Source organism: Impatiens glandulifera, chromosome 2, assembly GCF_907164915.1.
Source record: "Impatiens glandulifera chromosome 2, dImpGla2.1, whole genome shotgun sequence".
Taxonomy (NCBI): Eukaryota; Viridiplantae; Streptophyta; class Magnoliopsida; order Ericales; family Balsaminaceae; genus Impatiens; species Impatiens glandulifera.
The window spans coordinates 9,518,250-9,590,338 of NC_061863.1; the positions used below are offsets into that span (position 1 = coordinate 9,518,250).

The 72,089-nt window shown below is 29.0% G+C and overlaps 7 protein-coding genes across 9 annotated transcripts in view; 4 read left to right on the top strand and 3 right to left on the bottom strand.

Moving 5' to 3' along the window:
- Positions 1-2,017: 2,017 nt before the first annotated feature.
- Positions 2,018-8,079, bottom strand: LOC124927218 (SPX and EXS domain-containing protein 1-like). Its single transcript, XM_047467591.1, has 14 exons — positions 7,979-8,079; positions 7,741-7,868; positions 7,566-7,669; positions 6,675-6,713; positions 6,482-6,574; positions 6,279-6,395; positions 5,755-5,850; positions 4,813-4,926; positions 4,085-4,138; positions 3,605-3,652; positions 2,998-3,148; positions 2,750-2,915; positions 2,538-2,607; positions 2,018-2,456 (listed from the first exon to the last, which is right to left on the bottom strand). Exons 2-14 carry the CDS (start codon positions 7,826-7,828, stop codon positions 2,196-2,198), a joined length of 1,401 nt encoding a protein of 466 aa, XP_047323547.1. The 5' UTR covers positions 7,829-7,868; positions 7,979-8,079; the 3' UTR covers positions 2,018-2,195.
- A 6,553-nt stretch (positions 8,080-14,632) lies between these two features.
- Positions 14,633-15,486, top strand: LOC124924308 (putative F-box protein At1g67623). Its single transcript, XM_047464364.1, has 3 exons — positions 14,633-14,733; positions 14,819-14,981; positions 15,085-15,486. Exons 1-3 carry the CDS (start codon positions 14,633-14,635, stop codon positions 15,484-15,486), a joined length of 666 nt encoding a protein of 221 aa, XP_047320320.1.
- A 2,329-nt stretch (positions 15,487-17,815) lies between these two features.
- LOC124924309 (putative F-box protein At1g67623) lies at positions 17,816-18,666 on the top strand. The gene is made up of 3 exons (XM_047464365.1): positions 17,816-17,922; positions 18,007-18,169; positions 18,265-18,666. Exons 1-3 carry the CDS (start codon positions 17,816-17,818, stop codon positions 18,664-18,666), a joined length of 672 nt encoding a protein of 223 aa, XP_047320321.1.
- Positions 18,667-20,628: 1,962 nt separating this feature from the next.
- LOC124926282 (ABC transporter E family member 2) lies at positions 20,629-29,654 on the bottom strand. 2 transcript variants are annotated; one of them, XM_047466476.1, is made up of 13 exons: positions 29,519-29,654; positions 28,689-28,801; positions 28,180-28,265; positions 28,009-28,106; positions 27,797-27,914; positions 27,630-27,719; positions 26,756-27,060; positions 26,456-26,651; positions 25,977-26,162; positions 22,621-22,890; positions 21,153-21,398; positions 20,939-21,071; positions 20,629-20,872 (listed from the first exon to the last, which is right to left on the bottom strand). In XM_047466476.1, exons 2-12 carry the CDS (start codon positions 28,789-28,791, stop codon positions 20,952-20,954), a joined length of 1,818 nt encoding a protein of 605 aa, XP_047322432.1. In that variant the 5' UTR covers positions 28,792-28,801; positions 29,519-29,654; the 3' UTR covers positions 20,629-20,872; positions 20,939-20,951. The 2 variants fall into 2 exon arrangements, with proteins under 2 accessions (XP_047322432.1, XP_047322431.1); XM_047466475.1 differs by having other exon boundaries at positions 20,629-21,071.
- A 10,734-nt stretch (positions 29,655-40,388) lies between these two features.
- Positions 40,389-43,035, top strand: LOC124924310 (endoglucanase 13-like). Its single transcript, XM_047464366.1, has 6 exons — positions 40,389-40,580; positions 41,204-41,617; positions 41,872-41,958; positions 42,047-42,196; positions 42,295-42,573; positions 42,718-43,035. The coding sequence occupies exons 1-6, from the start codon at positions 40,389-40,391 to the stop codon at positions 43,033-43,035; spliced, it is 1,440 nt and encodes a 479-aa protein (XP_047320322.1).
- A 12,537-nt stretch (positions 43,036-55,572) lies between these two features.
- Positions 55,573-62,036, top strand: LOC124925631 (cyclin-dependent kinase F-4-like). Of its 2 annotated transcripts, none has more exons than XM_047465688.1 (19): positions 55,573-55,721; positions 56,426-56,656; positions 56,733-56,783; positions 56,899-57,448; positions 57,530-57,608; positions 57,687-57,755; positions 57,832-57,921; positions 58,012-58,150; positions 59,332-59,434; positions 59,521-59,573; positions 59,670-59,736; positions 59,887-59,995; positions 60,311-60,376; positions 60,799-60,867; positions 60,951-61,020; positions 61,090-61,206; positions 61,301-61,332; positions 61,425-61,509; positions 61,587-62,036. In XM_047465688.1, exons 4-19 carry the CDS (start codon positions 57,441-57,443, stop codon positions 61,838-61,840), a joined length of 1,410 nt encoding a protein of 469 aa, XP_047321644.1. In that variant the 5' UTR covers positions 55,573-55,721; positions 56,426-56,656; positions 56,733-56,783; positions 56,899-57,440; the 3' UTR covers positions 61,841-62,036. The 2 variants fall into 2 exon arrangements, with proteins under 2 accessions (XP_047321644.1, XP_047321645.1); XM_047465689.1 differs by having other exon boundaries at positions 61,683-62,036.
- An 8,755-nt stretch (positions 62,037-70,791) lies between these two features.
- Positions 70,792-72,089, bottom strand: part of LOC124928127 (probable glutamate carboxypeptidase LAMP1) — a 4,550-nt gene continuing 3,252 nt past the window's right edge. Inside the window, exons 7-11 of the mRNA XM_047468656.1 lie at positions 72,058-72,089; positions 71,733-71,819; positions 71,575-71,663; positions 71,244-71,489; positions 70,792-71,156 (exon numbers count right to left, since the gene is read on the bottom strand). The exon at positions 72,058-72,089 is cut by the window's right edge and continues 56 nt beyond it. Coding sequence (XP_047324612.1) covers positions 70,974-71,156; positions 71,244-71,489; positions 71,575-71,663; positions 71,733-71,819; positions 72,058-72,089 — 637 coding nt within the window. The 3' untranslated portion in view covers positions 70,792-70,973. The remainder of the gene's footprint in view (positions 71,157-71,243; positions 71,490-71,574; positions 71,664-71,732; positions 71,820-72,057) is intronic.

The window sequence follows — 72,089 nt, forward strand, 5'->3', positions numbered from 1 at the left end:
AATAAACCAAAACCAAAAGATAATAATAATAATTCATAATAATGATAAGCAAAACACACCAAAATGTCATCATTCATACAGAAAAGATAATACATAATTAATCAAACAAATATAATCTAGAAATTAGTAGATATGGGGAGGAGGGGGTGATTGATTCTGCCTCTTCAACAATTCAATTTGATGTTCGAGATTCTCCAATTTTTGCGTCATTTCATCCCTGTCCGCTTTAATTTCAGTAAGCATTTGGCTTCTTTCCGAATCCCTCAATCGGATTTGCTCCATTTCCAACGTCATTTTTCACAGCTCTTCCTTACGTGCCGCAGTTTTTGATTGTGCTAGCAAATTATGGTATGACCGGGACAGTTTTTCTGGTGTACGCCGAATACTCATCCATGACTCACCCATCCTAAATGCATTTCATATATATATATATATATATATATATATATATATATATATCAAACACAATAACCAAAATATATCATTCATTTATCAAAATCATATATATTTAACAAACTAACCTAAATCTAATCTAAACAATAACAAATCTAAATCAAACTACCAAATAAATAATCTAAACTAGCATAAATCTAGATAATATAAACTAAAAGATAACAAATCTAAATCTAATACTCAACAAAAACAAAAAATAAAAAATAAATCACGGCAAAGAAGAACAAAAACAAATAACAAATAAAAAACTAACCTAGAATGGAGAAGAAGAAGAGGAGCGTCGGAGGCGGCTGCGCGGGAGAGAGAAAGGAGAGAGACGAATGAAAAAGAGAAGGGTTAGGATTTGTATTTATAAAGGTATTTACCGAAGGTGTTTCAATAAAACTTCGGTTTTGATTAATCTAAAAACCGAAGGTTTATTGAAAAACCTTTGGTAATAAGAATCACGGGATTTAATTTTTTTTTGTCTTTTTTTGGATGAGTCAAAACCGAAGGTTTATAAGATAAACCTTCGCAATTAACAATTTCAGGAAAAGGTAAAAACGAAAGGTCTTTAAATTACCTTCGCAATTAACTATTCTCCAACTTAGAATATTTTTTCAATTTTTTGGGATGAGTCGATTCCGACGGTTTAATGGAAAACCTTCGTATTTAAACATTTCAGGAAAGGTAAATCCGAAAATTTTTGGAATAACCTTCGCAATTAACCAACTCCCAACACTTAGAATTTTTTTTCATTTTTTGGAAATGTCAAAACCGAGAGTTATTTGCATAACTTTCGGTACTAATTAGTAAAACCGAAAGTTTTACACACCTCTCGGAATCTATTTTCAATAACGAAAGATTTGTTCCTCTCGGGATCAATTAGGAGAGTTTTATAAAACCTTCGGTAATTTATGTCGGTAAAGGTCATTTTTTTACCAGTGTAAATATTATTGAAGAATAACTTAATAATAAATATTTTTTGATAAAAAATGAAAACATTAAATTAAAATAAACTAGATGTTAGAGAACATAAACTTGTTACTGTAATTTAGAAAAAAAATATAAAGTAAATGTTTAAAAAAATTAAAGATAAAGTTTAATATTAATATAGTCAAAGGAGTTTGTGTTTTGTACTCTCCATCAAGTACTTTCTTCATTATTCCCATCCCCGGTACGATTTAAAATATCTGAATCCGATCATTGTTATTTTTATTCCCGATCCCTCTTCGGTCCGATTTAAAATATCCAAATCCGATTATTAGATACCTATAAATATCGGACATACGAAAACTCATTTTATCCCTAATAAAACTATAGAAAGAGCTAAGTCATTTTTTTTCTTTGAATGTAAAACATTTTTTTTATTGATCCACCTTAGCGGGAAGACGGACAATCATTATGGTTTAGGAATTCCTATTTAATTTGTAACTCAAAAATATATTGAGGGGCTTTATGGTTTAGGAATTGGTTTATTTCGAAAGATCTGAACAGATCGGGCGAGATTCATGTCTTTACTTCGTATTCGTATTGAGAAAAGTCAAGAAAAACAAAATTTGAATGTGAAGATTAGTTATACTTATTGTACACAGCTGATATAATATATAAGAATCAAAATAACAATATATCATCAATTGTTCCAAACAGGCACAAGTTTTTGCTAGTCTTTTCAATAATGATCAAGATAGCTTAAGATCAGGAACAAAGCAACTTCAGCCTTTTCATCTGCACATTCACAAAAATCCCCAAATCTCTCGATCTCATACATCGTGTTCATTAGCGACGAGCAATTTCTCTTCCTCCATTGAGATATCACTCATGGGAGTCTGCATGCTCGAAGACTTCGAGTTCATTCTATTCCATTCATTCTCTACTCGAAAAAATACCCATTGAAACCTACGGTATATTTCCAAGGCAGAAATCGTAAATACAGTCAAGTAGTTGTGTCGGAGATGAGCTGAAAGCTTATATGTCCATGTGCATCTCAATATCAAATTGCTTCCTATCACCCAGAAAAATACCTGCACAGACCATCCAAATATAAGATCAAACGGGTCATAACTTATAATTCATAATTCGATCTATTCTACTAAAAAAATTACCCATTTCCGGCCATATAGTATGTGGGAGACTGGAGACGATTTATTGAACTTGAAGATCCTGGTGAAGCAACTGGAAATAAAAGCAAAGAGGAGGTGGTTAGGAAATCATTAATCCAAAATGTTACAGGTTGTTTTTCAAACAAAATTTATATTTGTCAAAAACCACAATGATCTAGAAAATAACTTGTTTCATGTTCCAAATAGGTGAATACCTCAAGTCCCAATCCCGGGATACATCCCAATAGAAAGAGTATAAAGAGTTCAAAACTCCCGATAGAAGCCACAGAGGTCGATAAATACTTTTCCATTTATCAGGGAAGACATGGTATTTAAGTGCTGAGAGAAAAATCACAGGCACTGCAGTGGAGTATTTCAATGCTGAAGAAAAACCATAAGAGTAGTTGAATGGACATGTAAAATCAAGAACAAGAAAAGAAAAAAAGAAAAAATATGATCTTACCATTCAATAGGGTAGTTTTCTCCCTCGTGTCTGAATACTGTCGAAGACATTGGAAAAACCGGAAAATGTAGGGTAAAACAAGAACAATAGGGATTGCAACAGAGTGGCTTCCACAGACAGAATCAGCCTCAAACCATGCAATTGTAGCAACCTAATTAAAAACAAAACCAAAAGAATAAAACTTTAGTAATTGTGCTTCATATCAGGCTATCCTGTCTTAGGTTCAAATGGAGAAATTAAAAATACATTTACATCTAAATAATTGATAAGAAAATATTGTCCACAAAACTCAAGAACTTTCTGGGCTTTCCATATCTTGAACCCTTTCTTGGGGCTTGTTTGATGAAGGTAATCGAAATAACAAATAAGGTCAGATTATTATAAAGAAAGAAAAGCTCTTAGTGTCTACAGTCTATCTTTATAGCTAAGACTTAGTGTTTACAGTTTCAGTACGAGCAGTTTGAGATTTTCTAAGATATAGTACAAAAATGTAAAACACAGAATCTAGAAGTCAACTCTATACATAGGCTTGCAAGAAGAAGCAGTTTGGATCTGCTCCAAAAGTAGGAGAAGATATATGAGAAATTACAGATTATTAAACACTAACCTGTCTGTGGACCATTCTACAGACTGATCGTTCCAAATCTGAGAATACCTGTACAAAAGAATTCAAAATTGATTGTACAACACTACTAGTGGCATATAATCCAATTTCATCGCTGAAAAAAGAAAGTAACATGCATCAATAAAAACGGTTGTTTAGGGAGTCTTAGACTTAGTTTTGAAGAATACCCATGAAGATTTGCAATCAATCTTGTCTATTGAGTAAGCTTTTCCTAATAGATTTAGCTTTACAAGTTCTGTCTGCAAGCTTCAAATCCTCTGGAAAACTTATAAATTATTTACTATAATTCTGTCTCTGGTGTCTTCAGCAATGTCTCAACTCAATGACAGTTGAGCTATTAACATAAGAAAATGATGCATTCCAGTTAACCAGAGTCAATGCTGATGGTGAATTTTTTTTATGTGAGTAGCTAGCAACATAATTCGAAGACTGATGATTATTATGGGGCCATATGGAACATACCTTTGACATAGAGGTCAAAATATCAGCCAAGAAAAAATCAGCAAATGTTATTGCCTGTGAATAGATAAGAAAAGTTAAGATTATAGCAGACAAAGAAAGCTCAACATTCATAGCTAAATAAAAGAAAACGCATATAAAACATCAGCAAGAACTAATAAAGAATTATGAAAAATAGATTACTGCATTTGAAATACAACTAGCCAGTTTGATGAAGGCTTATTTGGATTTAATCTAAATAACCCCTTATCAGTTATCCAATCATCGATCACTCCATCAATCAAATCATCAACCAAACTACAAAATTACCATTCCTTTATTTCTTATAATATTTTAAATATTAAATACAAAAGGATATTTGAGTCATTTAACCTAAATAACCCCAAATAATATACTTTTCATCAAACATATTTTTTTCAAAACAATCAGATTGTTAAAAAAACCTACATCAAACAAGCTCTTGGTGTGTTGGATTAAGGAGTTTTCCTTGAGAACAGTCTTCCTCATTGCATGTATGAGGGAATATATTCGGAACATCCTCATTTGTTAACTAATACCACATTTTTTTACAATTGAACCCGGTTCACTTTGCATGCATTAGTACACTAACAGTGAAAAATATACATTATTAGACCAGAAAGGGAAAGAGACACCAACACAATAAAGTTCAGGAATTTATCTATAAAACCACTAAATAAATTAAAAAAAGTTGGGAACAATGATACACTTACTTGTAGGGGTAAAACGATCCGCCAGATTGTTCTCAGCAAAAAGTAGCGGGATGACAAATAAAAAATATCAAAGGGAAATATGATAAGAAATGCAGCAACAACATATAGAAACACCTGCCATTGCAACAAATGAAATGTAAGTTGAATATACAATAATACAAGAGAGAGAAGAAGAAAATGGATGTGCATTCTTGCCATTTGAAACCCATGTAGGAAGTAGCTATGGTTTTATGCCATCAACTATGTTTTCAGGTTTGGGAAAATATCTAAACTAGAGCTCCTTGGTTCAAATTTTCTGAACAGCACTGTTATCTTATTTTTCCTCTCTTGATAAGTAGTCTTCTTACAAAGAAAGGTATGTTATCTTATTAGAAATCTAGGATTAGTGAACAAATTCATATGAGAAAGGAATGGCCTAATCCTGAGATGAGAAAACCAAATTCAACCATTTCCTATTCAACATAATGCCTATACACAATACATCCACTATTTATATCTAACTTCTTTCATTTACTAACACCAAACTATTGTATCCCTAAACCAACTCCCCCACAATTCATTATAGTAGCTGAATCTTTTTGTAGAGCTGTTGAACACAAGTAAAGTATGAGTAACATAATGATCGCGTTTTGGAAAGTGTGGAGCTTTTCTGCCTGACTCATGCATCTTTCTTACAATGAATTAGTAACAATAATTGGCTTGGACAGAGATAATATTCATGCCAAAATAGCTTTTCCAACAATGCCGAATTATTATTTCTTATTCATCATTAGTGTGCACATAACAATGTGAATCCCTCACAAAACTATTTGCAGCTAGTTGATTTCGTCATGAAAAAATATACAACAAATAAGATTTTGACAGGTAAAATGTAATGTTATTTCATGTGAAAAAAACAAAATTAAATCAGTCACTTATGGGAAAAGGAGGCATCTATTACACTGGTTGGAAGGCAGCCAAATTAACTTCACCATGAGAATAGAAATATAGGTAGGCTGTCATGCTTGTTGGAACAATTATCGTCATCCACGTAGCACACTGCAATACCCCACAAGATCAAAAGATATTTCAGAACATGCAATTTGACATAGATCAAATGATACATGAAGAAAATTATAGTTTCATTTTCAGTAGTGCAGAACACACCAAAAAAAAAGGGTTCTAATCTGATATGTGCCCAAACACGAGCCATTGTGCAGCTAATATAAGAAGCCTAAAATTGGGAAAACAAACCAACTAGTAAAGATCACTTGGTACAAATAAACCCATTGTTCATATGTATTTTCTCTAGCACACAAATGAACTATATAATGAAGAGCATGGATTAATATTCTAGTAGTATCAGTGTATCACCTACCGTTCACTGATATTAAGAGCATTAGACCACAAAGTGCAGACGTAATAAAAAATGACAGGAATCAAAGAAGACAAAGGAGATAGAGAACAAGAAAAATGAAAGAACCCACCTTCCATATTTCTCTATGAGTAAGGTGAGTCTGGTCAATGTCAAAAATTTTAGCATAACCAATATTAGACTGAGCAAATACCCATAGATTTACTCCCCAAAGCCAAACCATCAAAGTCTGAACAAATCAAAGACAAACAATCAATAAAAAGACGCATCTGGAAACAAGAAAAAGAAAGATCACTTGACGTTTAGTAACTTTACCACAAGAAGAAGAGGATTATAATATAAGAAGGCCTCGTAAAGAAATAAATCCCGCACGTCTATACTCATTCTCATAACTGAATCCCATCCTATCTGCATTATTTTAAACATAAAACAAAACATTAGTGATTACAGGAGCAAATCCATCAGATGACACCCATAATAAACGATAGTATCAAGGTCAAAGTCCAACCTTCAAGCAAGTGAGGCCCCAAAAGAAAAACAATATTACCTGGACAAAAAGAATAGAAGCAAATTTGTCAAGACAAAGACAAATATGCCAAATATTAACAACCTCAACCACAAAATAAAACAGAAGAGGAATTAGTACATGAACTCAATTACAGTTCACTTATAGCTTGAACATATTGATTAGATATCTCCCAGCTTTTCATGAAAATGAATTATGTAAAATAATTGAAAAACTACCCCTTGTAAATTGTTGAGAATTACAACAAGGGAGCAACATCAGTATTAAAAATTGATATTCAAATAATAATTTCATGTCAAATTGACAACACTTACACATGTATCTGCATTTTAACTACTTAAAACAGAGTGGTCTCAAACCAAGCTCAACTCAATAAAATGTAATTAAACAAAACTAATTGATGATATCATGCAACAAATAGTAGTTATGATTTCTTTCATTATCCATTTGACTTCAAAACCCACAATCAAGATAATAACAATACTTTCAGCATGAATTTGTTTCTCTCTTCCATGTTCTTTCTCTACTATTTTATCTTCTTTCGAAAAGATTTTTTTGTACAAAATCTAATATATATTAGCAGAAAGAACAAGTCTTTTGTGTCTCACTTTGCTTTGAATATGCTTCACAGTTAATTACTCCCAAAATGAACCAATTCACAACTAGTTCATCTCTAAGACTCTATCCAACATCTCTGCATACAAGTAACCATTCTATACTTCTCTAGGTTTGTTAGAAGAGGGAGGTAAATATGGGATTGAAGTGAATTGGGTACCACTATAAAGGAAAAGTATCAAGAATTAAGTACTGCAGCTAAAAAAAATGAAAATTTCGGCACAAAATTGATCTGGGAAAGGCGAATATGAGCAAAACCTTCAATCTCCAAAGCAGAATAGGAGATGGTAATATGGCAGCAGTGCTCAACTGAGCGGTGACCCCTTTCATTTCCGACTCTTCGGCACCAGCTTCCAACTCGTCTAAGCCAAAAATGAGATTTATTAAAATCAAATTAACTAAAAAAAAAAGATAAAGGTTTGTTTTCTCGTACCAAGACCATATACAACAGCTCTGCTCCCAGATTTACGGAGATGAGGGCTTCTAACAGGAGCTGTCACCAAGCCCCCTCCTCCAAACATAGAAGAGTGCAAATGGAGACTGGTTATCAACTTATGAAACCTGCAAGAAATCAGGAAAGATGCGACGAATTGAGATAGAGATCTGAGATGAAAGAAGGGATTATCAGATCCTTTGAGAGGAAGATTCAATTGATTGAAAAAAGATGAAACCTTGTTGCGAAAGCGTGTCATGAAATGCCCACCCTGTTCGTTGGATCTGGCGCCGGAAAGAGAGTTCTGTTTATATATTTGCTCATTTGGAGATCAAGATCAAAATTTGATTTTCTCAATTATTAAATATATATATATATATTTAAGAAATTGTCAAATAAATAAATAAATTATCTTAAATCCACACCTTCAACGACCACTTATACTATGATTCATAGGCAGGTTAACTATGATGGATCTAGGCTTGGACGAGGGACTACAAGGAGAGTTGCCAGTAGGGATGTCAATGCGTGGCCGTAAACCAAATTCATGCGCGTATTTCCCGGACAAGGTCGGAAATGGATAAATCGAATTCGGAGCGTAAAATTTAAATACATGGTTTAAGTTCGGACACTTAAACCTATACTTTGATGTAAATAAAATAATATATATATTAACAAATTTAATAATATTTGTCCGATCAATTACACTACGATTATAATTCTATACGTTTTCAAACAGAAATCTAGAACTTTTATAATTTATTAAATTTTAAAACTATTTTTTTTAATCCCCAATTTTGTTATTAATATATATATATATATATATATATATATATATATATAAAAGAAATTGTCAAAATAAGTAAATAAATAAAAGACAGAATCAAAATACAGAAACTAGTCACATACACAAATATCTATTGAGGCTCACTTGTTTGTTTCAGCCCACTCCTCCGAAAATATTATTTAATCGGTAGAAAGTAACATTATCTTTTAATTTTATAAATTTGTTTAATAAAGTCAACATAACATATGATATGATTCATAAGGTGTAATTTGTTTGGTTTGGTTATTCTTTTACCCAAAAATTCATTTTAACGGTTGGTGTCGGTTTTTCAAAATCTTTATCCGTCGGTTGACGGTTAAATGTCAGTTCGGTTTAGTGGGTTATAAAATCGGTTCGGTCGATTTATCATTTTAATTGTTTGAAAATTAACAAATATATATAAGGTAATAAATTAAAGAATGAGAAAATTAGTGAGTTTTAATTCATATATATATAATATAATTTTAAAAAATAATTAATTAAGTTTTATAATAAAATTCTAATAAATTAAATAATAAAATAATTATTTAACTTAAAAAAATATAGGTTAGAATATTAATAAAATCAAAATGAGTTTAAGAAAAAAAAATATTAAATATACAAAATAATAAATATGTAGGTCAAGATTTGAATCATTAAAAAACCACAAGTTCATCATTTAACAATATGCTAGAAGGACACACATTTATAAATATATCAAAAACATTTTATATACTGTTGGTCGGTTAAACTGTCGGTTTTTATTATATAAATCGTGACTCGAACCGGCCATGGTCACTACAGAAAATTATGAATCGGTCAAAACTCAATTCGATCGGTTTATAATTTTTCGATCGGTTTTTTTTATCAATTCCCATCTAGGCTTGAAGCAGAGGCAACAAGGAGAGTTGCAAGGAGGAATGACATTGCGTGCCCAAAAACCAGATTCATGTATGTTTCCTCCATAGGATTGGAAATGAATAATTCAAATAGAATTTCGGATAAGGGGAAAGGAGTAAAACCGAAATACATAGATTCAAATACAGTAAATCTTGGTTGATAATTGCACTTTTAAACATAAACCCTATTCATAAATAAAAATGACTCATATATTTAATTATGTATATTTTATTATATACTTTTAATTAGAACATGTATTTCTCTAACTAATTATGTTCATTAATATATATTAGGAAATTTAAATTTTATTAAAAAATTGTTATAAACATACAAGATATTAAACAAGAGAGATAACAACAAGAGAATGTATTTTTTTTATCAAGGGATACTTTTATAATGTTCCTATGTGTTCTATTTATAGTACTAGATACATAGAAACCAAAGGTCTTCATAATGATAGAATATGAAAACCAATAGTCTTACACAATTACATCCATTAATTATATTACATTTATAATAAAAATAAAATAGTTTAATAATTTTAATATATTGTAACCCCGAGAATGGTCTCTTCCTCAGTTTAGCACGTGTTTAGATGACACGTAGCAATACGGGGACGTCCGAGGTGACTCAAGATTCGATGCGTTTTATCCTTGATTTGCGAGCTAGACATCTTTTTAAAAGAAATGATTTTGAAAATATCTGGGAGCTTTGAAATTAATCATGTAAAAATAATTAATTTTATTCAAATGTTAATAATCTGGGGATCAAATAATAATTTGATTAAAACCCGGTTTAAATTAATCAAACATAATTAATTTAAAAAATTATTTATTTGAAAATAGAGTCGCCAAATGATTCTAGAAAATCAGTAAAAGTACGTGTATAAACGTACTTTATACCAAAGTTTCGATAAAGGGTTCGATTTTTTGTTACGCTCGGGAAATAGCTTTCGCTCTATGTCATCTGCGCCCGTCAAATAACGGTTTTATTTTTTAAAGCAAAGTCTAGCTATTACAAGATTTATTTATAACAATTATTTCATTTAGTAGTCTGAGGGTCCTAAACAAGGATATGTTTAGATTATGTAAATAATTATACAAAATTATTTAAAATGGCTTACCTACGATTGCGTTGATATAAGATTACGTAAAAACCCTGAAAAATATCATAAAAGTTTAGAAAATATCCCGAAAATATTTAAATATCAATTTCTGACCTTTCGAGATTATTTAAAAATGGATTAGGGTTCCAAAATTATAAAAATAATTTTAGATTTTGAAAACTAGAACCAAATAGGCCTTAGGACTAGGGATAGCAGTGGGGCGGGGAATGCATTTACCATCCCCGCCCCATTCGTTTTTTTTCGGTTTCGGGGAATCCCGCGGGACACCTTTATTAAAATATTAAAAAAAAAAATAAAATAATTATACAATAAAATTATATAAACGGATTTTTTAATATAAAATATATTGTAATATAGTAACATTTTATATAATTATAAAGAAATAAATTTACTACTCTTATAAAATATAGTTAATAAAAAAATATATTGGTGATTTAATATACTTAATTATGTTTATAGAGTTCGGGGAAGAATCGAGGTAAAATCGGGGCGGGGGACACAAATACCATTCTTGCCCCATCCCCGTTCGGTTTCAGGGAAAAATCGTCCCAAACGGGGAAATTTAGTTCAGTTTGCGGGGCAGTTTCAAATTGTCATCCTTACTTAGGACTAGAGTCCTAGGGTCTGGGTCTGTTTATGACGATTTAGGCTCGGATGAGCTCGATCTATACTACGAAGGTCTAGATTAGGTCTCGGGATGTAGGGGTCGAGGGACCAGAGGGCTCGGTCCTAGGGTTCATGAGGCTCGGTCCTGAATTCAAGTTGTTCGGTCCTAGGTTTGGGAGGCTCGATCCTATGTTTAGTTTTCTCGGTTGTGGACCTGGTAGGCTCGGTCCCAGGTCAGACCTCTCGGTCCGAGGTTAAAAATACCGGTCGGATTCCTTGGTCCTTTTTTAAGAACACCAGTCCTAAGTCTCAATCCTAACTCAAGAGCATCGGTCATTCGTCTCAGTCTTAACTCAAGAACATCGGTCATTGGTCTCGGTCCGAACCGAGGATCCTCGGTCCTAATTCTTGGTCCAAGGCTAAGAACCTCGGTCCTTTGTCTTAGTCCAAGAGGACCGAGTGTTCTTGAATTGGTTAAGAATTAAATGTCTTATATCTTTTGATACAGATCATGAAATCATTATCATTAAGTTGCAATCAACTCATATGATTGTGGGGATTAAAAGCCCTAACCTTAATCACAATCAATCGTTTTTGATCAAAATTTGGGATCTTTTGAATTAGGCCATCTCATGGCCTAATTTTGTTCCAGTAGCAGATTTACAGACTGAAATTCAAAGTTTATTTTTCAAAAAAATTGGTTGGATCAAACATGATTGGAATGATGAAATAATGATTTGGAAATCATCCTAACATGTTTACAAACATGTTAGGCAACTAAATGATTCAAAATTAAAGCTTAAAAGCTCAAGAACATCAATTCCAAAAAATCGATATTTTCAAACCAAGCTTTTGTTTTTTCGTTTTAAGTTGATTTGATCAAATATTTTTCAACAAAAAGTTCATACATCATCTAGGGAGTCATTCTAAACAAAGAAAACACAAATTGAACCCCTAGAACAGATTAACCCGATAAAACTTTGAAAAATTTTAATTTTCAATCACAAATTGAAATATAGTGGACCTGGAAGCTTACTATCAATTGGAGAACACTAAAATGAAGTGATAGAAGCTTTCCCGAAGTCTGGATCAAAACTTTGATCGCAATAGAAGATTTTTACAAAAATCAGTTTTGAAACGTCGAAATTCTTGATTTAGACGTGATATGTGATTTTGTTTGATGGATTAGAAGTTTATCACCTAGTGAGTATTTATACTCAGCTAGGTCGGTCAATCGAAGTCGAATTTAACTTCGATTTGGCTATCGGAGTTGTTCTTCTCCGTTTCTTATTCAACTTCGGCAGCCTAGCTAGGGGATAGCTTTTGATTTTGCAGACTATGGGAAATGATGACAGGGAGGAGACGAGCACATTGTTAAATTTTGGAGGGATAAGGATGATTGTAGGCGGAGATAAGGCTTCTGGAAGAAACTTCGGCGTCAGTCGCGTTTCTAGTGATCCCCTGCATCGACGAAGAAGACGGATCAAAACGACGTGGTTTCGTTTAACCAAAACGCGATTTTTGAGCATTCCGTCTGCGTCTAGGCGTTTTTAGCTAATGGGGTTGACGTCCCGTTAGTTGATTCCGTGTGGACCAGGCGTGCGTGCTTCCACTACAGCAGGGAGCGTGACGACTTTCTAGGCGCTGGATAAAAATTCAACGCTAATCTGATGACCCAGAATTTTGCTGCAACAATTAAACATAATTTCGACTACACAATATTATCAGTTTACATTTTAATAAAAGAGTTATTTGAAATCAAATTTTAATCCCTTTCTTGCATTTTTGTTTTAAAAAAATATTATTGAAAATATAATAAAAATTATATTCATTATTTTTATTTTTAGGAAATTATTTAATTGTTTTAAGCCATAAGTTACATAATTTATGTTTAAAATTATAATTAAATAATTTGAACCCTTTTTGAGTTTAATTTAGGTAAAATAAATACAATATTTTAACCTCAAATTAATTTTGAATTTTTATTTAATTTTTCTAATTGAGATTTAATTAATTATCATAATAATTAATCCTAATTTGATTTTTAATTAATTTTTAGATTATTTTAAATTTAAAATTCAAAATATTATTTTAATATTATTATAATTTAATAATATTATTTGTAAATTAGGGTATTTGAAATTTTTATGCTTTTATATATATATATATATATATATTTATATATATATATTTATATTAGAATTAGGTTAATTCTGTAATGATGGGCGCCAAAGTTACATCTTATATAATAATTAGGAATTTTAAAAAAAATATATTCAATTTGGATCCCCTGCGTCTACGAAGAAAACGGATCAAAACGACGTCGTTTCGTTTAACCAAAACGCGATGTTTGGGCATTCCGTCCGCGTCTAAGCGTTTTCAGCTAATGGGGTTGACATTCCGTTAGTTGATTCTGTGTGGACCAGGCGCGCGTGCTTCCATTACAGCGGGGAGCGTGGCGACTTTCTAGGCGTTGGATAAAAATTCAACGCTAATCTGATGACCTAGAATTTTGCTGCAACAATTAAACATAATTTCGACTACACAATATTATCAGTTTACATTTTAATAAAAGACTTATTTAAAATCAAATTTTAATCCCTTTCTTGCATTTTTATTTTTTAAAAAATATTATTAGAAATATAATAAAAATTATATTCATTATTTTTATTTTTGGGAAATTATTTAATTGTTTTAAACCATAAGTTACCTAATTTATGTTTAAAATTATAATTAAATAATTTGAACCCTTTTTTAGTTTAATTTAGGTAAAATAAATACAATATTTTAACCTCAAATTAATTTTGGATTTTTATTTTATTTTCCTAATTGAGATTTAATTAATTATTCCTAATTTGATATTAATCAATTTTTAGATTATTATAAATTTAAAATATTATTTTAATATTATTATAATTTAATAATATTATATGTAAATTAAGGTATTTGAAATTTTTATGATTTAATATATATATATATATATATATATATATATATATATATATATTAGAATTAGGTCAATTCAAATGATGGGCGCCAAAGTTACATCTTATATAATAATTAGGAATTTAAAAAATATATATATTCAATTTGACTGAATTTTATAAAAGGAAAGAAATAGAGAAATATATAATTTTTATATATCAATATTATAAGATTATTTTGAAGTTAACTAAAGTTATTTGATGCAATACAAAAAAAAATATATGAATTATATATCCAGGAATTCAAAATTTTATATTAAAAGTTGGTTTATTTATAAATACTAATAAATGGAAAGTAAGTTTCCAAAATTATGATGGGAGTATCTAAATAAACTAATTACCTATATATTTCTAACAAATTCACTTATATTCCTAATTAACTCAAATATTTATATACTTCCATATATATATATATATATATATATACACTTGTAGTTAGGAAATATATTTCTCTTCTTGTATCAAAACATCATGAACACACATATTCTTTCTATCCCTGATGATTTGATAATCAACGTTTTAGCTTTCTTAGGTGGTTCCTCACATTCTGAATTGCTTAAGGCAAAAACCATGTAAGTATCAAGATGCACAATCGATCTCTATTTCTCTTTTAGTTTCTTATTTGATCTTTATTTTTAGTATCTTAATTTATTGCAGTTGTAAAACTTTTAATCGGTTATCTCAAGACGACTATATTTATGAAAGAGTGTCTTTACAAGATATAGATGTAGTTTCATGGCACATAAATAAAGAGCAATCTATATTCTTGGAAAGATGCGCAAATTCTCATAATTCAGAAGCCTTGTATAGGAATGGAGTGGTATGTTTCTATATTATCTCAATCTTAATTATTATTTCTATACCTTTTTCAAGTCTTCTTATTTGTTTTTATATGTTATTTGTGCGTGTATATATATATATAGGTGGAATATTTTAGCGGTAAAAATTATAAGTTAGGGTTGGAATATATTGAAAAGGCAACAAATTTAGGACACGTTGGAGCACTCTATGTATTTGGTGTTATCTCACTATTTGGAAATAGTGAACTGATGAAGAAAGGAGTGGAGATTCTAAATCATGAAATGCTTAAAGGAAAATTGTGGAAGTGTCGAGGAGAGTTGATCGAGATAATCAACAAGTTGTGGGTGAATATCCCTATTAGCATGAAGAATGTTGTCGTTTGTTGCTCAATCCACAACGATAATCAAAAAAAGTGGAAATCAACATGGCCCGTTAATGATAACGATGATTACGTTGAATGTGAGGCGTGTAAATGTGACAGGGAACTCGATTACTTGAGGCCTTGTATTGGTATTAATCGTTAAGTTTTGAAATATTTTTTAGAAACATGGAATATGCAAATATATCTAGTAGCATTAATGGTAGAAAAGGTTTAAGTTTGATTTTTTTTCTCTTTCACCAACATTTGTATGAAGTTGGAATTAATGTTTTTAATATATAAGTTTTTGATATGATATTATGTTTTCTTTTACAATACAAATATTTAATACTTTGTAACTAAATAATCTTATAAATATCTAATCTTTTCATAAAAACAATGTCTAATATTAATATTTAAATTTTAAGTTTGATCAAAATCATCTTAAAAAAATAAATATAAGAACATTTTTAAAATAATAAAAGCATGCTTGATTTATGTGAAATCTTGATTCTGTCCCGGTTCGGTCTAGAACTGACCGGTTTAGTGTTAATAGATAAACCATAAATCAGCACAGAACCACATGGTCGGTCAGGTTAATTGATTAAGCCTTGTTTGGTTTGGGTTTATTACATATTTAGTTCATTTTCGATCTAAAATGCCTTTAACTATTTTAGAAAAATCTAAAACAAAATATATAAAATGGTTAGAAATAATGTTTTACATTGTATGAAATAAAAAGATTCTGGATTTGGGTTATTTGAATGTTTTATATCATTTTACCTATATTCATGTGTTTATAATTTATATTTCAGATATCTAAAAATTATAACAAAATTTATGGGATAATCTTGAAATTATTTCTGATTTTCTGTGTATTCACTTTAATTTTTAAAATATTTTCAGTTTTTGATCATTTTCGAACTTTTTATTAACACGTAAGTTCATAAACTATTTTCTAATAAGCTATTTAGTGTACGACAAACTATGAAAGCATTATTTTGGAATTTAATTATGCATAACTCCTTTTGAGCTAGAATAGGAATGAACTTTATTTTGAAGCACACTTGATTTAGGTTTTTTTCAAATAAAGTAGTATAAAAATGTGATTATGTTCAAAATCTAGCAATTTCGTAGTCTTTATCGGACTAGCATGCATGTCACAACGCGATGTCATTTCCCGCGCATAACTAAGCACGAAACTAAAAAATAATCTCTCAAAAAAAAACTAAAGCTAAAGATTTAAAAGACTAAAAAACTTAAAAAGAAAAGTTAAAATGTCAAAGGCTTACACTAAAATTCTTTTATAATTTTTCAAATAGTTAAAATAGGTGGTCACTCATAAAAGAATCTTATATAAAATTTTGAAGTCTGTAAAGGGGTTTGATTCTAGGTCGTACAATAATGTTTATTTCATTTGTGTTTATTTTTAAATAATTCAAAACTTAATTAATTTGAAATTGACTGACAAAACAATGTTTTTAAAAATAATTATTTATTTTAATAATGTGAAGTGAGCTCATATATAAATTTGTATAAATCAAATATTGGAATAATTTTAAAATTATAAATTGTGGTATAAAAAATAGTGTCTACACCATTATTATATATTATTATTTAATATTCTTAATAATATATTTTAAATATTTAATGAGATATTGATTTAATATATAAAAGTTGATTATAATATATTTTATTATTAGTATTTATTTTAAAAAAAATATTATTAATTGATTGTATATAAAATAAATAGATACAGTTGTTTTAATTATTAATTTTAATAATATATAAATAAATTTAAATATATATCCAAAATAAAAATAAAAATACAACTTAATATATAAATAGATAATATAATTTCGGTTCCCTTCTTAAGGAAGAAAGAAACATGATCCTATTAAAGAATTTACAGTCATGAAAACAGGTATTAATAAATTAAATTCACAAAATTTGATTAGAATACTTAACAAGATAATAGGAATTATATAGTTAAAATAAAATAAAAGGAATTCTAAATATTCTAAAAAATTGGGTTATTTAAATAATAATTTTTCATTCAGAATTTGGAATATGTAAACAAAATTATTGATTCCTAATTAACTCAACTATTTATATATATATTTCCATAAATTAGAACATATATTTCTCTAACTAATTATCTTCATTAATATATACTAAGAAATTTAAATTTTATTAAAAATATATATATATATATATATATATATATATATATATTAAAATTAGGTTTATTTAAATAATAATAAATTCAAAAATTAAATTTTCAAAATTAGAATTGGGAATATCTAAACAAACTCACTTATATTTCTAACTAACTCATCTATATATTCTTAACTAACTCAAATATTTATATATTTCCATATATATATATATATATATATATATATATATATATATATATATATATATATATATATATATATATATATATATATAGTTAGAAAGTATATTATTAATTCTTATCATATCAAAACACCATGAACACACATACACATATTTTATCGATCCCTGATGAATTGTTAATCAATGTTTTAGCTTTCTTAGGTGCTTCCTCGTATTCTGAATTGCTCAAGGCAAAAACCATGTAAGTATAAACATGCACAATCAATCTATTTCTCTTTTTATTTTCTTATTTGATCTTCAATTTTATTATCTTAATTTATCGCAGTTGTAAAACTTTTAATCAGTTATCTCAAGACGACTATATTTATGAGAGAGCATCTTTACAAGATATTGATGTAGTTCCATGGCAGAAAAATAATGAGCAATCTATATTCTTAAAGCGATGCACAAACTCTCACAATTCAGAAGCTTTGTATAGACATGTAGTGGTATTTCTATATTAACTCGATCTTAATTACTGTTTTTTATAAATTTTATTCATCTTCTTATTTGTCTTTATATGTTATTGTGCATGTATATATAGGTGGAATATTTTAGCGGTCGAGATTATGAGATAGGGTTGGAGTATCTTGAAAAGGCAAAAAAATTGGGACACGTCGGAGCACTTTATGTATTTGGTATTATCTCTTTGTTTGGAAATAGTGAATTGAAGAAGAATGGGGTAGAGATTCTAAATCATGATATGCTCAAGGGAAGATTGTGGAAGTGTCGAGGAGAGTTGATTGAGATCATCAATAAATTGTGGACGAACATACCTCCTAATATGAAGAATGTTGTCGTTTGTTGTTCAATTCACAACGATAACCAAAAAAATTGGAAATCAACGTGGCCTGTTAATGATTGCGATGATTATGTAGAATGTGAGGCGTGCAAATGCGATAGGGAACTCGATTATTTGATGCCTTGTATTGATATTCGACGATGAATCATTTGACATTTTAAAGTTTTAGAATATCGTTGTTTAGAAATAGAGAATTTATAATACTTTGGAATATTCTTAAATAGGGTCAACGGTAGAAATTGTTTAAATTTTTTAATTTGATTTTTATTTCTCTTTCACCAACATTCTTATAATAGTATGTCTTAAGTCTTAACTAATACATATGATTCATATGCTCAAGTGAAAAGTGTTTAACTAAAATAGTGTCTTTTAAACTAATAAATAAATATATATATATATATAATAATAATAATTAATAATTAATTAAGCAAAAATAAATTACCTGGTACATTTTAATTATTTTAATATTTTATTTTTTTTCACTTAAATTATTTTTTAATTCATCAATTACTTTTCTGTTAATATTTTGGTTAAACATACGTTATTATTTTATATATATTATCTTTAATCATTATTTTTTATATTTATATATATAATTATTAAATCTTTTATATATAAATAAAATATTTATAATATATATATATATATCCTTTATCATTAATTTTATATTATATATACTATTAAATCTCTTTTATATATACATAAAATATATAATTTATTTTTATCTATATCAATATTTATATATATATAATATAAAATTGATATATATAATATGAGAAGGGATAAAGAGAGAGAATTTGGTGAGAGAATTTGAAAATGTAAAAGTGTGGGAGGAAAGAGAGAAAAAAGAGAAATCATTTGATTTTTTTAGCGAACAAGATTATACCAAGTCATTCCCTCACCAAATTCCCTCACCTAATCATTTCTCATCTAATATATTATATAAAATTGATATATATATATAAGAGATTTAATAATTATATATATAAATATAAAAAATTAACATTTAAAAATATAATATATATATATATATATAATATTTAGGCAGCCAAAAAATTTAGGAGAGGGTCAATGATGATATTTTCTTAAAATTTGATAAGGGATTTGTTTTAAAAATCAATTTGAAAACTAAAAATATATAATTGAACAATTTGATTGGTCATCCAACTAATTTGCCCTAGATTATATGATTTATTGTTTAATTCTCACATAGGAGGGAGAGAATAGATATATCATTAAATTAGGTACTCATTTAAATCAATATTTACAAAAATATTTTTATTTTAAAAAAAAAATTTATTGGCTAATAACTAGTAACTGGAGTGGAGTCGTATTGGGTAGTTATTGAAAAATTTGGATTGATGCGACTAATTTAAAAAACCTACATAATTGAGTTATCATCCCAATTATTTATTGAATAACGTCTTTATTTTTATTTTATTTGTGTGCTCAAATTTTCATCATTTTTTTTAATATAATGGATCTTAAAAAAAATATATTTAAATGAGAACCTTTTTTATTATTTCTGTCAGGATCAAATAAACATTTAAAAGAAATTTTGATCTTTTGCACCAAGCCTTGTAATTTAAGTTAATTTAAAACTTAAACTCAAAATCTTTATATCCTCCAATTCTCAAAAGAATCTATATTTAATAACGCCAATTTCGGTCTATCAATTATCCCTTCTCTAACGAAGAAGATATTACCATCGCATTGATTCTCACCCATTGCGCAAAAAATAACATTTATCTAAACCATTGCATTAAAAAGAGAGAAAAATCTTCTTCCTCTTGCCATTAAGTAACTGTTTCAACAATAGAAAGATCAATATGTTCATTTTCAAGGACCGATGAACGAGTGGGCTGCCTCGGTTTGGAAGGACTGCTGAGTGAATTTAAGGAAAAGGGTTTGTGAAATCCAACAATCAATACATTTTGCAATCCCATTCCCATTTTCTATCAATATAGAGAAGTTTGTCCAAAAAAAAATTTACAAGCCCCACTATATATAACCCACAAACCAGAGTAAACGAAGCTTCGTGAATCTATCCTGAAAAAAACAATCACTAATACCAAAGAAAACTCACCTTATATTACTCTATAAACAATATGAAAGAATTTCAACAATATTGAAGAGTTCAATGTCACAACTCACAACACAATAAGAAAAGACCCAATACAAGAAATTGAGTGTAAAATCGATAGTAAAAAACATCATGGTCAAACCTTAAAAGTAAATACTATGATACCTTTAAAACATCATTCATTAGATATCTTCAACAGGAAGCACAGAATTGAAGATGGCTCAAAATCTTAGATTCATGATTAGATCGTTGCAGCCTCCGCCACTGAAAAGATGAAAACTACTCCAGCTAATATTTTTCCATACAGTTTTAGAAAGAGCAAGAAACGAGCATGTATTAAATTAAGTTAATCATCCAAGTAATAATAAGATCCAGCATGTTTCTGTTCCCTGTCCTTAGTAGAGTCCAATTTATTGATTCTTGGCCGGAAATTTGTTGGGTCACGCCTAAACGTGATGTCAAGATGCTGAAAAATAGAGAATAATATTTATTTAAATGGTGGCATAAGAAAAACATAGATGAGTCGACGTGACAAGAGAGGACTTACGGATAAGAAAAGGTTCATTCCTGTTAACAATGACTGAGGTGAATTGGCAGTACAGTCTATTGATGCTTTCCCGTCGTAGACAATAACTCTGTCTGCTAAATAAGTTGCCATTATAAAATCATGCTCAACAACAAATGCTGTCTTTTTTGCGTGAAGAATGAATCTCTTTATCACTTTAGAGGCAACAATACGCTGCTCTGAGTCGAGATAAGCACTTGGTTCGTCGATCAGATAAATATCAGCAGGCTGCAACAAATAAACATGGCTGGATATTAGGATTTAATCCAAATAAACAACATCAAACAAGCCCCAAGTTAATTTATCAAAGAAGTAAAATTGGTCCCATATGGAAACACTTTGGTTTCTAATTTTGGATCAATGAGAAATTGTCAATAAGTTAATAAATATGTGTTGCACTAAGTTCAAAAACATCCTGTTTCAAAATGTGATTTGATGACAAATCTGACAGAAATTGTGTTTCCAAATAACATTTGAAAGAGGTTAATTTATTACAAGTTCATTTTTCGAAAGAAACGGAGACAACAACTTAAACTAATTTAGGATGAATGTATATACAAGCCACCCATAATTTAAGCAACAACATGGCCTTGTTTGTGAACACTTGGGTTTTCAATTTAATTAAATGGTTCACCGTTTACCCAAAAAAGGATGGGCCTTGTTTGATAAGGGGTTATTTGAATAACCAAGTGGTTATTTTCTAAATAACTGTCTCGCGTAGGTTATAGAAAACCAGGTTATTTGGGATTATTTGTGTAAAAATACATAAGGCTTTGTTTGATTTAGGGTTATTTGAATAGCCAAGTGGTTATTTCCAAATAACATGGTTTGATGTACGTGATTGAAAATCGGGTTATATGGGAAAAAACAGTAAGGATATAGATATATAATGGTTTGATGTAGGGTATTGAAAATCGGGTTTTTATAAAGAGTATTTTGGTCGCTGATTTGAATAATGTGATTGATGAATAAATTGTTGATGGGATATTGAGTTATTTGTGCGATAATGCATACCCGTAATCATGCGGAGAATATGGCAAAAATATCTCATAAGAGTCGACTAATTCACAGATTCAACTAATTCAAAGATGGAAAGTTTCTGTTGCAAATCAATTTAGGAATAAATCGATTTGCTGATTATATATAGATTATAATTTCAGATTGACATAGCTATCTTATTTGACTTAGACTTCCTTTCTTGTATAGGAACCCCCCGTATTTATTCTCTCTTGCTGTACAAAATAAAATTAACAAAAATATTACAAAAACATTTTGTCTTCCTCACCGCTGGACAGTATTCTCTAATATGTAACAAATCCCATATAACCCACATCAAACAAGGCCTTGCAATAAGCTTCAAATCCCAAATAATCCACATGAAACTAAATAAAACAATTTGAAGAGCAGATCTGAAACAACTAAATTGAAAGATGAAAATATGAAAGATTACCTTTCCAAGGCAAAGGCATAGTGCAACTCTTTGCAGCTCTCCACCAGACAGATTGACAACCTCTTGGTCCATCAATTGCTCAATCAAGAGAGGTTTCATAACATCTGAGACAAACTGGGGATGCATATATGATTCGCGTATTTTTTGGTGTAGAAGATGTCTGACAGAAGACTGGAACTTAGGACTGATCTTTTGAGGTTTGTAAGACACATTAAACTCTGGTATCTCCACATCAGAACCTTCTATTGTATCAGGTTTCAGTAAACCAGCCTGCATTGGTCCAGTAAGATAATTACTTGTCACAGCAACTTAAAGTTGAACATCTGGATACAAAATTATGTTTTGAAACCCCATTTGGAAACACTTATTGTTTCTGTAGCTGGATAGATAAATGTTTGGAAACTGAATTTAGTCAAATAGAGATTCAAACAAATATTTAAGTCTTTGTATCTGAAAACAGACCTAGATAGAAAAACAATAAGGGTGTGTTTGATGATGGGGAATTGGAATTGGAATTGGCATTAGAATTCTAATTCTAATTCTATGAGAATTGGCATTGAATTACAATTCAATTCCTATGTTTGGAAAAATGATAGAATTGTAATTCAATTCCAATTCTTATGTTTGGGAAAATGATAGAATTGTAATAATTCTTATGTTTGGAAAAATGATAGAATTGTAATTCAATTCTAATTCCAATGTTTGTAAAATAAAATATCGGTTCAAAATGTTAACTTTTAAAATATGTTTTGACGTTTTGGCACGTTTAATACGTTTTTGACATTTTTTCACATTTTCACACGTTTTTTACGTTTTTCACACGTTTTTCATATTTTCACACATTTTTCACACGTTTTCCACGTTTTTCACACGTTTTCCACGTTTTTCAAACATTTTTCACGTTTTTCACATGTTTTTCACGTTTTTCACGTTTTCACACGTTTTCAAGTTTTTTACACGTTTTAATACGTTTTCACGTTTTTCACACATTACAACACGTTTTTCACGTTTTCACACGTTTTCACACACTATTCACACGTTTTTCACGTTTTCACGTTTTTCACACGTTTAAACACGTTTTTCACGTTTTTCACACGTTTTCAGACGTTTTTACGTTTTAACACGTTTTTCACACGTTTTTCACGTTTTTCACGTTTTCACACGTTTTTCACGTTTTCACACGTTTTTCACGTTTTTCACACATCTTCACACGTTTTTTCACGTTTTCACACGTTTTAACACGTTTTTTAAACGTTTTTCACATGTTTTTCACGTTTTTCACACATTTTTCACGTTTTCACACGTTTTTTACACGTTTTCACACGTTTTCACGTTTTTACACGTTTTAATACGTTTTCACGTTTTTCACACATTATTCACACGTTTTTCACGTTTTCACATTTTTCACACGTTTTAACACGTTTTACACGTTTTCACGTTTTTCACGTTTTAAAACGTTTTCACGTTTTCTATACGTTTTAACACGTTTTCCACACGTTTTCACACGTTTTTCACGTTTTTCACACGTTTTCACACGTTTTTCACGTTTTCACGCTTATCACACGTTTTAACACGTTTTTCACGTTTTTCACGTTTTTCACGTGTTAAACGTGTTAAATGTGTTAAAAATGTACCAAACGTGTCAAAAACGTAAAAAACATGTGAAACGTGTCAACGTGTTAAAAACGTTTTAAACGTGTTAAAAACGTATTAAACGTGTTAAAAACGTTTTAAACGTGTTAAAAACATGAAAACGTGTAAAAAACGTGTTAAACGTTCCAAACATGTGAAAAATGTGTTAAACATGCCAGAACGTGAAAAACGTGTCAAAATGTGGTAAACGTGTCAAAAACGTAAAAAAAACGTGTTAAATGTGTCAAAAACGTGAAAACGCGTTAAACATGTCAAAAACGTAAAAAACGTGTTACATGTGTCAAAAACGTGAAAACGTGTTAAACGCGTCAAAAACGTGTTAAATATGTGAAAAACTTGTTAAACGTGCCAAAACGTGAAAAACGTGTAAAACGTGTCAAAATTGTGGTAAACGTGTCAAAAACGTAAAAAAAACGTATTAAATGTGTCAAAAACGTGAAAACGCGTTAAACATGTCAAAAACGTAAAACAACGTGTTACATGTGTCAAAAACGTGAAAACGTGTTAAACGCGTTAAAAACGTGTTAAATATGTGAAAAACTTGTTAAACGTGCCAAAACGTGAAAAACGTGTCAAAATTGTGGTAAACGTGTCAAAAACGTAAAAAAACGTGTTAAATGTGTCAAAAACATGAAAACGCGTTAAACATGTCAAAAACGTAAAAAAACGTGTTACATGTGTCAAAAACGTGGAAACGTGTTAAACGCGTCAAAAACATGTTAAATATGTGAAAAACTTGTTAAACGTGCCAAAACGTGAAAAACGTGTAAAACGTGTCAAAATTGTGGTAAACGTGTCAAAAACGTAAAAAAAAACGTATTAAATGTGTCAAAAACGTGAAAACGCGTTAAACATGTCAAAAACGTAAAAAAACGTGTTACATGTGTCAAAAACGTGAAAACGTGTTAAACGCGTCAAAAACGTGTTAAATATGTTAAAAACTTATTAAACGTGCCAAAACGTGCAAAATGTGCCAAAACATAAAAAACATGTCAAACGTGTCAAAAACGTGTTAAAAACGTGAAAATCATGTTAAACGTGTCAAAAACGTGTTAAACGTGTCAAAGACGTGAAAAACGTGTTAAATGTGTCAAAAACGTGTTAAACATGTCAAGGACGTGAAAAACGTGTTAAATGTGTCAAAACGTGTTAAACGTGACAAAAACGTGTTAAACGTGCCAAAAACGTGTTAAACGTGTTAAAAATATGAAAATCATGTTAAACGTGTCAAAAATGTGTTAGACGTGTCAAAAACGTGAAAAACGTGTTAAAAGTGTCGAAAACGTGTTAAACGTGCCAAAAACGTATTAAACGTGTCAAAAACGTGTTAAACGTGCCAAAATATGAAAATATGATAAACGTGTAAAAAAAACGTGTTAAAAACGTATAAAACGTGTTTAATGTGTGAAAAACGTGTTAAATATGTCAAAAACATGAAAAACGTGTTAATTTGGAATTACAATTCCGACCTACAAAGATAGGAATTGAGAACTATCAAATTACACTATATTGAATTCCATTGGAATTCTAATTCCAATTCCAATTCTTAATATTAAAGTGTCTAACAAACATAAGAATTGGAATTGGACCCTCAAATTCCAATTCCAATGCCAATTCCATGGCTATCAAACACACCCTAAGTGTTAAGATAATTCAATGATGTAACCAATGGATGGTGAGGTGAAAATCTAAGAAAACTGTACCAGCATCCGGATGAATGTTGTCTTCCCAGTACCATTCTCACCAAGCATTACAATAATTTGAGAATCAGTAAATTCACCCTCAACTACCCGAAGAGTGAAGTTTCCCTGAGTTTTCGACATAGATGGGTACTTATATCGAGCATAGGTTTCAATTTCTTCAGCACTCTCCTGTGGTGTCTCAGCAACCTAAGATGATTGAACAAGAAAATGAATGATTTAGTGCTTCTGAATCAAAAAGAAACATAACCACGATAATGTTGAGCCTATCTGAAGTGAAGCTGTTATTTAGATACAATCATGCTTACATTGAAAAATTGCAAAGTTTCGTTTGGTATGATTGTTTTCTCTCGATGATGATACACATTTTAATATCATGATTCAAATTATTTTTTAGATGATTGTAATTTTTGAAAACATAACAAATGTAGATTTTTTATATCATAATCAAGATGAAAAACAATGGTACCAAATAGGCTCACCTTAAAAGTAAGAGATTCATCCCTAAAACGGAGATTCTCAGTGGGGACAAATCCGGCCAAGAATATATTTATCCCTTCTCTAACAGAAAAGGGAAGGGTCACAACTCCATATGCACCAGGCTTTCCATAAAGGCAACAAATAAAGTCGGATAAGTAATCCAGGACACTGAGATCATGCTCCACGACAATCACATAGCTGAAAACCGATTAATTAGCAAATAATTACTTCAATTAAAGACCCTGACCATAAGAAGTTTTCCAAATAACAAAAACAGTAAGGATTGGGAAAAAAGAAAAAACCTATTAGTCCGGAGAAGAGATCGAACAACTTGAGCAGCTTTTAGCCTCTGTTTTACATCAAGGTAACTCGAGGGCTCATCAAACATGTAAATGTCTGCATTCTGTATAGCAACAACAGCAATGGCAAACCTTTGGAGCTCTCCACCAGATAAATCTCCAATATTCCGATCCATGACCTTACATAGATCCAGGTCAACAGATAATTCTTCTTTTATATCTCTCTCGTCTTTTTGTTCCAACACTTGCCCAACATTTCCTTGCACTGCTTTTGGAATGTGATCAACATACTGCGGCTTTATAATAGCCTATTTCACAAAATTAATAATATAAATATACATTTTTCAAAGAAGAAAGAAAAGGAAAGCCATCAATAACATGACTTATATCATAATTGGAGAGTTATAATGACAAAGTGATAAGAGAGTATAGAATTAAAAAATAAAACCAAAACAACAAACATATGTACACTTCATTAGAGCAAAACTACTAGTAACACCATTGCTCAAGAAGCATTGCAACAGGTGGAGAGTAAAGGCATAGTGTGATAATGAACAAAACTCTTTGAGGCTATGTTTGAATGTGTATAATTGGAATTAGGATTGGAATTGAATCATAATGCAAATCTTATCCTTGAAGAAATCATATAATTGTAATTCAGAAATGAAATTGAAACAAAAAGCATGTTCATTCAATTCCTTATTTTAAGCCATCCAACAAACAAGGGATTTAAAATTAAACACCCAGTTCCATATCTGTCGACCACACATAGTCTGACAGTAACAAGAAGTGGTTCAAAGATAGAAATGCAAAAGACCAATGTTAATTATTAACCAATAGCATAAACTTCATTTCTCATAAAAATATAAGATCAGACCTTCAAATTATCTTCCAATATACGAGTAAAATAGTTCTGGAGCTCAGATCCACGAAAGTAAGTCAATATTTCTTGCCAATCTGGAGGATTCTGCAAAAGAGAAGGATCGAAGAGCTTAGATATTGGACAAATAATGTACTTACAAAAAAATACACCTAGGTGATTACATTGAAACGACCCAAATTAGGTTTCAGTTTTCCAGCCAAAACTTTGAGAGCAGTTGACTTCCCAATTCCATTGGTTCCCACTAAACCAAGAACCTGCCCTGGCCTTGGAACTGGCAACCTGCAAATTGATTTTATTTATTTTTACTTCCTTAACTAGTCTCAACAACACCAACTATAGTACTATACCATATTGAACTGCAGTTAAGGAAAACCTGTGTAGTTTGAAGGTATTTGGCCCATAACGATGTGTAGTGTCTTTGTCAAGATCCTTTGGTAGGTTGATAATTTGAATTGCTTCAAATGGACATTTCTACATCAAAAAGCAACACAATTGGTGAACACGATAACATAATACATTGTCAGATGCAATACATGTCACAAACCTTCACACAAATACCACATCCTATGCATAATTCTTCAGAGATGAAAGCAATTTTTGCTGCAGGAGAAACTTCAATACATAGCTTACCTGCAAATGTAAAGAACCGAATAAAAACTTAAAACAATATCCATAAAAACCAGGTAATTGTTCTATGTAAAATGCAAAAATATCCAAGAGTAATTGATTACAAGGAAGGAAACAGAATACCCTTTCTCCACCTCCCACGTCCCAAAAAAAAATAGAACACAAAAGAAAAAGGAAAATATGTTTGCATTTCAGATAGATAAGTTTCTTTCTTTGTTAAAGCAGTGTTTCAAATAATCACAAAACTCTAAGAAGAAAGTGTTGAAACTCAATTTTAAAGCAATCAAGGACAAAACTAAACCCATGAAAAGATCCATTTGCAGTAATTAGGACAAGGAAATCAGACAAGCATCATACCAAGGGAATTTATATGAACATATGATCAAACAACCAAATTAACAATATTCATAGCAACTAAATGTTTACCTGTTTTGACAACAGGACAGCTCTTTTTACACTCTTGGCGACATTTTTTAGGCTTGCAACGGTCGGAGCTTACAATAGCAATACGAGTCAGCCGATCAGCCATTACCTTGTCACTGTACACATATAAATATAATCAACCAAAAAACATAAAACAAGATAACACCACCATCTTGTGACCATGACCATGTTGGTTAAAAAAAGGACATTTGTTAAACAAACTCCAAAATTCTAATTACTGAAAAAAGGTAGGACAATCTAAAATTTCCATGACCCATCAATCATCATCTTGGTAGTACAATTCCACAGTTTGACCTAAGATTCTTACTCAATCTAGTTCCAACTACTGCATGTTAAAAAATACTTGTTCTCACAGTTATTCGGGTTGAATAAGGAAACAATCATAATAGAACAATGATATCGGTTACTCAAGGACTTCTCTAATACCCATTAACAAAATTCCAATCTTGCAGCTCTTTTTAGCTGCCACTCCATAACACCACACAACATTAGAAAACATGAGAAAGATAATTGGTAGAATTCTCTCAAAATAATAACTGTTTTTCCAATAAAGAACAAAAATCAACCTTCAAAAAAGCCATGAAGTGGAATTGATTATTTGGCAAGGCTGTAGAAGAGCTAAGCAGGCAAGAAGTGGGTGAGTTTAAAAAATGAAGTCCACGAGCTGAAAAGGGTAAGTGGAAACTGGGTTGGGAATTTGAAGAAATGCGGAGAAAGCATGATATCAGATGAGAATGTTTGTTTTAAGATATACAGATGCAGATATAGATTGAAATAGACTGACAGGAAGGAAGAAAACAGATAAATAATACCTCGCCGGAAACCGATGACAAGAAATTGAACGATCGGAGACCTTCCCCTGAAGAAGATGATGAAAAGGGTTGATAAGAAGAAGAGAATATAGGATTGATTAGTTAGAGAAGCATAAGCTGAAGAAGGGCGGTGGGACCGACCGTAGCTGAGAACAGATTCTAAAGAATAAGGAAATCAGAATTTTATTTTATATTTTGAAGGGTTCTAATAAATAAAAAAATAAAGGTAGTTATAAAAATAAATTAATTTAAATAATATTTATTTATTTTTAATTTAAAAAAATTAGAATGAATGTTTAATTTAAATAATTTTACACTTAAATTTTTATATATAATATCAAAATAAAATATTTATTTTAAATAATAATATATTGATATTTATTTTATTTTTAATTCTGATATCATTTATATTTTTAATGATTTTTTTTTAATTTAGAAAGATAGTTTTTTATTTTAATGTTTATTTTAATTTAAGATATTTTTAGTGGTGTCAAATTAGTAGTATGAGTTTTATTAATTTAGTATGTTTTATATTTTTATTTGTGACATTCTTTTTACATCTATATTCAAATTCACGAAAGTTTTCGAAAATAAATGAGTTTTGTGTTATAGTTTTATCACATTTTGTGTAAGTCCAATTATTTATTTAAATAAAAACAACTATTATTATTATATTATTTAGATAATAGAACAAATTAATTCTAACTTATTTTATTTTTATTTTATTTTATTTTTACTTTTTTTTGTTTTTTCTCTTAAAAAATTCTTTTCTTATTATTATTATCTTTATAGTCAAATTTACATTAACCAATAAGTTATTTACGAATAATAATAAAGCACTTCTAAACAAAACAAAAAATGATTTTTTTTATTTTTAATAAAAGTATAAAATTCTAACAATATAGAAATAGAGAAGACTGAAAACTGTAAATTTTTTTAAAATCTCGATAACTATGATTTTTGTTTGTTACACTGTATCTTAAGAGATTGATGATTAACAGATTTTTAAGAATTTGGCCGTTAAAAAGTATAAATTAGAGGATTTATGTTATTTAAGTATTTTATGAAGACGAGCAAGACACTAAAGTAAACGAGTAAAATCATTGTAAACAATTTTCCTTCCTTCACTTGTATTACTTGTGTCAATCTGTAATAATTCTTATTCTTAGAATTTTTTTTTGGTTAATAATGTTCATTTTAATGTTGAAATGTTATATAAGATGTTATATACAATTGAAGTTAATTTATCATAACTTAATATTGTTGGACATTACATAGAATATAAGGTTAGAAGATATTTTAATTAGATTATTAATGTTTTATTAAATATTTTAGTTAATTTTGTATAAAAAAAAAATTATTTTAATTTAGAAAGTTAACAATTTTACACGGTTATAGTACATTTTAACTTAAAATAATTTTAGACTTTTTACACTTAAACTAACCTATAATATTATTTATTTTATTAAAAATGTTAAAATTTTAATTAATAATGTTAACTGTGAAAACTATTTCTAGTAATACAAAACATTTTTAAACTAAATTTTAAAATCTGATTCTTTTAATGTTATTTATTAAATAAGTCAAATCTTAAATTATTAAGTTATATGTATAAACAAAGTATATTATAACTAATTTTATACTTTTAAAATAAATTTATAAAATAAATATTTCGTTAGCTAATATAATATATTATAATACCTATTTTATGATCAAACTATTTAATAATAATAAAAATATAAAAGTTAAAAACTAAATAATTAAAATATTATATAACTTAATAAATAATATAATACTTTTTACGATTAATATTAGTGACACAAAACTTAAGTAGTAAAGCTCTTAACCGAATCAAATTATTTATTTAGATAGGTCCTTATTATATTTTTCAGATATAAATAGAATAAATTTATTTTAACATAATTTATTTTTTCTTTTCTTTTTTTTCTTTTAAGAAATTTGTTTCAATTGTTAAACAGTATTGACAACACGGTTCTCCTACCCCCTCACATAATAATTTGGTTTTTTATTCTTTATTTTAAATATAATAAAAGTATAAGATTTTAATAAATAAAAAGAACTTATAAAAATAATACAAATAAAAAAAATTAAACTTCTGATATAATAAAGTAGGAAAACAATAATAAAAAAAAAACTTATATATTTATTTTAATTATGACTAATTTGTGTTATTTAAATTTAAGAAAAAAAAGACCAAGACATGAGTGGCCAAACAAAAACATTACATTATTGGAAACCCAATTACCTCCTTTTCCATTTGCGTCTTTAAAAAGGTTAAAAATATTATAACTTAATAATGTTACACATTACATATTTTTATTTTTATTAATGATTTTTATTAAATAGTTAATAAAATTATCACATTAGTTTAAAAAATAAAATTATTTATCACACTAATTAAAAAATCAGATTAAAAAGATAACACAACACTACACATTTATGGCACCAATTAAACTTATAACGGTATACTTGAATTAACGTATAATATTATTTTATTTATTAAATACGTTAACTTTAAAAATTATTTTTTAATAAAAAAAAAAAAATTAGACTAGATTTAAAATCATGAGATTTTTAATTTTAATTATTAAATAAATCAATTCTTAAATTATTAAGTCATGTATAAATAAAAGAGAAATGATTAGGTGAGGGAATTTGGTGAGGGAATGACGTGGCATAATTTTATTAGCTGAAAAAATCAAATAATTTCTCTTTTTTCTCTCTTTCCTCTCACTTTTATATTTTCCAACCAATGAAGATGATGTTACGTCATTCCCTCACCAAATTCCCTAACTAAATTCTCTCACTCTATCACTCCTCTAAATAAAATATATTATAACTAATCTTATACTTTTAAAATAAATTTATAAAAGAAATATTGTATAATAAAATATATAAAAATTTAAAATACCAAACTTAAATAAATAACATCATACTTTTTACAATGAATATTAATGGGTTTTATTGGAAACAAAATTATAACCAAATTGAAAATCGTTTGGAAATATTTTAGAAAACAAGATAACTGGGCAAGTGCAACAGACTTTATCCACTTCTATTGATAAATAAATAATTTTATTTGTGTAAATAAATTTTAAAAAAAACTAATTATTTAAGTAAAATATATTGATATATATATATATATAATAAACACGATTAATTATAAAAAATATATAATAAATAAGATTAAATATATAATAAACAAGATTAATTATAAAAAAATAATAAATATTTTGATTAATAATTTAAATGATATAATAATATTAATTATTTAAAATTAACTAGATATATTATATTAAAATTAACTAGATATAATTATTTAAATTAACTAGATAATAAATAGTATTCTTCTAATCATATTATAATTAATTAAAAAATATGTTAAAATAAAAATATAATTTAATTTTTATTTATAAAATAAATTAAAATTGATTTTTAATAAAATATAAACTTTTAGTTAAATAAATATTTTTAAAATATATATATAAGTAATATACATATCAACCAAATCAGCATACTCAAACAAAATTTCAGCCCAAACTAAAAACAATTTTCAAAAAAATTAAACATTTATTCAAACTTTTTTTTTGTCTTGTTTTATTATTTTTCAGATTTCATAATTATTAATTGTTTAAATAATGAAAATTTTATAAAAATATACTTATATCTTCATTTTTTTAGACGTTGCACATATAGAAGTGCCTCAACAAACCAAATATATTTTGCACTATTATGTATTTATATTAAAAAATTGAATTTAACTTTTATTAAGAAAATGTTGTCATGAACTATTATACGGTTTTATTAAAAATGTTAAGTCTTTTTTTTGGCAAGTTTGCTTAAAATTAATACTGAAATGTTATTTAATTAAATTAATGAACAGAATTACAATTAAAAACTTTGTAAAATCTAAATCCATTGAATTCATTTATATATAAAGAATTGAACTGCATCAATCAAACTCAACATTTTCAATACTTTGTAATCCAAAAAAGATTGTAAAATTCATTATAATAAAATAGAGAAATTGAAATACAATTAATAATCTCCTATAGAATTATTAGAAGATCTCCAACTGTTCTTCAAATCATGAATCTTCCATATATCTATCTTTCAATAAGAAAACATTCATCGAATCAAATTTATACATCCAATTTAAACCCTAAAAATACTAAAACCTGAACAGTTCAAAATAATTGAACCAATAGTAACCAAAACCCTAGTTCAATATTCAACGAAATCATAATTTAAAAACTAAAAACAAATCTAAAACATGAAATGAATTACATAGTTCAAAAGAAATTACACCCAACAGTTAAAATCAATCAAAATAGTTTCATTAACCAAACCCTAATTCAATATTCATACAAATCATAATTTGTTTTAAAAACTTAAACCAATTCAAGCTTATACATTAAAATTTAAACCCTAAAAACAAATTCTAAAACCTGCATTGAGTTACACAGTTCATAATAATTCCACAAACAGCTAAAAACATTAAAAAAAAGTTTCATTAACCAAACCCTAGTTCAATATTCATCGAAATCATACATTGTTTTAAAAACTTAGACCAAATCATAACAAATTATAAAATCTGCATTAAAATAACCAAACCCTAATTCAATATTCATAATTTGTTTTAAAAACTTAAACCAATTCAAGCAATAAAACAGATCAAAAGAAGAAACAGAGAAAAAAAAAAGAAGATTTATTATGTGGAAAAGCCCGCTCGGCCATCATCGCAAATTTGAGCTCTGACTGCGGGCAGTCGTCATCGCGATCTAAACAAGTGAACAGAAGAAGCGGTGGCCGCCGGAGAGTATGAGAAAAGCTGTGAAACCTTGAGAGAGAAGAAGAGAAGAACCTCCAAACTGGCCAACCAACCATTAAGATGGAAGGAGGGTGGATACAACCTTTCTCTCTAGCGGTGGCGATTCTTACGAACTCCGGCGGATCGCAAACATCCGTTTTCACTGAAGACCGCTCTGATAAGATCAAGTACTGTGATTTTTTGAGATAGTCTTCTCTATGGTTATAAAGAGTTGAAAATTAGGGTTTTATCTGCAATTTGGGCCTTCTTGGGCCTTGGTTTGGAGAGGTACTACTAACTTCTTTCAATTTCAAATTTATCTATTTAATTCTTATTTTTTTATTCAAATATCAAAAATAATTTTTATTAATTCTAAGAAGAAAAGTGAGAAAAAAAATATTAAGGGTGTTTTTTTATTAATCATAAAATCGGAATTGGGGTATGTTTGGTAGAACAATTAAGATTAAAATAAACAATAGAATTTTAACTGAATTCAAACTAATGTATACTTATAATTTTCAATTATACTGTTTTTAGTTCAAAATTATATTTTTTTATATTTTCTAAATAAGAATATGTTATTATTTTATTATTTACTATCATAGTCTTAAACCAAATTTTTTATTTGTTTATTTTAGTTTAAAAAATTAAATGTCAAATTGATATTTATAATTTTTAATTTAGAAAGTTGGTGCGTCTTTAATTTAATAAATTAACTCGTGGAGAGTCATTCTCTCTGGTCACTTTTTCCAAATTTCTTATTCTCTTGTTTTTATTATATATTTTTTTAAATATAAGAATTAAAATTTAATTACAATTTAATAATTATTTTTAAAAAATAAATTATAATTTAATGTCAATTTTACCTGTAATTACACTCATCTAAACACACTTTTAAAAGTATTTTAATATTTTAATCCCAAAGAACATTTTTTTAATTTATCAAATAAGGCTTTTTAGGAGAAAAAATCACACCGCTTCAAACAAACTAAGTTTCACTCAAATTTTAATTTCGTCAAATTTGACTCCTTAACATGTCAATTGAGATTTTGAACATTTTTTTCCAACTATACCATTTGAAACACCTTATTATTAAATTTGTATAAAAGAGATCTTCTCTAAACGATTTTAAGTATGGTTAACTTATTATTTATCTTATATTTATAAATAAATAAATAAAAAATAAATGTCACTAATTTTAATACTAAATTATAACAATTTGAGATTTTTTTACTACTAATACTCTAAAATTCAATAGTTAAAATATTTCCTAATAGTTAAAATATTTCCTGTTTTAAATTTAAATATATTTTATTGACTATCCTAATCAGGTTAAAAATTAAAATATTAAATATTTATACAATTCAAAATGTTATAAATTTTCAGTTTTATAAATAAAATAGTGCAGAGTTTATAATATATATATATATATATATATATATATATATATATATATATATATATATATATATATATATATATATATATATATATATATATATGATTTAGTTGTAATTTCAAACATTTAAATATATTATAATTAGGTGTTAGATAATCTAATATAAATACCACTTTCTTCACATTTTCAAATTTCAAATATTTTGAATAAGACTTTTAGTTAAGTTTATCTTCTTATTCGTTTTGTTTTTCTTTTACTTCTCGTATTTTTTTATGAATTTTAATCCTCATCCTTTCTAATATCTCCCATCTTTAAAAAAAAATTACAAGTTAGGGTTCTTAATAAAAACAAAAAACCTAGAAGGTATTCTGTACATCCCTAAATATATATATATGTCTTTGTTATTTTTTTTATAATTTAATTCATTATTTTGCTTGTCTAATTAAAAAAAAAAAAATCAAAACTTATCTCGTAAACTTGTTTTATTCATAATTTTTCTTTTATTTTCTTAAAATCATCCAAAATATTATATAAACTCATTCAATTCTATTTTTTAAATTCGCCTCTATGCATATTAAAGAGAATATAAGAGGAAACAAGGTGTGTGATTAAGAATTAATAATGATCGTCACATATGATTGAATTTCAAATTGAGAGAAAAAAAGATTAGGTAAATCCAGGTGTTAATATAATTATAGTCGGTCGAGAATAATTGAAATTGGATTGAAACGACTTGAATGAATAAAGTTTCAAGCAAAGTTTCCATAAGAGTGTCTAGTGAAAAAAAGTTGATTAAAGCTATCAAAATGTCATATATTCGATTTTTATTAGAATCATTTTAGTTTTCTTACATTTATAAAAAGAAAAAAAATATTAAGCTTGCTAAGGCCATAGAAATTAGAAACTAAACCATGCTATTGTGGACCACTAAACTCTATTCAAAAATTGCTTCTAAAAAATAAATAAGTCTTAACCAAATAATATGTGCTAATTTAAAAAAAAAAATTAATGCTAAATTTTTATTTATTTTTAGAGAAAAACTAGGATGACTTTATTTTAGCAACAATACCAATAACAAAAAAAAGTTTCAACTTTCAGCTACCTAAAAACTTAAAACGAAATGAATAAGTTTAGACTTTTTTTTTTTTTTTTTTAATGTAACTGTAAGTTTATTGATTAAGTTAACATTATCTCATATGGATAAATATGATATTTCACTTACAACTTCCACACACCTCATGAATATATAGCTCAATTTATTAAACTAGTCATAAGTATATAATATATTATAGATAAATGTACTCCTATTCGGTTCAATTCATATAATCTACCAGAATATTATTGAAATGGGGAACATTTTTTGTTTGTTTGTTAAGTTGAAGTGTTTTGCTATTTACTAAAATAATAAATTATTTAGTTCAAATTTATAGTTTATTTAAATTATTTAGTTAAAATTTATAATTTATTTAAATTTTTAAATGTTGTACTATAGTGGCATAAGATAAAAGTTTAAATTTTTTATTTTGTTACGAGTTCAAATCTCACGAAAAAACAATTTAGTTGACCCTGAGATAAGCCCAACAAGTCCATAGGCTAGGGGCAGCCCACACACAAGGCAACACACATTTAATAAAATAAAAAAGACATTTCAATTATTTTTTAAATATAAAAATATTTAACTGAATGGTTTATGATTTAAACATAAGATTATTATTATGTCATGCGTTTTAATCTCACCAAAACTTGTTTTTTTTATCACTTTGTAGCTGTCAAAATTCATGTTTTTTTTTAGGTTAGAGCTCTAAACTCGGGGCCGACTCTAACTACACCCTAAGGCAACAATAACAAATACATATTTTTCTCTTTTTTTTACACTATAAATGTGACATTACCCCTAATTTCTTAATTTTTTTAATTTAATAAAAAAAATTATCTAGTTTTAAAAAAAAATCACTCTCGTTTTATCCATAATATTTTTGTTATTTTTTTAAACAGACTCCAATTTTTTTTTCAAGCCCACCCCCACTTGAAATTCTTTATCCGTCCCTTGGACTAGGGAAGCCCAAAACTCGAGGCTAACCTATTCTCAACAACACATAATAATTTGAGGTAGGGTTGCAAATGAGTCAAGTCGAGCTGAAGTCTCGAGCCTGACTTGATTAAATATTTATTAGGTCGACTCGATCTCAAGTTTGAACGAGTTTATAAATTTGAGTTTGACTCGAAAAATTTAAATAAAATTAAATTTTTAAATATTTGTATAGAAAAAATATTTATTTAAAATTTTATATTTTAATATTAAAATAAATATATATATTATTCGAAAAAGCTCGACAAGTGTTCGAGTAAGTATTTATATGAGATAGAGCTCGACTCAAATATTAAACAAGTCGGCTCGAGTTCGACTCGAACTTGATCAAAGTCAAACTCAAGTCGAACTTTGACCGAGCAGTTCACGAGTGACTCACAAACAACTTGAGTAATTTGCAGCCTAATCCCAATTTGAGGCATTACACATTCAATTCCAACAATTATCTATTCCATTTTTAGATTTTCGAAGCAAATGTGCAAATGAAGTAAAGCATGTGAGGTAGTCTCCACAAGATGACATCGATCATAGAATACTCAGTAATGCAAACAATCTAAATAGCAAACTTTTTATTATTATTATTAAGAAATACCATTGGACCATACATTGTCCATTGAGAATTATATTTATAATATTATATATTACAAATTAATTAAAAAAATCACAAAAGTATATTTATTGTTTTTTAAATAAAGTCGTTTAAAATGTCTAACTGTGGTAGTAATTTTCAAGTTTCACCAATAAAACTGTTTATTTTGTCACACTTTTATCGTTAACTATCCGAAGAGCAACATGATACAAATATTGTTTAAAGTTTTTATGAAAAAATATTATTATAAATTGAATGCATAAATAATGATTAGTTAGTCATTTTCTTAAATAACATTTAAATTACTCATTTTGATATCAGTGTCGGCCCTGAGTTTTGGGATGCCCTAGCCCCGATAAAAAAAAGTTCATTTTTTATTGTTTCCCCTAGATTTAATAATAAAAATTGATAAAAAAAATATTATTTTTGATGGGATTTGAACTCCTAACTTAGGTAAAACTCTAAATTTGTATCTGAAACCATTATGCTATAATATTTAATGCTTAAAGATCATATATTTATCTATATATCTTATATATTTATCTATATATAAATTATGCCCTGCTTATCGGACTTATCCCAGGGTTTGATATAATAGTACATAAACCACATATAATAATATACTTTTTTTTTTTATTGTGAAATTTAACAACAATTTTTTTTTTTCTTGAAATACACTATTAACTAATTACAATTACAACAATAAGATTCATCAACTAATTAAGTCAAACTTTATTAATTCTCATAGTGTAATATTAGAAGTCAACATATATAAATAATATTTATTATGGCACCCTTTCAAAAATAATTTACTATATATTTACTAAAGTCATTTTTTTTTACATTTTACTTTAAACAAACTTTTTCATGAAAACAAATTAAGTTTAAATATGGAAACAAAAATCTTTGATTACTAATGTTAGTATATTATATAGGAACAATATTTGATTAACTAAATTTGAGATTCTTAAAATTAATTTATTTTGATTTACTTTAAATAAATAGATTTTTAATATAGGAAACAAAAATCTTTTAATACTACTTTCGGTAAATTATATTGGGATAATATTTGATTAATTTTTAATATAGGTTTTAAAAAAAATTTGGTTAAATTTTATTTTTACTGTTGTTTATAATATTAATTATTTTTATTAGTATTTTATTTTATTTTAGTCATTGAATTGATTTTGTAAGAATTATTTTTAATTTCACTTATTTTAAAATGTTTTTTTTTTAAATATTAATTTAATATTTTAACTATTTTTTATTAGTTTAATATTTTTTTAATTACAGTTAATTTTAATACTATCTTTTTATAATTTTTTAGCTGTTTTTTAATATTTTTATTTTAATCCATGTAACATTTAATTTAACTTTTAAAAATATTACTCTTCTTAAAATATTATTTAGTTTTATACATTTTTTACTTATAATTATTGTATCTTTCATATTTTTTGTAATCAATCTATTAGAAATCTTTTTATATTAAGATATTATGCTATATTGACTATTTTTTTAATCCACTTATATAAAAAAGGAAATAAAAATGATGAAATAAATGATTAAAGATTAAGTGGTATTCCATTAAAATAAATTTTACAATATTTTGAGAAGTATGGTTCTTAATGTTTGAAATTAGTCACTTTAATATATACTCATTAGCAGTCACCATATATAGCATTTTACAAAAATTAATCTTTCATAATATTTATTATTTATTATGGAATTCTTTCGAAGGTAATAATTTTATTCCATAAATATATTTGGATACCAATCTTATTAAATTATAGGATATTAATATTTAATTTTATTCCATAAATATATTTGGATACCAATCTTATTAAATTATAGGATATTAATATTTAATTTTATTTCGATTTATTTACCTATAAATATTCACACCTAATGCCAATATCACCACAAAAAAATCATCTCATTTCTCTGAAAACATTGAAATCAAACATGTATTTTCTTAAGGGATTATTACTTTTGGGTGTTTCAATGTTTCTTCATGGTTTTGTTTCAGCAGACTATTCGATAGCTCTAACGAAATCGCTATTATACTATGAAGCTCAGAGGTCGGGAAAGTTGCCTTCAGGACAACGCGTTCAATGGCGAGGTGATTCAGCTTTGAGGGATGGTCAATCTTCGAGGGTAATATAAATGTTTCAATTTTGTTTATTATTTTATTTAAGTTTTATAATTTAATTTTGTATCCTTATTTTACAAACTAAATAAAAAATGATGAGAAATCATTCAATATAAAGAAAAACAAGTCAAAAGACAAAATCAATTGATTTTTAAAATTGATAGGATGAATTGAAGTTATTTAAAAATTAGTATTTTGTCAAAATATAATCACTTTTAAAAATTATCAAAATAAAAGGTTGAGTTATTTTGTTTTCATTTGCTATGAAATAATATGTCAAGTTTGTGAATTTTTAAAATAAAATATAAAATTTATTTTTCTATCAAACATAATTGATTTTGAATTTTGAAAAAGAAAATAGTATTCTATCATTATCAAGTATACACATCCTCTCATTAAACTTTCATAATTTTTGTAAGTATTAATTTTTCATAATTAACTTGATTAACAAATCAATCTTATATTTATATTACATATCATTAACCTTTTTACTTTTTTTCCTTACAAAAATAAAAAATAAAATCCATTTAGATTGTTATGATAATCAAGTTATAACTTATAACTATACTTCTATATTATTACATATCCTTAACCTCTTTGATTATTATTTTCCATTAACTACCTATAGATTGATTTAAGTGGAGGATATTACGATGCTGGAGATAATGTGAAATTTGGATTTCCCATGGCGTTTACTGTGACAATGTTGGCATGGAGCGTGGTTGAATACGAATCTGAATTATCGAATAAGGGCGAATTGTTCCACGCTTTGGAATCCATAAAATGGGGAACCGATTATTTCATTAAAGCTCACCCCAAACCTAATGTCTTTTATGGTGAAGTTGGCGATGGTGACTCCGATCATCAATGTTGGCAAAGGCCCGAGGATATGACCACTCCGAGAACCCCTTATATGATCGATAGTTCCCATCCTGGTTCTGACCTTGCTGGTGAGACAGCAGCTGCTATGGCTGCAGCCTCAATTGCATTTCGCAAGTCCAATCCTACTTATGCATTGACTCTCCTCACACATGCAAAAGAGGTATTTCATTTTTGTTTATAACAATATTATATATTGTATAAGTTGTCTTATTGTTTAATATATAGACAATCCATTATAATTTAATTAGCACTAAATAGTTTATCTCTAAGAAAATTTAAGACATTAACTTGTTTGAAAACTTCTATATTCGAAACTAAATCTGAATTTGAATTGATTTAATTTTATTTATTTATTTATATAAAAAGTTTAATTTATAGATACTAACTTTGACCTTTTTTTACAATGAAATATAGTTATATGATTTTGCCATTTCAAATCAAGGACAATATCAAAACAGTATCCCTCCAGCTGGGAAATTCTACTCAAGCAGTGGTTACGAGGTAAAACATTATACTAAAATTAGATTAAAAGTAAACATTGTTTTCTTATAATGCAAATTTAGTAATAACAATTATCTTTTTCATTCAGGATGAATTGACTTGGGCTGCCACATGGCTGTTTTACGCGACTGGAGAGCAAAAATATGTTGATCGTATCGTGCAAGCAGGGTCGGGTGGTACTAGATCCATGTTCTCGTGGGACGACAAGTATGTTGGTGCTCAATTATTGGTTACAAAGGTAATTAATTAAATTTATTTTTATTTTTTATAATTTATGTTTGATTGTTCATCTTATATCTTTACCTATTATTTGAATCTTTTTTTTTAATTGGATAGTTCTTAATGGAAAAGAAGCTAAATGACAATAGACTATTCGATTACAAAAATAAGGCAGAAGAGTTTATATGTAACGTTATTCAAAAAGGAAATAGTAATGTGGGAAGGACTTCAGCTGGGCTTTTATGGTGGAGTCAATGGAATAATTTGCAATATGTCACGTCTTCCATGTTCGCCGCCACAACTTATTCCAAATACCTTGAGGCATCTCGATCTACTCTCAATTGCGCTCGAGGCCAAGTTACCCCATCTGAAATTATCTCGTTTGTCCATTCACAGGTATTTTATTTTTAAAGTTACATTTTTCAAATTATGACAAGTTTATCAAAATAATAGAACAAATTAAAAAACGTTTTATTATATCTAGTTTCATTATTGCATATTTGATTACTTAATGTATACTTTATGTGATTTTATTTATAGGTGGATTATATTTTGGGTTTGAACCCGAAACATATGAGTTATATGGTGGGGTATGGGCAAAATTATCCTCAAAAGGTTCATCATAGAGGAGCATCAATCGTTTCAATTAATAAGGTTCATACACCCGTATCTTGTAGTGATGGTTTTTCTCAATGGTTCAACAAGAATGCTCCAAACCCAAATGTGTTGGATGGGGCTATTGTCGGTGGACCGGATCAGAGCGATAATTACAACGATGATCGAGGAAATTATCAACAAGGTGAAGCCGCTACCGCGAATACAGCTCCTCTAGTTGGAGTTTTAGCTCACCTTGCTTGAGTTACTATTAGAGGGAACATTTAGATATAATTATGTTAAGATTTAGTAATGTGGTGACTACTTAGTAGTTTTATTTTTGCTTAAATGCCCCTATAAGTATTATATGTCAGGCTTATTTTTGATGTAATCCACATTATAAATGGTTTTTGATTTGGTTTTGATAGGGAATAAAAGTAAGTTTCAATTAAGTTGATTTAAATGAATGAATCAAAATACATAAACAAAAGGAACTACAAGGCAAAATAATGGCAAAAACACTAACAATTTCAAAACTTAATTATTAATTCAAGATTCTTACCTAAAAACTAAATGTGTCAAGTTTAAAATTTATACTTAAGTTGAAATTTCAAAACTCAATTATTAATCCACATTATAAATGTTTGAGATCTAAATCCTTTCAACTTAATCTTTCATATTCAGACCAACCCTCCAAAAACTTTTTAGACGAGAAATCTAGAGTTTGTACACTTAAGATCTTCTTTATCTGAAGAGATTCAATTCTTCTTTCTCGAATTTCCACACGAATGTCACAAAAAAGCACAATTGACTTATGATCATTGAAGTCAAGATGCATCTAAAATAAATACGTCAACAAATGTTCAAAGTGTATTCAAACTTAATTGATTCGTCAAAAGGCCTGATAGTGGCAAGAAAAATGGCGACAACACGTGACATGCTTGAAAATTTCGTGGTTAAGAAGACTAGTTGATAAACAAACCCTAGTGAGTCAAAAGCTAAAACAAATTTTAGCTTATGTCAAAAGTTAGCCCTAGACGGATAAAAAATTAAGCAAACCCTAACCAGAGTCAAAAGCTAATAAGTCTACGATGTATTAATTCACTATTTGTAGGTAACACACGTTTATACGATACAATCATTTGTCGATGATGAATATGCAAACACTATTTGTTGATAGTGCATATTTGAAGCGATACAAACATTTGTTTATGTGATATTTGCGTGATGGGAAATCCTATTTATTGATAGTAGACGGTCATTTATTAGTGATTGTACTTACATACCAAGAATATTATTTGTTGATAGTACTAAAAAGATGGTTTTTAACGAGAGAAATAACTTTCGGTGAAAACCTATTTGTCCTTGGTGATAGTTTTCATCAAGGGTGACAAATGATCTCGGAAGGTGTCGGTAATTCGATTATCGGTGAAGGAAAAATAGTATCACCGAGAACATTTGCAACCCTCGGAGATAATATTATCACCGAGAGTGATTAGTGCTCTCGGTGATAATTCAATTCTTTTACCGAGAGCAAAGCCAATGCTCTTAGTGATGATCGTAAATAATTATCGAGAGCATTTATTTAACTCTTGGTGATACTCTTTAATAATACCGAGAGTAAACGTCTATTGCTCTCGATGATAATGAGTTTTTTATAAATAAAATGGTTGTAAAACAAAAAGTTTGAAGGTGTCATTCTTAATGTTGTTGGCAAGTTAGTTGAATCACATTATTGAATATGTCCAATAATCATCTTAGTGGACATATACCTGTCATATTGGAAAATTTAGTTCATTCAAAGACTCAATCTCCTTTTCCCGAATTATGCATTTTCGACATATCCCGTATTGAGTTCACTGGCCCATTGCCACCATATTATTTTAAAAACTCCAATGCTATGAAGACAGTGAATCAAAATAACACAAATCTTACACCCTTTAGATAAGGTTATCAAGTTTATGTTACAATGACAATGAAAGACTTTGATGCTCCCATTAAAGGATTTATCTTACAATCTCGGACAATAATTAATTTGTCAAGAAATAAGTTTAAAGACGTCATTCCGAATGTTGTTGGCAAGTTAGTTGGACTCATATTATTGAATATGTCTAATAATCATCTTAACGGACATATACCTGTCAAATTGGGAAATTTAGTTCATTCAAATACTCAATCTCTTTTTCCTGAATTACGCAATTTCAACATATCCCGTAATGAGTTCACTGACCGATTGCCATCATATTATTTTAACAACTTCAATGCTATGAAGACGGTGAATCAAAATAACACAAATCTAATACCCTTTAGATAATGTTATCAAGTTTATGTTACAATGACAATGAAATGATTTGATTCTCCCATTAAAAGATTTATCTTACGATATTGGACAATAATTGATTTGTCAAACAATAAGTTTGAAGACGTAATTCCGGATGTTGTTGGCAAGTTAGTTGACTCACATTATTAAATATGTCCAATAATCATCTTAGCGGACATATACTTGTCAAAATGAGAAATTTAGTTCATTCAAAGACTCAATCTCCTTTTCTTGAATTACGCATTTTTGACATATCCCGTAATGAGTTCACTGGCCCATTGCCATCATATTATTTTAACAATTTCAATGCTATGAAAACAGTGAATCAAAACAACACAAGTCTTACACCCCTTTAGATATGGTTATCAAGTTTCTGTTACAATGACAATGAAAGACTTTGATGCTGCCATTAAATGATTTATCTTACGATCTCGGACAATAATTGATTTTTCGCGCAATAAGTTTGAAGACGTCATTCCGAATGTTGTTGGCAAGTTAGATGGACTCACATTATTGAATATGTCCAATAATCATCTTAGAGGACATATACCTAGGGGTGTAATTGAAACCGAAAAAACCAATTCGAATCGCTAGAAAACCGATCAAAATAAAACTGAACCGTCCAAACCGAAGTTTGGTCGGTCTGCTGCACGCTCAACCGAGCTTGACCGGCTCGAGTTCCAGTTTATATTTTTTATAACCGTCGGTCAGCCAACCGATCCGCATATATAATAATTTATTTAAAATTTACTTTAGAGAGTGTTTTAGATTTATGAAATGTGAAAAGACAATTGATAACTTGAATAGACAACAATGTGCAGGCAATAGGCAACAACCTAATCGAGGACCTGAGGTTACTGAGCTCTCTCTCTCTTAGAACATCCAACTCAAAACCCAAAATAATTACAAGATTTTTATCTCTTCTCCTTCTCTTCTCTTGAGTGATCAACCAACTCAAAATGATTGCCATGTAAGTTTACGAATTTCAAGAAAAACTCTTCTTCTTCCAAGAACAAGTAATCCAAGGTACAAGTTGAAATATGTCAAGTTTTGCTTTTTTAATATGTGCAATTCTTTTGATGGAATAGAAATGACAAACTTGGTTAAACATTCTCTCATAGATTTATATGATTTTTATGCCAAAAAATGTCTTTGGATGGTGGAAGTTGTTCTTCAAATGAATTCCAAAAGAAAGTAGATGAAAATATTTTGGAAGACGATGAAAATTGCTCATTGATTAATCAATTTATGCAACATGTTATGGAGGAAAATTCTAGGGAGAGTCAATGCGAGATTAAAGATACTTATTCAATGAAATTGTAGATCTGAATAATAAAGAGTTTGATTTATTAGCTTGGTGGAAAGTTAATAGATATAAATATCAAGTTCTTTCGTCAATTGCTAGAGATGTGTTAGCAATACAAATTTCTACTGTTGTTTTGAAATTAACTTTTAGCACAGGAATGAGAGTTCTTGATGAATTTCGTAGCTCAATGAGTCCTACAACCGTGGAGGCACTTATTTGCACACAAGATTGGTTGCGCTAAAAACCTCTTCAACATGTGACCGAAGATATATTAAATGATGTTCATAATCTTGAAGTTATTGAAAAAGGTACGAGTTATTTAATACATTTTTTAATTAAATTAATTTTTTATAATCTAATATTTTGTTGTTTGATATATGAAGAAATGTCTATCAATGTGGCTGTGAACGAGGAGTCGTAAAATTGTATTGGAGATGACACGGAGTATGCATAAAATGGTAGTTGTTGTGTTACATAATGTCTAATGTTGAGCCGTTTTTGGGTATTATATTTGAAAAGGCTTTTGAGTTGTTTTGTGTGTTGCTTAAATTATGTTGTTATGTAATTTAAAGTATAAACACTAGGTTTGTGTTGTTTTTGAAATATTTTGTGTTTGGATCTTACACTTTTGTGTTTAATTATGTTCAGATTTGAGTAGTTTTTTTATTGTAACTTAATTTTTTTTTGGTTTAAATGTTTAGATTTTAAAAAGTTTTTAATGTTAGGTTTAAACCAATTAACCGATTGAAACCGATCAAACCGAATCGTCGTTCAACCGTCAACCGAAAAGTGAAGATTTTGAAAAACCGATACTAACGGTTGGGATGAATATTTTGATAAAAAAACCGACCGAACTGATCCGCTTACACCCTTACATATACTTGTCAAATTGGGAAATTTAGTTCATTCAAAGTCTCAATCTCTTTTTCCTAAATTACGCATTTTCAACATATCCCGTAATGAGTTCACTGGCCCATTGCCATCATATTATTTTAACAACTTCAATGCTATGAATACAGTGAATCAAAACAACATAAATCTTACACCCTTTAAATAAGGTTATCAAGTTTATGTTACAATGACAATGAAAGGCTTTGATGCTTCCATTAAAAGATTTATCTTACGATTTCGGACAATAACTTATTTGTAAAGCAATAAGTTTGAAGGCGTCTTTCCGGATGTTGTTGGCAAGTTAGTTGGACTCACATTATGGAATATGTCTAATAATCATCTTAGCGGACATATACCTGCCATATTGGAAAATTTAGTTCATTCAAAGACTCAATCTCCTTTTCCTAAATTACACATTTTCAACATATCCCGTAATGAGTTCACTGGCCCATTGTCATCATATTAATTTAACAACTTCAATGCTATGAATACAGTGAATCAAAACAACACAAATCTTACACCCTTTAGATAAGGTTATCAAGTTTATGTTACAATGACAATGAAAGGCTTTGATGCTCCTATTAAAAGATTTATCTTACGATCTCGAACAATAATTGATTTGTCAAACAATAAGTTTGAAGGCGTCATTCCAGATGTTGTTGGCAAGTTAGTTGACTCACATTATTGAATATGTCCAATAATCATCTTAGCGGATATACACCTGTCAAAATGGAAAATTTAGTTCATTCAAATACTCAATCCCTTTTTCCTGAATTACGTATTTCGACATATCCCGTAATGAGTTCACTGGCCCATTGCCATCCTATTATTTTAACAACTTCAATGCTATGAAGAAGGTGAATCAAAACAACACAAATCTTACACCCTTTAGATATGGTTATCAAGTTTCTATTGCAATGACAACGAAAGACTTTGATGCTCCCACTAGAAGATTTATTTCACGATCTCGGACAATAATTGATTTGTCAAACAATAAGTTTGAAGACGTCATTCCGGATGTTGTTGGCAAGTTAGTTGACTCACATTATTGAATATGTCCAATAACCATCTTAACGGACATATACCTGTCAAAATGAGAAATTTAGTTCATTCAAATACTCAATCCCTTTTTCCTGAATTATGCATTTTCGACATATCCTATAATGAGTTCACTGGCCCATTGCCATCATAGTTCTTTTTCCTGAATTATGTTTGATCCAACTGAAATTAAAAAAAAATCTTTGAGTTTCAGTTTGTAAATCTGTTACAGAGCTGATATGATGTTCTTGTTTTGGTTGTGTTCGACTATATTAATCATTTTAAAGTTGTTGGAACAATAATTAGGCAATGAGATGTCTTAATTCAAAAGATTCTAAAATTTAACCCAAAAACGGTTTTGAGAAATTGATCTTTGTAGAGATGGATTGATCGTGATTAATGTTAGTGCTTTTGATCCCCAAAATCACATGAGATGGTTACAACTTATATATCATGATTTCATGATCTATATCAAAAGATATAAGACCTGTAATTCTTGATCAATTCAAGAACACTCAGTCCTCCTAGACCAAGGCAAATGATCGAGGTTTTTAGCCTGGGACCGAGAACCAGGACCGAGGATCTTAGCTTGTGACCGATAACGAGGACCGAGAATGAGAACCGATGATTTGAGTTAGGACCGAGACCAAAGACTGATGTTCTTGAGTTAGGACCGAGACCAATGACCGATGTTCTTGAGTTAAGACAGAGACTTAGAACTAGTGCTCTTGAGTAGGGCTGCAAATGAGTCAAGCTACTCGTGAGTCACTCGTGAGCCGCTCAGTCAAAGCTCGGCTTGAGTTTGACTTTGACCGAGCTCGAGCCGAGCTCGAGCCGGCTCGTTTAAAATTCGAGTCGAGCTCGAGCTCATATAATACTTGCTCGATGACTTGTCGAGCTTTTTCGAGCCTAAGTATATAATATATAATTTTCTTTTATTTAATATTAAAAATCAAATAATATATTTTTTCCCTCTCTTACTCTTCAAAGCCCATAGGCCCACAATCCATAAGTAAAACCATAATTTCTAACATATCTACGACTCTTCATCTAACCTAATCTTCTTCATCCGCCTCTTCTTTCATTCTCATCTATCCTAAACTCTTCATCTAGCCTAATCTTCTTCATCCGCCTCTTCTTTCATTCTCATCTAACTTAATCTTCTTCATCTAATCTAATTTTCTTCATCTCTTTCATTCTTGCCTTCATTTTCTCTTCCATTTTCACCATTTCTTTCACTTTTCTTTCACTCACTCTTCACAGTTCTTTCACTCTTAATCTTTTATTCATTCATTCTTCACCATTTCTTTAGCTCTTAATCTCTTATTCTTTAGTCTTCACATATTTTCTTCTTTTTTTCGTTTCACATCAATCTTATTCAGATTCAGAAGAGGCTTACAGGTAATTAAATTTATTTTCACTTTTATGATAACTATTGTTTTTGCTTTTTATTTAACTTTGATTTTTTTTTTTACCTTAAGGAAATCCAAGAAAGGAAAAAATTATTTTATTGGTGAACTCAGTGGTAAGGTAATCTTGTTTATCTTTTTTTTCATTTATTAAAAGAAATTTATGTTTATATATATCCTTTTTTTCATGTATTAGGATAAACTTAGACTTCGATTATTCTATACATAGGTTGGGATGAATATATAGAATAACACTGATTCGTCATTCGTTATAAAAGAAGATTCGATTATTCTATACATAGGTTGGGATGTATATATAGAATAACACTGATTGGTTATAAAAAAAGATTGGTTATAAAAAAAAGATAGAAAATAATTTTTTAAAAATAAATTATATATAATAAAAGTATATTATATATAATATTGAAAGAGATAAAAAAAAGTGTTAATATATTATATATAATAAAAATAATATTAAGATATAATAATTAGTTTAGTATAAAAAGAAATAAAAATGGTTAATATTTTATTTATAATAAAAGTATATTATACTTTATATTGAAAAGAGATAAAAAAAAGGTTAATATATTATATATAATAAAAATAAATATTATAGATATAATAATTAGTATATTATAATATATAATTATTTACGGATAAAAATAGTTAATATATTATATATAAAAAATGTATATTATATATAATATTGAAAGAGTTAAAAAATGTTAATATATTTTATATAATAAAAGTATAATATATATAATATTTTAAGAGAAAAAAAGTTAATATATTTATTATATATAATATGGAGAGAGAAAAAAGATATATATATTATATATAATATGTTTAGAGAAAAAAATAATTTATAAGATTAATAATATATAAAAAAATAATAAATACAGTCGAGCTTGTAGGTAATATAGTCGAGTAGAACTCGAGCTCAAATTTATAAGCTCGTTCGAGCTCGAGTTCGAGTCGAGCTAATAAATACTTAATCGAGTCGAGCTCGAGCTTCAGCAAGCTTAAGCTCTGCTCGGCTCATTTGCAGCCCTACTCTTGAGTAAGGACCGAAGAATTCGAACTAGGTTTTTAACCTCAGACCGAGAGGTATAACCTAGGACCGAACCTCCTAGGTCTACAACTGAGAAAGCTAGACCTAGGATCGAGCCTCCCAGACCTAAGACCGAACAACCTGAGTTTAGGACCGAGCCTCCTGAACTCTAGGACTGTGCCCTCCAGTCCCTCGACCAAGCATCTCAAGCCCTTATCTAGACCTTCTCGGTCTAGATTGAGCCCGTCTGAGCCTAGATCGGTATGAATGGACCCAAGTCCTAGGACTCTGGTCCTAAGGCCGGTTTGGTTCCACTTTTCAAAATCCAAAATTATTTTTGTAATTTTGGAGCCCCAATACTTTTTTAAATAATCCCGAAAGGTCAAAAAATGATATTTAAATATTTTCGGGATATTTCTCAAACAAATATTTTGACTAAGGCCCCTTTAGAATTTATTTTTACATTCTAACACTTTTCTTATATTTTTCAAGTTTTTACTTAATCTTATATCAATGCAATCGCAGTTATGCCCTTTTAAATATTTTTTTACAATTATTTACGTAATCTAAACTTATCCTTGTTTATGACCCCTATAATTAAAGAAAATAATTTGTTATAAATAAATCTTTCAATAGCCAGACTTATACTTAAGAAATAATATCGTCCTTTGACGGACACGAAGGACATAACGCGAAAGCCATTTTCCAAGTGTAACAAAAAATCGAACCCTTTATAGAAACTCTAGTATAAAGTACGTTTATACACGTACAATAATTATTTTTTCTTAAATCATTTTGCGACTCTATTTTTAAATAAATAATCTTTTAAATTAATTATGTTTGATTAATTTAAACATGGGCTTTAATTAAATAATTATTTGGTCCCCAGATTATTAAAATTTGAAAAAAACAATTTTTTTTACATAATTAATCTTCAAAACTCCAAAGTATTTTCAAAAAATAAATCTTTTAAAAAGATGAATATCGCGCAAACCAATGAAACGCATCGAAACTCAAGCCACCTTGGGTCTCCCCTGTATTGCCACGTGTCTTCCAAATACGTGTTAAGCTACAGAAGGGGACCAATCCCGGAATTTACAATTTTCTTGGCAACTCTACTGGGATCCGATTTTTAATTTATGAATAAAACTCTGGCTATATAAATTTTTATTTATAACATTTAAAGAACCTTCACAATAACTCATCTTACAGGGTTCATCATTCTAAAGAGTACTTAGGCTCTATCTTAATAATTGCTAGAAACTCAAAACTAGTATATCATTCAAGATTACGTGAAGAAGTACCAAATCGAAACTTTTTACTTCTATAAATTATGTGAAGACCGATCATATTGGTTTGTGAACAAGAGATGTTGTGAAAGGAAAAACTAGAAACCCGAAATGGATCCCTCCTTTCGGCTTTGATACATACGTCAAGATGCGACCTTAGCGATGGTGGGGAGAGATTCCAACTCAAACATCGATAAACCTTAACATACAAAACCTGGTTACTTTACCCAACCGTTGTTTGACATGCCCGAACAACAAAGCCTCGACAAGTCAACCTTTGATTATACGATTACTGAATGTCTCTTCTAGATAACAAAATATGTTCCTCTAGAGCCACCATTTCCATGAAACATAATGGTACTACCGAGTCTATGGTCTCAGTACCGCTCTCAAATACACCCACTTCTGAATCCATCATAACTTCATGATGAAAATTCAGCGAAAATGGGATCCGGTGCACAGGGCTTTCATCATATGTGATCACCAAATCTGTCTGACCATCGAAGAATTCAAAGGAATCATGATGATCGATAACAAGAACATCATAAAGCTCAAGCCCTACACGGAGTCCATGTCTCTTAGGCGCCTTATCCACGAAAAGTTTGGATACATGAAGACCACGACAGACAAGATTCTTGCCAGAACATACCTAGACCTTCCACGCTGGGTAAACCTGGCCACTTAGACGGTAGAAATCCCACTATAATAGTAGGTCACAATAATCAACAATTAACAAATCGTTATTCACAATAATCATTAATTAGCAAGTCATGTTAACTATAACATTCATACACCATCATCTAACTATAACACCATGTCAATAATTTTAATGTGTACAGATAGAATAATAAATTTAATGATTTCTTGGACTCTATTTTTTGTCTTAGTTGCGCCTAACTAATAGCTATCCAGAATGGTTGATTAATCGAAAAACTCTTTATGATAGTTAATATATGGCGAGAAGATATGAGTTTGGAATCCCAAAAAAGAAAATATTGCCCTATTGACAGATAAATCTCCACCCTAAAGACAAACATATTCGTTGTAATCGTCTACCTCTAGGTTGATTTTAACCTAAGAATCGCTACCATCGTTGAGCTCTATGGTTGAAAGTTAACCAAATAAGAGAATTGATAGTTGGATAGTAAAGTGGATGGTATTTATATCTTTAAAGCTTAAAAAACCCTATTTTTTTTTAAAACATATCAAACAATTTGTATTTTTTTCTAAACCAGCTATTATCTCTAAATAACACATATTAAACGAACTCAAGTTAATGTCGTAGTTAGATAATCAATTTTGGTTGAAGATCAATAAACAACTACTTGTTTTTATTGTTAATAAAGATGAAAAAACAAGTTGTCTTGATTATCTTTTTTTCACAATATTTACTAATTTTTTTTTTCAAAAAAATTGATTATCATTTTTAAAATTTAACAATTTTTTATTTGGGTAAAATTAAATAAGTTTGCTTGCGGGGGGATTTTTGTTTATGCCATGCTAAATATTATTTGAAAAGTTGTTAAAATTGGAAGTAATTTAAATTTTGTATATTATATTTTGTTTGTAAATTATTAACCAAATTTTAGTATAAATATTTTTAGCTTCACACACACATATATATATATATATATATATATTTGCTTAATTTAGTATAGAATTATTTATAGACCTTAAATTTAACTTCATTTCTTATAAAGAATTTTTTATTCATCAATTAAAAATTGAATTATGAAAGTGTTGTATTAAAATTTTCAATAATTTATATTATTTTTATTATTTCTTGGGGGTGTGTTGGTCTCTTAAAAAAGGTAAAAAATATACATATTTTTAAATAGATGTATATTGAAATAAATTAATATCATCATTCAAATGACCTAACTATAATAGGTCAAACAATCAAGTCACTGGTCTTCTTTGTTTCATATGAATTGTTTAATATTCATTTTAAATGATTTATTATTTAATTAATATTTTTTTTTATTCAAGAAATTATAAATATGCTACTCTAATTGATTTTTTAAATTAATAACTTATTCATTAATTAAATAATTTAAATTTAACTAAAATACCTAGTCTTTAGTATATTATTTATTTAAATAATATACTTGGTTACATTTACATCAAATAATATTATTTAAAAATAATAACTTAATCCATATAATTCAGCACCAAACAAGGACTAAAATAACATCCACTTGTTAGCCAAAATGCTCATACTAGCTGGATCACTACCTCTTTTTAGAAATAATAATAATAATAATTAACTAGGTTGATTTAGAAGATTAAAAAATAAACAATGTTTATTTCATATAAATTTTGTTTAACAAATTTTAACATTCATAAGCTAGTAAAATTTAAATATTTTCATTTAATAAAATAAACTATGATTCTAGGATAAATATATGAATGTGTATTAATTTGTTAAATAAATTGCATTTCAAACTTAATATAAATATTATTTATATTAGTAAGAATAATTTCAAACAATTCAATTATACAAATTTCAATATTTAAAGATAGATAAATAAGTCCATTTATAAATAATAATAATATTTTATTCGCAACCTCACAAATTAACTTGTTTAGTATATCTCAATATCATAATTATATTTGATTTTTTTTTATAGAGAATAAATTCTTATTCAAATCAAACATATTATTCTTAAAATATATTTAAATCTCAAATCAAATAAATTAGTAAATTATAATTAGATCTAAAATACCATATAAATCTAACAACTTACCCACATAATCATGACTTCACTTTCATTTAAATTTAAAATATTCTTAATAAGATTTAAACTCAATATTTGACCAATTAAATAAAAAAGAGCTATTCTAATGGGTTACAATTTTTTTTATTAATGTTTAATTTCATTTTAAGTCAAATTATTATCTTCAGATTATTTTATCCATATTTCTTTTGCATCAAGAAAATACACTAATTTAATAAAAAAATATTATTTTTAGGTTAAATTAAGTGATAATAATTTTATGTAATAGATAAAAGTTTTAAAGTATATTTTTATATATAACAACCTATTTAATCGAACTAAAGTTAATTGAATAATCATCTTATTTTTATTTAATGATGATTAAAGATCCTAACTTAAAAAGTATTAGATGCATAAATATATAATAAAATATTTTATTAATATTTGAATGCATAATGATTGAATTAATGACTAGATACCTAGTCATTTTAGATTAATTAAAATAATCTTTATTGTCATATGTCCTTTTTTATAGGTCAACGTTTATTTATTTTTATTTTGTAAAAGTTTAAAAAGTTAATTTATTATCTTCACTATCCTATAAGTTTATATATAATAAATTTCTTTATAATATAAATAATTTAATAAAATAAATTATTTAAATTGTCGATAATAATAAGTATGAAACAGGAAACATCCTACTAAATATCAAAAATAAAAAAATAAAAATATTGCGAACTCCGTCCACGCGATTTTCGAGCGTTTCAATATATAAAGATAGGTTTCTTCTTCGTGGACGAGGGCAGAAACATATATATATATATATATAGAGAGAGAGAGAGAGATAGGGCTGAACTTGAAGAAGGAGAAGATCTGGAGCCGATCGTTCTGCGTCCGTGGCGACTTAGGTTATGCAGTTATTACCTCAGGTATCATATCGCTATCTCGATTTCTATTGTTTTTCTCTTTCAATTGGTATTTATCCATATGATTATCGATTTTATGTTATGCATCGGCCACCTGATTTAGGTATTGTTGATTTTTTGTCAATTTTGATCTGGATTTGTTGATTTATGATTGGTAGATAATCGTTGGCGATTGTATTTAGGGTTAGGGTTAAGGTTTTGACTATTTTTCGTTCTTTGGATCCGTAGTTTCTCTATGCGTTCCTTCCTTTCGTCTATTTGATTATGTTTTTGTTTAGTTTGGTCAAATTTTGTTTCTCCTCGTTATCTATATATATAGTTATAAGTTTGGGGGAATTAGGTCAGGTTAGCTGTAACTCATGCTTGATTTCTTGCGATGGATTCTAGGTTTATTTTTGTTTTACTTTTATCGGTGTTAACTTGTGGCTCAAGTATGTGATTTATGACATTGTGGAGAATTCAGATATAGTTTTGGCTTGCTATGGATATAGTTCATCTTCATGTTGCTTCTGAAAATGGATTTTAATCATATACATCAGTACAGTTTGTGTTTTTTTGTAGTGTTTAAGTTGTTAGATTATCATTTTTTTGCTTTATGTTGATTTGGTATGGATTAACTCGTTAATCTTGCGATGTTTTAGTTAGTGATGAACGAGAATTCTATTAACTTAAAATTTTTTAATTTAATTTTACTTTTTGCTTGGCAGGTTGCCTTGGACACTGATTTTGAAGGATTTCTTTCCTTTGATAACTCATGGATAAAGTATGCCTTAAGCCAGATTTCATTCAGAGCCTGGTCTTTTCATTCCAGGAATTTGTTGAGTGGCGTTCTTGCAGTCTTGGAGATTATATGTTTGTTTCCTTCATTAACTTCACTTAAATACATCTGATGATCCTTTATGCTGAAAAAGGTCTTGACACTTCAAGCACATTGAGGAGTAAGTTAATGTGTATTTGCAAATACATGTATATTTGTATTTGTTCATTGTTCTCTAACAATTGTATCACGTGCAGTGCATTTTTTGTATGGCATTCATCCTTTCATCCTTGGGATCCATCATCTTGGTAATATATTTTTCTTTCTTTCTATCTTATTCATCAGTTCATATCTTGAAATGGTTTTATCTTGTGAAATATGGAAAAAATGTATTGATGTACTTTCTTTTTCATGTTTCCACAGGTTAAATCTTGGGAGTAAAAAGACTGAGTTCGTTTCATATTTCAAAACACATCTTGAAGTTTTATGAAGAGTTTGGGCTTGTCAATATCTTCCGTCACCTCAGATTGTTTAGTCAGACTTAATTAGACGTTACTAGCTGAAGAGTTCTCAAGAGATTCTGTGTAACATATTTGAGGTAGCTACAATCAATTTGTGGTGTTATTCTGGTTTTTTCTGTTTCGGATAGAGTTGTGAGTCTAGCCTGGCAACCAATCTTTGGCTTGTGTCAAGATGTCATGTGGCTTTGGACCATTTGCTCTAGATATTTTATTTTGCAAGCGAGGCTTTCAACCTGACTATTTAACTCAATCTGTTAAGCCCTGCCATCACAAATCCAATTATCATATGTGCCTGTCTATGGTGGCTGCAAATTAACAGACTGGATTCAGCCAGGAAGTAATACGCCTTATTGAAGTTTTGGTTTTGCCTATCAAAAATTTCAAGTGAAGGCCATATTTTTTTTTCAATAAATAAGGCATTGAGGATTGTTGAGTAGCTGAATAATGGAGAGGTGAGATTGTCATATCTATTTTTTCCCAGTAATTCTTAGTTCAATTTCATTTTTTTCAATATTCTAATGTTGGGTGTTCAGGTACAATTTAGTAAAAGAAATTGGTGATGGAACATTTGGCAATGTCTGGCGAGCTATCAATAAAAGTTCATGTGAAATTGTAAGTGTTGAACTATAAATAACTTTGAACTGACAAAATACAGTTTCTTTTCCAGTCTGATTGTGTATGTTTGTGTAGGTTGCTATCAAGAAAATGAAGAGAAAATATTACTCCTGGGAAGAATGTCTGAATTTGAGGGAAGTTAAGGTATGTATCTCACTGATTTTATTTTGTTTCTGATTTATATTGATGTTTAAATCTAATGTTCTCTTAATATTTGCAGTCACTGCAAAAGATGAACCATCCGAATATCGTAAAACTGAAGGAAGTCATTAGAGAGAACGACATATTATATTTTGTCTTTGAATACATGGTCTGTGATCTTTCTCTTAATTTTCCAGAGTGCTTTTTTCTCAATGTATATAGTTTGAGAATCATAATTATATAAAATTTCCATATTCAGGAGTGCAATCTTTATCAACTTATGAAGGACAGAGTGAAACCTTTCTCAGAAGCAGAAGTTAAAACTTGGTGCTTTCAAGTGTTTCAAGGTCTTGCTTATATGCATCATCGGGGATATTTCCATCGTGACCTTAAGCCAGGTAAATAACTTTTTCCTTATAAGCTGCCAAAAACATCATCACATATGATCTCTGTTGAAAAACATAGTTACAATCTTTGTAAATTTCAAGGGTTTATGAGGCATTAATAATTTTGTTTCTGGTTCAATAGGGAGATATTTTGTTGGTTATATATTGCATGCCCAAGCTTGCTTATTAAGTTGTATTAGTTGGTTTAAAAAAGATAGTATGGTAACCTAATTTCCTCTTTTAGGGTTATCAATTTTAAAGCTTCTGCTACATACTTTTAGTTGTTATGGATATATATGGACTGAGATTCAATTCTTTTTTCACAAGGATCTAATTGACATATTAACGCAGACATTTGTATCTTACAAAATGGTGTATCTAGTCACCACATTTGTTTGCCTCATAATTAGGGAGGAGTCCTATGGGCCTTGATTTGCTCTTGTCATGTCTAAAGACTAAAGGAGGAGAACTTCATTTTACATTATTTTCTTTATATCTTTCCTTCCTATGCTGTATTTCCATCATTCCCTCATAAGTAGCAATGAGCCTTAGGCATGTTATAAAATTGGAAATTAAATGTTGGATGCAAATTTTAAATTTAAGTGCGAAATGAGTTAGATGTCTGAAATATAAATGTTGAGTTAAACCAAATGAAAATATCTACCTTTTAAGTACTTAAAATGTAAATTGATTTGATTAAATATGGAAATAATGTCAGGAAAGGCATTTTGACTATTTTACCCTTGTAATGACGTATTTGGTTAATGTGTTGAGTTAAAGTTGTCTTTTGGATTATTATATTATTGAGTTAAGTCATTGATAGTTTACTGATTAAGTTAAATATTTTTTGCTTAATTTGAGATGAATTTAAAAAATAAAGTTATTTTCTTAATAACATTATCAAATGAACTTTCAAATAAGTACTTAATCATTTAGATTAAGTGATAAACTATGTTATCAAAAGTGCCTTTGTGTGATGATGTTCTCTTGTGTAAAGATCAGGAAGTTCATTTTACATTATTCTCTTTAGCATGTTCCTCACTATGTTCTATTGTTATTGTTGTCGGATACAGATATTGCTATTATTTCTTTGATTCTGCACTTATGTCCAAGGACATCATACCTATTTACCTGCTTGAGCAATTTTTAACCTTAATGAGAACTGTCAACATTTTGCATTAACTTCCATGCAGAGAATTTGTTGGTCTCCAAAGATACATTAAAAATTGCCGACTTTGGTCTTGCTCGTGAGATAAATTCTCTACCACCATACACTGAATATGTTTCAACACGATGGTAAGTTTGTCACATTTATTGATGTATATATTATCTTGCAAATCATGCCACTTTTTGCTTACTCGGCTATCATATTAACTTGATAGGTATCGCGCTCCTGAAATTCTGCTCCAGTCTTCTTTCTACGATTCTTCAGTTGGTGGGAACATATGAATCTTTCTGCTAATAACTGACTTTGTGTTTTATATGTTCCTACTTACAGTTTTTGTATTCTTTGTTTACCCTCTTTTGATAGATATGTGGGCTATGGGTGCAATCATGGCTGAACTGTTTACACTCACTCCACTTTTCCCAGGGTCAAGGTAGTTGATCTGTTTTGAATTGGTTTCCATTATTATAGATGATATTTGACATGTTCTCCTATGTTCCTTTTATTACTTATCCATTTATTATTTTTTTTTCCTGTGTCTACTCCTAACTCCATTGCATGGTTTATAATTCTTCCAATGCAGTGAAATTGACGAACTTCACAAAATATGCAATGTTTTAGGAACCCCTACTAGAAGTGAATGGTCTGAGGGGCTTAAACTTGCAGAGGCTATGAACTTTCAATTCCCACAGGTTTGTTTCCTTGATGCTTGATTGTCTTTGTTTCCTTGGGCAAAGTTAATTCTATATGTATGGGTATAATCTTCAGGAGGTAGTTATAAAGTAAAATTAGCAAGTTTGATATTGAGTTTTGACACTTGATAACTGTAAAGGATTCAGAAGGGTCACGAACTCTGGTTCTACTGGGATATGTTTTAAGCTTCATGGATTTATTTATTATTATAAGCATCAGTTTGTGTTCCAAATGGCTTTTCGAAGATATTTATTGGACATAACATTTCCAACTAAACATGTGTAAAATGTCATTTGATTGATCTTCCATGACAGCTTGTTGGGGCCAACCTTTCCGAGCTTATACCATCAGCAAGTGAAGAAGCTATTGATCTGATTTCAGTAAGTGCCCCCAACACTAGCTCCTTGTTCGTGACATCTTTTTCACTTAATATTTTACCACCTCTTTTTCCAAGATGTACATTTTAGGAACTGATGTTTATTTTCGTTTAAAACGTGACTTAATTCAAATTTGAGATAAATGTCCACCACAACATCATTACATTTAAACTTTGTTTAATATCCTTGAATAAGATAACAATTTTCAAAATATCTATACTATTTTACAATAGTACATTTTTTTACTTAATTTTCAGTTGTCAAACATGCACTAAGTCTATATTTGGTTATTTCTGGAACTTAGTTCTAGTTTGAGCAAAGATAGGCATTAAATCTTGCTTAGAACATTTGGCCAAATCTTTAATCCTCATTGGGGTTGGTTAAGACAAATTTATGATGTGATATTTGCTTGTATATGAATGCAGTGGCTTTGCTCTTGGGATCCACATAAGAGGCCTACTGTTTCGGATGTCCTCCAGCATAACTTCTTTCAGGTTTGGAGTTTTGACTGAATTTCTGTATGTCTGTAATTGTATTTATATATCGGGACTAAATCACATCCATATCATCTCTGCAGAGTTGCTTTTATGTTCCACCATCTCTTCGCTCCAAAACTGCTATTGCAAAGATACACCCATACCCATCTGGTTAGTAGTCTTATGAAAAATTTATATTTTGTTATGAAAAGATTATGTACCTAATTCTTTACTTTGCAGCTGAAATGAATGCGGCGGCTGAACAAAAATCAGCTGGAAGATATCCTGTTACCGTGGCTAATTCGAAAGTGCCAAATAACCTTTCTTCTGCAAGTATGAACTTCTCTCCATATTCAGGTATTCATTCAAGTGTTTGCAATCTGAATCTGTAATTGAGCCTATTTGGAAGCTAATATTTTGATCCAATATTTATGATTTATTCGTATTGCAGGATTGAAGAGTAAGATGGAAATGGATAATATGGTAAGACATTACACCTTGTTGCAAGAATTTCTCGTTGTTGTTTGTATGACAAAATATTGAATCAATTATTTTGAACTTGTAATATATATTAGAATGCTATAAAGAATGATAAATCATCAAATCAAGCTGCTGTTACTGCTGCTGCCAAATTACAACCGCGATATCGACCTCCTCCGAGTAAGCATTTGTTTTGTCTGATGTTTGTAATATTTGTATTTGGTTTTTAGATATTTATAATGTGTTTTCACATGCAGTTACCCAAAACTATAATAATAATAATAATTATTATTATAATACGACGAAGACTGTTAATCCTTTGGAGATGACTCAGAAGTTTGCAAACATGACAGTTAATCCCGGTAGATCTCCTATAAGAGCTGGGGGCTGGCATAATAATAATAATAATATCCGAGGAGGTGGAGGCGATACATATGCGGGGAGGTCTTATCAACAACATCAGTTTCAAGGTGGAAGAACCACTTATTATTCGAGAAAAGTTGAAGGATGAAAGCCGATGGATGATGTTTGTTTCGATGATGATAAAAGTTGTTTTTGGTTTGCTACAAAAAAAGAGTGTCTTTCATATTCTACTTGTTTTTCAGAACATATAATTTTGTTTGGGTTGCTTTTCATGTTACAACAGTTATATGCTACTCTACAACTTTTGTCTGAATAAAGATGGAATCTCTTGTTTTTTCTTCTTTTATATTAACTTTATTCCCTTTTTATATCATTGTGATTAGTTTAATTAAGATTTGATAAAAAAAATGTTATGAGAAATTATATTTCAATATATATAGCACTATATTGAGTGAAGTATATATATATTTTTTATTTATTTACTTTTTAATTTTAAATGATTAGTTGACTCCTTGTACATAATATTTTATTTAAAATAATTCTATACACTATTTTGTATGATAAATCTAAATAATTTTTTTGTACACTAATTTTATTTTATTTTGTTTTATCATTTATATTGTAATAATTTTGTGGAATAATTCAAGCAAAATATTATTAAATAAAATATTTTGATTTTATTATTATTATTATTTTTAATTACAATCATGAATGTTTTAACTTAATTTTAAATATTAATAAATTAAAAAATAATTTATTTAAAAAAACAAATTATATAAATTGATTTGTTTCTACTAATTTTTAACTAAAATAAAATAAAAAATAAATCTTTATTAATAATATATATATATATATATATATATATGAGAAATGATTAGGTGAGGGAATTTGACGAGAGAATTTGGTGAGGGAATGATTTATCATCATCTTATTTGCTTAAATAATTTCTCTCTTTCCTTCCACTTTTACATTTTTCAACCAATGAAGGTGATGCCAAGTTATATATATATATATATATATATATATATATATATATATATATATATATATATATATATATATATATATATATATATATAACAATAGATATCTAGTTGATATCGATTTTTGAAAGTTTACTTTCGTATAAATATTTTATTATTTTAAAAATAAGTTACATTTAGAGCTGGCTTGATCTTGCTTTTTATGGTAGTTTTGTTGGAATTTTGTTAAACAAAATTAAATTCTAAGTTATTTAGATTTTTATTAATTAATGATCAAATAAAATTATAAAAATAGAGAAGAAAATGAAAAAAAAAATATAAATACAAGTTTTAAATGATATTTCTGTTGTAAACTTTAATGGTATTGTTTACTACTAATAACTTCCATATTATTTGTGATTATTTTTAAGTACATGTTCGACCACCTCTTCACAAAAAAAATATTTAAGTACTTAAAGATCAAAATTGTTTTTAATATTTTTAAAGAATAGTCTTCAAAATTATATTTTAAATTATATTTATATGATTTTCTCACTATTTTCGTTACTAATGATTAATTTTTATTTAACCTAATATTTGTTGGTGTTGTTGATGCAATGGTTCGTTCTCAATAATTATGAATTGAGATAAAAGGAATTTATGAAACAATGCTCTCAAAAGATTTAGAGTAAAAAAAAAAAAACCACAAATTTAAAAGAAGAATCTTTAACCTAGAAAAGTATTATTCCAAAATCAATTTTTTATGGGATGAATCAAAATGTTAAAATCAACATTCAACTATCAAGATAAAAAAAAAAATATAAAAACATACTACTCAAATGATGAAAATGATAATTTGCTTCAATTTTGATGGGCTCAATGATATGATGTGATCAAATCCAAATCCTTGTTGATTCATCTCCTACCAATATAAAACATATACTATGTTTTTTAAATGTTGAGATGAAACGAAAAAATGATGAAAATAAAATAAAAAGTTTCAACACTCTCTAGGTAAGAAAGGAAGAGAATAAATGTCTTGACTTTGATAAAAATATGATTCTTGCTGCTTAAAGAATAAAGGTCTCTTAGCCCATAATGTTCTCTCTTTCTAGCAATAATAAAGTAAATAACATTCTTAGAGTTTGTTTACTTAAATAAGTGCCTAATTGGGCTGGACTCACAAAGTTCAACAATCTCTCCCTTCAGTCACAGAGAGACACACCAATCTTAAAGTCATCACTTGATATTAATGCCGACAAACCGACAACAGAGTTCGAGCTTGTCTTTTGGAACTATATTCGAAAACACGTCTGACGGGTTTTATCCGTGTGGATTTTCTTCAGCTTCATTAGCTAGTTTTCTATTACATCTCTTAACCAATGAAATCTCACATCAATATGCTTAGTTCTAGAATGATATGTAACATTTTTTCTCAAATCTATGACACTCTAGCTATCACATAAAACAATTGCATATTTTTGTTGAATACCAAGCTCCAAGAAAAATATAATCACCCATAATAACTCCTTACTAGTTCAGTTGCTGCAATGTATTATGCTTTTGTTGTTGACAAAGTCACACATTTCTGCAACTTGGATTTCCATGACGCGACTTCCCTTGTAAAAGTAAACACATAACCCGAAGTGAATTTTTTGTGATCCAGATCTCCAGCCATATTTGCATCTGTGTAACCTTCTAACACAGTTTCATTATTTCCAAAACTCAAACACAAATTAAAAGTGTCTCTTAGATATATAAGAATCCACTTCACTACTTTCCAGTGTTGTTTTCCTAGATTAGAGAGTAATCTACTTACCACACTAACTACATGCGCTATATTTGGCCTAGTACAAACCATTGCATACATCAAAATCCCTACAACTGAGGAGTATGACACACTTAATATTTCATCATTTTCTTTCTTTGTTGATGAGCACATCTTCTTGCTCAATTTCAAATGGCTAGGAAGTGGAACACTTACTTCCTTTGCTCTTTGCATGCTGAATCTTTCAAGAATCTTTCAATGTACTTCTCTCGTGACAATCAAAGTCTCTTGGCCTTTCTATCAAGAGCATTCCCTATATTTGATGTGCTTGACCCATGTTCTTCATGTCAAATGTATTGGAAATCTCCTTCTTCAACATAACTATTATTTGAGTATCATGTTCTACAATTAACATATCATCAACATAAAGTAAAAAGATTAAAAATTTTCCATTAGAAAATCTTTTGAAGTAACACAGGGATCTACCTTAGTTCTCTAGTACCCATGATTCATCATAAAAGAGTCAAATTTTTTGTACCATTATCTCAAAGCTTGTTTCAACCTGTATAGATCATTCTTCAATTTGCAAACCATGTTCTTTTTTTCATTCACTTCAAATCCATATAGTTGCACCATGTAGATCTTTTTTCCAAGTTACTTTGAATGAATGTAACAAATTGCTCAAGCTCAATAAGCTAGTTGCTAGACCTAACACTATACGAATGAAAGTAATCTTTACTAGTGAGAAAATCTCCTCAAAGTTGATGCATTATTTCTGTCCAAAAGCCTTTTCAACCAGTCGAGCTTTGTACTTCATAATTTCTCCATTTTCATCTCTCTTTAGCTTGAACACATTTTTTCTCAATGCCTTTTTGCCCTTAAGAAGCTCCACCAGCTCATATGTGCCCATTTTTACAATGATTTCATCTCGTCTTTCATTGCATTCTGTCACTTAGCTTTGTCTTTATTAATTTGTGCCTCCTGAAAACTTTTTGACTATCCTTTTTTTTGTCAATAAGATATATTATGAAGAATGGTATCTTCTAGAAGGTTGATGCTCTCTTTCAAATCTTTTTACTGGGAATTCTTTCGACTCCTCTAGATGATGTTTCTCCCCTTACCTAGGAACATCATAAACAATCTCATCATCATTACTATCATTAATGTCAAAGATTTCTTTTGTGCCTTCTACATTATGTTCATCTTATTTGTTATTATTAACTGTACGTTTGAAGGAATTGGTATGAGTTTTATGGACTCAACAACTTTACCTGACTTCTCGTTGATTTCCGAATATATCCCGTTTTGACCCTCGAAGAACATAACATCTCTATACCCGACAATTCTCTTCTTTTCTGGGTCCCATAATTTGTACCCAAATTCCTCATTTCCATATTCAAGAAAAAATGAATAGAATTGTTTTATCATCCAACTTGGATCTTTATTTCTTTGGAATATGTATATATGCTTTGCATCTAAACACCCTTAGATACGAGTATGAAATATTCGTCTTAGACCACACTCTTTATAGGATTTCAAACTTCAAAAGAATAAAGTTGACATGTTTATGAGATAGCAAGCGGTGCGAACTGCTTCTTCCCAAAACTGTTTTGACAACTTTGTCATTTTCAGCATGCATCTCACATTTTCTACAATAGTGCGATTCATTCTCTCAGCCACACCATTGTGCTGTAGAGCTCTAGACATTGTCTTCTCATGTCGAATTCCATATTTTACATAATATGTTTTAGAGCGAATACATTTCAACTTATTGTCTGTCTTTTTTTACCATTACATGGAACTCTTGAAAGTAATTAAATACCAGATTTTTCGTTCTCATAAAATAAACCCACACATTTCTAGATGTATCATCAATAAATGCTATAAAATATATATTTCCCTCCAATGACTCCTTCTCAAAAGGACCACACACATCAGAATAAACTAAGTCTAACACATTATGTTTCCTTTTTGATGTTTGACTAAATGTGACTCTACGTTGCTTACCAAATGGGCAGTAGTCGCATAGATCTAGAACCTCGGTTTTGGTTGAGGAGATGTGTAACTTCTTCACTAGAATTTGTAGCCCTTTATCACTCATGTGTCCGAGACGTTGATGCCACAAATTTAGAGAGTTTTCATCTTGTACTGTATTCAATCCATTCTTGAGTATCTTCACATGGGTTCGATATATGGGTGACACAACTTCCCTTTTGTTACAATCATTGATCCCTTTCTCCACCACCAAGGTAATGTTTGAATCCATCTTTATCCAATTTATCACATGATATCAAGTTTAAACACAAATCAGGAATATGTCGCACATCTTTCAGTGTTAACCGATGTCACAATTCCGTCTGCAAATAAATATCACCAATACCCATAATGCTCGAGTGACTAGTATTATCCATCTTTACTGTACCAAGATCTCCAACCTTGTAAGTCGTGAATAACTCTCTATTCGGTGTAGCATGATAGCAAACACCTGTATCAACCATCCACTCAACTCCTTGATGACATTTTACATGTAGATATTGTTCTTTTTCACAAGAAAGAATCATTACATCATCTACAGTTACTGTTGCGGTGGTATTCTTGTTATCATCATCTTTCTTCTGATTTTTACCTTCATTTTATAGTTTTTTTCTAGACTTTACAATTTTTCTTTATGTGACCTTCTTTACCAGAGTGATAACACTGTCTTTCTTAAGATTTTAATATGTCTCTAGACTTGTTATGGCCTCTTGATTGTTGTCGGTATTTAGCTCTTCCATTGTCCTCTATGACTAGGGTCTGTACACTATTTGTATTAGTTGTCTTTCTTCTTGTCTCCTCATTGAACAAGTTGCCAGTCATTATACTCACAATAAACATACCATTTAGAGCTGCATTACCGACTATCACAACCAAGGTCTCCCAACTATCGTTCAATGATTCCAAGATGAATAAGGATTGTAGCTCATCTTCTAAGGTCATATCTATCACTAACAATTGATTAATCAAGCTCTAGAACTCATTTAAATGCTCAACAACACCCGTACATTCTCTGACTTTTAGATTTACTAACTTTCGAATTATAAACGATTTGTTACCTGTTGTTTCTGCTCATACAATAACTACAGTTTTTCCACAATTAATGTGCACTCTTCTCACGTGTTACATAGTGGTCATCAAGCCACTATCTGATTGTGCTGAATACTTTCCGATTTAACTTTGTCCAATTAGCGTCAACCATATCTTTTGGCTTCACATTATCTCCTTCAACCGACTCATACAAATCTTTACAATAAAGGATATATATACTCCATTTTGAATTTCCAAATTTGCTAGTTATTATTTGTCAACTTGATCATTGTGATACTGCCTTCCATTTCAACCTATAAAAACACTTTTCAATAAAAAAGTAAACCTAACAGTTCTGATACCACTTGTTGGGAATTTTGAAATGAATAATACTTAGTATTGAAATCAATCGATGTGAGATGGGTAAATGCACCGGTTATCCAAATATAAAATAGGAGAACAAGCATAATAAACCAATACTGGGAAGTAGTGAAATAGATTTCTTAGCTATCTAAGAGGCAATTCCAATTTGTGTTTGAGTTTTAGAAATGGTGAAACTGTGTTAGAAGGTTACACAGATGCTGATATGGTTGGAGATCTAGATCACAAAAAATCAACTTCGGGTTATGTGTTTACTTTTGTAGGGGGAGCCGTGTCATGGAAATCCAAGTTGCAGAAATGTGTGGTTTTGTCAACAACAGAAGCAGAATATGTTGCAGCAACTGTAGTTGGTAAGGAGTTATTGTGGGTGATTAAATTTTCTTAGAGCTTAGGATGAAACAAGAAGATGTAGTTGTTTTATGTGATAGCTAGAATGCCATAAATTTAAGAAAGAATGCTACATATCATTTTAGAACTAAGCATATTGATGTGATATTTCATTGGTTAAGAGATGTAATAAAAAATCAACAAATGAAACTGAAGAAAATCCACACGGATAAGAACCCGTCAAACATGTTTACGAAGATAGTTCCAAAAGACATGTTTGAGCTCTATTGTCGACTTATCGGCATGAATACCAAATGATGACTTGAAGATCGGTGTGCCTCTCTTCGTAGGTTGGAGGGGGAGATTGTTGGGCCTTGTGGGTCCATCCTAATTAGACATTTAGTTAAACAAGCAAACCTTAATAATATTATTCACTCTATTATTGCTATTAAGGCCAATTTTGAGTATTTTGGGGTATTTATTTAATTATTTTAAGCCATAAACTATACATAATTTATGTTTGAAATGACAATTAAATTATTTCAACCTCTTTTGGGTTAGTTTGAATAAAGTAAATACAATATTTTAACCCCAAATTATTATTTTTTTGTTTTTATTTAATTTTTCTAATTAGGGTTTAATTATCGTAATAATTAAACCTAATTTAGTTTTAACTTCTCATTTTGGATTATTTTAAATATAAAAATTTAAAATATTATTTTAAAAGTTATAAATAGGGGGTATATCATATTTAATGCTTACAAAGTAGTATCTTGATCTTTTAGAAGTGGAATATCACAGCCTCACATCAATTGTTTGTGAATTGTAATGAATATCTTACCAACTCTCGGATATGAGCATAAACTACAAATTCTCATTTCTCTTTGGTGCGACAACCAGACTGTAGTTCATATCAATCAAAACCCTATCTTCCATGAGCGTAAGAAATACATCGACAATGATTGTCACGTAGTTTATGACCAATACAAAGCCGACTTTATTGATCTTGACATATCTCAACTAAAAATCAAGTTGCGAACAATTTTACTAAAGTTTTGAATGATTCTCAATTTGATGATCTACGTTCCAAGTTTTATGTACAAGAAATCTTGACGTAGGAGTGTAAAGAATTTTTATATCCACCTTATAACTTGAGGGACTTATTTGTTTATTTTGTAAAAATATTTGTAGGCTTGTCTGAGGAAATGAATTTTTTTCATAATTTTTTCTTTTAAAACCTTGTTTGATAAATACTTTAAAAAAAATAATTTTTGGGGTTAAATTATCAAAATATCCTTATATTTTAATTTTCTCTCTTTTTCGTTTTTAGAATTAATAAAGAGTAATTTTGGTATTTAAATATAATCTCTTCTGCCAGTCTTACTTAAGTGCTTCCATGGCGATCGAATAATAGGATACTTTCTATATCGATAGAACAAATAGGTATGATCCGGCTTGAAAAAGTCTGTAATAGGGCTTTTGAATATGAGGAATTAAGGAATATACGCCCTCTGAGAAAGAGTGTAAGATGCCTTCTCTCCGAGCAAGTTCGTTTGCATCCTTTAGGCAAGTAGAGTAGGCCCGTCTTAGAAAAAAGGGATTTTTAGAAAGCTGGAGAGAATCAAAGTTGAAAACGAAAACAAAATCATGAATCTGATGTGACCTGCCACTTGGACAAGAGAGACAAAATTATCTCTCTCGAACATGGTCATGTTCGTGACAAAACTCTCCCGAATATAGCCATTTTTCTAGAAAAAATAAATTAATTTTTTTCTCTCTCATGCACATGGCAATGTTCAGGACAAAAATCTCTCGAACATTGCCATATTCGGGACAAAAATCTCCCAAACATGGCTATTTTCTCAAAAAAAACAAAAAAAAAAACAATTTTTTCTTTCCTACACATGCCAATGTTCGGGACAAAAATTTCTTAAACATAGCCATGTTCGGGACACAAATCTCACGAACATGACTATATTCGAGACAAAAATGTCCTCAAAATTGTCATTTTTCTAAAAAGAATCATTCTACTACACATGGCAATGTTCGGGACAAAAATCTCCAAACATTGCCATTTACCCAGACTTTCTACCCTGTAGTAGGTTATATCGGATTCGAGGTCTTTCTTTTGTTATAACTTCGTTACCTAAATTATTTATCTTGAAAGACAAATTAAATAGTTAAATAATGAATGAAAAGATGATTGAATTTTGGAATAAAATCTTAGAAAACCAAAAAATCACACATCAAACTATCCCTAAAGGAAGTGTGTTTTCTCCTATCTCTTAAAACCTAATTTTTAAACCTCTCAAATATCCTCCATTTTTTTCATTGTTTAATAAACATCACCACTAGATTTTCGTCATTTTTCAAAAATTACTCTAAGTACCCTGCCACCCCCACAATAACAATAGTGCAAAATAAAGTTAGAAGTTGATTCAACCTTTATAAATATGACATTTGACTAATCAGTTAAAATCTCACCATTAGTAACACTCAAACAAAATAAATCAGTCCAAAAATTAATAAGAATGCTTACATAAAAATATAAATCAATCACATTTCTAGATGACCAATAATTAAACATTCAAAATCTGCCCCAAAACTTTTAGCATTTGTATAATTTTAGATCTAAACTTTCTCTTCACCATTCTTCACACTTGTTTATCATCCCCATTATTACAATTCCATTCCATTTGTCAATACTAACAATTTCAATCATTCTTACAAACATAAGAAACCGAAAATCGCATAACAATAATAATATTAAGAAGAAGAATTTATGTCAATTTACCGTTGAGGACGAGTGATGCATGTTTAATAGCTCTAGAAACTCTCCAAACTTCATGTTGTACAGATTTCCACAACTCTTTAGTATTCATTTGCTTAGCCATCTCAATTGCATCATGAATCCCGGGAAATGATTTAGATCCATAACCATTATGTTTTGAAGGTGCATAAATCTAAAATAAAAAAAAAACAAATTGCCTTGTCCATTAGAAACATGCAGCTTTTAAAACAAGTTAGTAAAAATAGTGAGAAAAACATACCAAATGCTTAGACCATGGTCTTGATGGAAGCCCGTCACTGTCAGTAAAAGCTCGTTCCGCCATCATCAATCTATCGTTCAGCTCTCGTGCTTTAAAAGAATCTTTTCTTTTGTTCCTTTTCAAGTAAGCCTCCTTTTGGTCATTTATTTTGATGGAAGCCAATCTTAATCCATCAATAGAGTTCAATAATGGTTTAAGGTTTATATCCTTGCCTGATAATTCCACCTTAAGGTCTTCTGCACTTTTCTGTTTCAATGCAATCAACACATTGTTTTTGGTTTAATATATCAGTAAAAGTCGATTTTTGTTATATTTACTTGTTTGTATGAACCTGTAACTCGTCGGCGTAATGGAGATAATTAAAGGGAAGAATTTCTTCATCGGCTAGTCGAAGTGCAACCAAACCCCATACACTCGCCACTGTTGTTTCAGTTCAAACTTGTTTTAAAGATTCAAATATGGTAAAATGAAAGGAAAAAACATGTATACCTGCAACATGTCTCTTAAACATGGGATCACCAAACTTCTTCATCCAAACAAAGTCATCATACATAGAATGGTACACAGGATAACCTCCTGCAATTTCCAGAATACGATCTAGATTAGCACAACATCCCACACACATGACCTCCTTTCGAATCGAATTTGAGACCTCAGGGGCCTCTTAATAGTAACATTTTCTATTATTCCCCTTTTGCTTTTCTTTTGAACTTTTTGAATTTGTGCCTCAATAAGCATTGTTTTCAAATGTAATCACATTCAGATAAGATATCTCACATAAAAAAAAAGTGTTTTCAAATGGGTCATTCATTACCATCTCCAGTAATCATATCAACAGAAGGAACA

Coding starts and splice junctions, on each gene's coding strand:
- LOC124925631 (XM_047465688.1), top strand. Junction 60,377..60,798: donor AAGCTATTGATCTGATTTCA/GTAAGTGCCCCC, acceptor ATATGAATGCAG/TGGCTTTGCTCTTGGGATCC. Junction 60,868..60,950: donor TCCAGCATAACTTCTTTCAG/GTTTGGAGTTTT, acceptor TCATCTCTGCAG/AGTTGCTTTTATGTTCCACC.
- LOC124924309 (XM_047464365.1), top strand. CDS start 17,816: ATGAACACACATACACATATTTTATCGATCCCTGATGAATTGTTAATC. Junction 17,923..18,006: donor TTGCTCAAGGCAAAAACCAT/GTAAGTATAAAC, acceptor AATTTATCGCAG/TTGTAAAACTTTTAATCAGT. Junction 18,170..18,264: donor CTTTGTATAGACATGTAGTG/GTATTTCTATAT, acceptor ATGTATATATAG/GTGGAATATTTTAGCGGTCG.
- LOC124927218 (XM_047467591.1), bottom strand. CDS start 7,828: ATGTTTGGAGGAGGGGGCTTGGTGACAGCTCCTGTTAGAAGCCCTCAT. Junction 5,851..6,278: donor CTCATAGAGAAATATGGAAG/GTGGGTTCTTTC, acceptor GGGGTATTGCAG/TGTGCTACGTGGATGACGAT. Junction 3,149..3,604: donor GTAGAATGGTCCACAGACAG/GTTAGTGTTTAA, acceptor GTTTTTAATTAG/GTTGCTACAATTGCATGGTT.
- LOC124924310 (XM_047464366.1), top strand. CDS start 40,389: ATGTATTTTCTTAAGGGATTATTACTTTTGGGTGTTTCAATGTTTCTT. Junction 41,959..42,046: donor ACTCAAGCAGTGGTTACGAG/GTAAAACATTAT, acceptor TTTTTCATTCAG/GATGAATTGACTTGGGCTGC. Junction 42,574..42,717: donor TCTCGTTTGTCCATTCACAG/GTATTTTATTTT, acceptor TTTTATTTATAG/GTGGATTATATTTTGGGTTT.
- LOC124926282 (XM_047466476.1), bottom strand. CDS start 28,791: ATGGCTGATCGGCTGACTCGTATTGCTATTGTAAGCTCCGACCGTTGC. Junction 28,107..28,179: donor GATGTGGTATTTGTGTGAAG/GTTTGTGACATG, acceptor TTTTTGATGTAG/AAATGTCCATTTGAAGCAAT. Junction 21,399..22,620: donor TATGCCTTTGCCTTGGAAAG/GTAATCTTTCAT, acceptor TATTTGTTGCAG/CCTGCTGATATTTATCTGAT.
- LOC124924308 (XM_047464364.1), top strand. CDS start 14,633: ATGAACACACATATTCTTTCTATCCCTGATGATTTGATAATCAACGTT. Junction 14,734..14,818: donor TTGCTTAAGGCAAAAACCAT/GTAAGTATCAAG, acceptor AATTTATTGCAG/TTGTAAAACTTTTAATCGGT. Junction 14,982..15,084: donor CCTTGTATAGGAATGGAGTG/GTATGTTTCTAT, acceptor ATATATATATAG/GTGGAATATTTTAGCGGTAA.